The sequence below is a fragment of the Apodemus sylvaticus genome, chromosome 4 (assembly GCF_947179515.1).
Source record: "Apodemus sylvaticus chromosome 4, mApoSyl1.1, whole genome shotgun sequence".
NCBI classification, from domain to species: domain Eukaryota; kingdom Metazoa; phylum Chordata; class Mammalia; order Rodentia; family Muridae; genus Apodemus; species Apodemus sylvaticus.
Window position 1 is genome coordinate 95645670 of NC_067475.1, and position 72089 is coordinate 95717758.

A 72089-nucleotide genomic window follows, 5' to 3' on the forward strand; every position below is an offset into this window, starting at 1 on the left:
GGCCTTTTAAGTTGGGAATCTTTGCTCTCTTCTATACCTATTATCCTTAGGTTTGGTCTTCTCATTGTGTCCTGGAATTCCTGGATGTTTTGGTTTAGGAGCTTTTTGCATTTTGCATTTTCTTTGACTGTTGGGTAAATGTTTTCTATGGTATATTCTGCACCTGAGATTCTCCCTTTCATCTCTTGTATTCTGTTGGTGATGCTTACATCTATAACTCCTGATCTCTTTCCCTAGGCTTTATGTCTCCAGGGTTGTCCACCTTTGTGATTTCATTATTGGTTCTAGTTCCATTTTTAGATCCTGGATGGTTTTGTTAAATTCCTTTACCAGTTTTGATCTGTTTTCTTTATGAATTTTTTTTTGTCTTTACTCTTTAAGACCTTCTACCTGTTTACCTGTGCTTTCCTGTGTTTCTTTAAGGGAGTTATTTATGTCCTTATTAAAGTACTCTATCATCTTAGCAAGATGAAATTTTAAATCCAAATCTTGCTTGTCCAGTGTGTTGGAGTATCTAGTACTTACTGTAGTGAGGGAACTAGGTTCTGATGATGTCAAGTAGCCTTAGTTTTTGTTGGTAATGTTCTTGTGCTTGCCTTTCACCATGTGGTTACCTCTGACTGGAGCTTATCCCTCCTGTGGGCCTGTTCTTGCAGAACCTGATACAGATGTCTGTGGAACAACCTCAGCTCCCAACTTCAGATGGAGTCCAGAAGCATCCTGTCACAGCTGCTCCACTATCCCTGTGCCCTGTGTGCTTCTGGCCAGTGACACTTTGGACAGTTGTTGGAGAAAAAGTGATGATCTCATCTCTGAGCCCAGGAGTGAGAACACTCCTGGGAGAGTAGCTCTCTTCTGACAGGACCTGTGTACAGAGGGCTGTGGAACAGCCTTAGCTCCCAAGTGCATTGGAGACCAGAAAGATCTACTTATTATCACTTGAAATTATAAGCTATAAATAAACATTAATCATAATCATAAAGTTTTATAAGCTGTCTTTTACTGCTTGAGATTTGAAATCTATTTTTCTTCCTTCCTCCCTTCCTTCCTTTCTCCCTTCCTTCCTTTCTCCCTTCCTTCCTTCCTCCCTCCCTCCCTCCCTCCCTCCTTTCTTTCTTTCTTTCTTTCTTTCTTTCTTTCTTTCTTTCTTTCTTTCTTTCTTTCTTTCTTTCTTAATCAGATCTCTTCTAATTTTGCATTGTAATCATCAATGGGAGTGCCAAATGGAATTTTGAGTATCTATTTTAGGAGTTGGAAAGATCTTTCAGTGATTAAGAACATTGATTCCTTCTTCCAGAGAACTGGAGTTAAATTCTTTACACCCACATGGCAGCACATTAATCCTTGCAACTTCTGTTCCAGAAGATCTACTTCCCACTCTGGCCTCAATTGAAACTGTTTGCACATTCTACACCTACACAGGCAAAATGCCAATCATAAAACAAAAAATAATATTTTAAATATTTATTTTAATGTGGTACTTTTCACAACTTTTAAGTTACTAAATTCATCTAAAAACTTGTTAATAGACACAGAAAACATTATATACAATTATTATTTTTACATAAATGGTGTACTATTTTTAGGAAAAATATGTAAGTAGATGTCATCATTTTAAGAAAATTAAATGAGTGTGTACTTTAAAGGACATGAATCATAAAATAGTTCTTGTCACTGCTTTGTTCTTCAAGTTCTTAAACATACAAATAAATACTTGACTTTCATCAATACTTAAATACTCATAATAATAAATATATTGCAAAGTTCCTTGTGTTACTACCCTCAAATGACAAAATTTAATATATGCAAGCTAGCTACTTTTGAAAATAATATTTCTGTTTATTTAACATAGCCATTTGAGTTAAATAGGATATGGGAGGTTTGTTTGATAGTTATAAATGCTGTAATTGCAAGTCTTTTTTGTTTCATTTTTTTTGGTTTATTTTTATTAACAAAAGATGATGTAAAGAATCTTTACTAGTACTGGCAATATGTTTAGTAGGTCAAGAGACTTGATACTAAACTTAAAAACCTGAGCTCTATCCTTAGGACCCACATGGTGGAAGGAGTGATAACCTATTTTTGCAGGTATTTCTTTGAGCCCCACATGTCTTTCTTTCTTTTTTTTTTAATTTTTTTTATTCGATATAATTTATTTACATTTCAAATGATTTCCCCTTTTCTAGCCCCCCCACTCCCCGAAAGTCCCGTAAGCCCCCTTCTCTTCCCCTGTCCTCCCTCCCACCCCTTCCCACTTCCCCGTTCTGGTTTTGCCGAATACTGTTTCACTGAGTCTTTCCAGAACCAGGGGCCACTCCTCCTTTCTTCTTGTATCTCATTGGATGTGTGGATCACATGTCTTTCCATATTGAGACACACACGGGTACATGCACATATACACATACAAACACATACCAAATAAACATAATGCCTACTTTAAGATATATCTTCTAATACAAAATAAAACAAGATCGAAATCATACTTTGTTTTATGAACACTAATTTGTGGCTCCTATGAGTAGCCTAACTACCTATATTTTTGCAGTTGCTACCTGTAATGGGATATAGAAATATTCCATTATTATTGATATGAAGCCTTTTGTATATCTTGCTAGCTAAGTTTATTTCTGGAAGAAAACATGTAAGTTGTTCTTTTCTAAAAAATCTAATGTATTAATATGCCATTTTTATTAGTGAGTTGAGTTTCCTTTCCATTAAAGTTATAATAGAAAGTGGTTGCTGGTGAACAGTTTCATATGATTTCCATATTTCTAGCTTTCTATTTTATCATGATGCTTGCTTTTAGCATTCTTTACTTTGTGCATTTTTCAGAATCAACTGATTTTCCTTCCTACCAAAATTTGTGTCCTTTCATTTCCCATCAATGGTAACTTGTGCTGCCTAAATAATTTTGAATATGTGGCCTTCTACTGGATCATGGTAGACTACTAAGACATTAGGGGCTACAGTCTTAGAAAACAAAACAAAAAAACAATTACACAAACAAAAATTCCTGACCCTTCAGGTTTTTTCCCAGCAACTAAGAATCATAGACATTTTAATTGTTTTTTAATTGAAAATTTATCCATAAATATAATACTTATTCTAAGTGCACCAGATAGCTTTTCTCTCTGTTATTTTAATATCTTTCTTCTCTTAGATTTTTCTTTTTGATGAAAATAAAAATAGAAAACACAATAGGAATTTTTATTAAAACCAGCAGGCTGGGACTGCTCTGCACATGAACTGAGAACACCTTTATTTCAGATTTTAAGATAATCACCATTTTCCATTTTCCTCTATCCAACCCCTGCAATGTACCCTCCATTATTTTTTAGATTCCTGGCCTCTTTTTCATAAATGGTTTTTATGTATAATGTATGTATTTATTAATATATAAATATAACTAAAACAATCTGCATAATGTTCCTTTTTTTAAGTTATTTACTTACTTGTATTGGATGTACAACTTCCCCTCCTTTCATCCAAGTCCCTCTCTCTCACCTCCTTTCTTCTCCATCCATGTCTCCTGTCTTCACAGAAAAGGCAGGGTCTCCCATAAATATCAATCATTTATGATATATTAAGTTACAGTAGGACTAGGTGTACACTTTTTCTTACTGTTGTTAGATGAAGCAGCCCAGTTAGGGGAAAGGAAGACAACTTAAAGATGTCTACTGATTCTGTTCTACAAGTCCGACATAAAGACCCAGTTATACAATTGCCACATATGTGCAGAGGGTTTAGTTCCATCCTATGCATACATTGGGGTTGACAGATCAGGCTCTATGTTTCCCTATGTGCCCAGGTTAGTTGATTCTGTAGGATTTTGCTGAGTCCTGGTTGGCCATGTAAGGGACAGAATGCCTTTATTTCAAGCCCTGAAACAGAGCCAGCTGGGTGTAGGCCTCCATGAATGTTGATGCTTGTTGTAAGTATAAGCTTGTTTGTATAATAATATACAATTTGTGTAATAATATACAAATGAGTACATTCCTCCTTTATGGAATGTCCTTTCTACCAAGGTTCCTGGAGGCAAGGGTGTGTCTATGTTTCAGCAAAATGGTAGAATGCTGTAAACATCAGGACATCCCTTAAGGCTGTAGGGGAAAAATGCTGAAAACATGAGTTCAAAAATGTATAATTTCGACAGATCAGCGGCGGCGGCAGCGGCGGCGGCGGCAGTGGCAGCAGTGGCTGCTCCAGCTGAAGGGCCATCAGCAGTGGAACCAAGGCGTCACAGGGACCAGTTAGGCCCTGCGCCCACGACCACTGACCTTCGCTGACCAGCCGGGCAGCAAGCAGCTGCAGTTGTGCGGCGCCTTTCCTGCACGGAGGCCACTTCAGAACTCGGCCTCCCACCAGTCAGGAGAGGAGCATCCATCTTGGTTCCGTACTCCAGGAATCGGACAGACTGAGGTACACAAACATAATCCGAGGCCAACACCGCGGTGGTCTGAGCCCGACGGGCGTTGGCCTGCACCCAGGCCCTGGGCGGGTCGGGGGGCCATCTGGGTGCCAACCCAAACAGGAGGTTTTTTGCCCAGGCCTGCGAGCGCGCCGCCGCCATTTTGCCTGCAGGACGACAGAGAGCTCAGGCGGGCAGACCTGTAACAGGCATAGCCTAAGGCTAACAAAGCAGGGGTCCAGGCCCCAAAAGGCACAGGACTGACCCCAAGAACTGGGCGGCTTGGTGGGCCATCTGTGAGTCAACCCGCCCAGGTGATTGTTAGCAAAGCAGACTCTCCCGGCACTTTCAGGGAGCACGGGGGCGCACTCCGGCCATCCTAGTCACCTGGCAGACCCAATTAACAGTCATAGCCCTAGGGGAACTTTGCTCGGACCTTGGCCTCCCAGGCTTTTGCCTGGACTCAGGGACTGGGTGGCCAGGCTAACCTTGTGTGCAACAGCCCAGTTGGCAGATCGGCTGCCCAGCGGAGTGAGCGGAACACAGGGGAGGTCACAGTAGCATACACCGTAGGCACTCCCTGGGAGTGCACACGGGCTCCATCTGCTCCACAGACACAATCTGGGGCAAGGCCTCAGGCAGAAGCCCTTAGCTCTACTCTGTCCGCTTCCGGATCCAGATCAGTCTGGGCGGCAGCATTACATCTCCAAGTCCTGCAAGTGGCTAGCTGGGCTTCCGGGCGGCCAGCTGGGAGAAGTCAGTGTGCTCCAGTGAATCCAGCGGGCCCCAGCGGGAGCCTTCGGGTGCCTGCTTTGGGATCGGAACAGCCTGGGCAGCAGCAAACTGTCTACAAGCAGTGCAGGAGGTAAGCTGTGCACCAGAGGCCAACTGGGAAGGGGCAGCTTGCACTGGTGAGTCCAGCACTGACAAGATAAACTAACACCAGTGAGATCTAGATGGCAAAAGGCAAACGCAGGAACGTCACTAACAGAAATCAAGGCAATATGGCAACATCTGAACCCAATTCTCCTCTACCAACATGTCCTGGATACCCCATCACACCAGTAAAACAAGATTTGGATTTAAAATCACTGGTCATGATGCTGGTACAGGAACACATGAAGGTCATACATAAAGAAATTCAGGAGAAAATGGATCAAAAGTTAGAAGCCCTTGCAAGGGAAACACAAAAATCATTGAAAGAAATCCAGGAGAATACAAAAGCCAACAAGGAGGAAATGCAAAAACCACTTAAAGAAATACAGGAGAACTTTGCTCAACAGGCTGAGGTCATGAAAGACGAAACACAAAAATCTCTTAAAGAAATACAGGAGAACTTTGGTCAACAGGCTGAGCTCATGAAAGAGGAAACACAAAAAGCTCTTAAAGAATTACAGGAAAACACAAACATGCAAGTGAAGGAGCTAAGCAAAACCATCCAGGATCTAAAATCAGAAGTAGAAACAACTAAGAAAACTCAAAGGGAGACAACTTTGGAGATAGAAAGCCTTGGGAAGAAATCAGGGGACAGAGATACAAATATCAACAACAGAATACAAGAGATAGAAGAAAGAATCTCAGATGCTGAAGATTCCATAGAAACCATGGACTCAACAGTTAAAGAAAATGCAAAATGCAAAAAGCTTGTAACCCAAAATATCCAGGAAATCCAGGACACAATGAGAAGACCAAACCTAAGGATTATAGGCATAGATGAGAGTGAAGATTTACAACTTAAAGGGCCAGCAAATATCTTCAATAAAATTATGGAAGAAAACTTCCCTAACCTAAAGAGAGAGATGCCCATGAATATACAAGAAGCCTACAGAACTCCAAACAGACTGGACCAGAAGAGAAATACTTCCCGTCACATAATAATCAAAACACCAAATGTTCTAAACAAAGAAAGAATACTAAAGGCAGTAAGAGAAAAAGGCCAAGTAACATATAAAGGAAGACCTATCAGAATCACAGCAGACTTTTCACCTGAGACTATGAAGGCTAGAAGGTCCTGGGCAGATCTCATGCAGACTCTAAGAGAACACAAATGCCAACCAAAACTACTATATCCAGCAAAACTCTCAATCACCATAGATGGGAGAAACTAAGATATTTCATGACAAAACCAAGTTTACCCAATATCTATCCACAAACCCGGCCCTAAAAAGGATAATAGGAGGACAACACCAATACAAGGAGGGAAACTTCACCCTGGAAAAAGCAAGATAGTAACCTTTCATCAAACCCAAAAGAAGTTAAGCATTCAAATTTAAAAAATAACGTCAAAAATGATAGGAAGTAACAATCACTATTCCTTAATATCTCTTAACATCAATGGACTTAATGCCCCAATAAAAAGACACAGACTAACTGAATGGATACGTAAACAGGACCCTACATTTTGCTGCTTACAGGAAACACACCTCAGGGTCAAAGACAAACACTACCTTAGAGTAAAAGGCTGGAAGACAATTTTACAAGCAAATGGTCTCAGGAAACAAGCTGGAGTAGCCATTTTAATATCAGATAAAATTGACTTTCAACCCAAAGTCATCAAAAGAGACCCTGAGGGACACTTCTTGCTGGTCAAAGGAAAAATACAAAAAGAAGAACTGTCAATCCTGAACATCTATGCCCCAAATGCAAGGGCACCCTCTTTCGTAAAAGAAACTTTATTAAAACTAAAAGCACACATTGCACCTAACACAATAATTGTGGGTGACTTCAACACTGCACTTTCCTCAATGGACCGATCAGGAAAACAGAAACTAAACAGGGACACAATGAAACTAATTGAAGCTTTGGACCAATTAGATTTAACAGATATATATAGAACATTCTATCCTAAAACAAAAGAATATACCTTTTTCTCAGCACCTCATGGTACCTTCTCCAAAATCGAACATATAATTGGTCACAAGACAGACCTCAACAAATATAAGAAGATCGAACTAATCCCATGCCTCCTATCTGATCACTGTGGAGTAAAAGTGGTCTTCAATAGCAACAGAAACAACAGAAAGCCCACATACACGTGGAAACTGAACAATACTCTACTCAATGATACCTTGGTCAAGGAAGAAATAAAGAAAGAAATTAAAGACTTTTTAGAACACAATGAAAATGAAAACACAACATACCCAAATCTATGGGACACAATGAAAGCAGTGCTAAGAGGAAAGCTCATAGCCCTGAGTGCCTCCAAAAAGAAAATGGAGAGAGCATACATTACCAGCTTAATGACACCCCTGAAAGCCTTGGAACAAAAAGAAGGTATTTCGCCCAGGAGGAGTAGAAGGCAGGAAATCATCAAACTCAGGGCCGAAATCAATCAAGTAGAAACAAAGAGAACCATACAAAAAATCAACAATACCAGGAGCTGGTTCTTTGAGAAAATCAACAAGATAGATAAACCCTTAGCCAGAATGACCAAAGGGCACAGAGAAAGTATTCAAATTAACAAACTTAGAAATGAAAAGGGAGATATAACAACGGAAACTGAGGAAATCCAAAAAATCATCAGATCCTACTACAAGAGCCCATACTCAACACAACTGGAGAATCTGGAGGAAATGGACAATTTCCTTGACAGATACCAAATACCAAAATTAAATCAGGACCAACTAGACCATCTAAACAGTCCCATAATGCCTAAAGAAATAGAAGGAGTCATAGAAAGTCTTCCAACCAAAAAAAGCACAGGACCAGATGGCTTCAGTGCAGAATTCTACCAGACCTTCAAAGAAGAGTTAACACCAATACTCTTCAAACTATTCCACAAAATAGAAACAGAAGGAACACTACCCAATTCCTTCTACGAAGCCACAATTACGCTGATACCAAAGCCACACAAAGATCCAACAAAGAAAGAGAACTTCAGACCAATTTCCCTTATGAACATCGATGCAAAAATACTCAATAAAATTCTTGCCAACCGAATCCAAGAACACATCAAAACGACCATCCACCATGATCAAGTAGGCTTTATCCCGGGAATGCAGGGTTGGTTCAATATACGGAAATCCATCAATACAATCCACTACATAAACAAACTCAAAGAACAAAACCACATGGTCATTTCATTGGATGCTGAAAAAGCATTTGACAAAATTCAGCATCCCTTCATGCTTAAAGTCTTGGAGAGAACAGGAATTCAAGGCCCATACCTAAACATAGTAAAAGCAATATACAGCAAACCGGTAGCCAGCATCAAACTAAATGGAGAGAAACTTGAAGCAATCCCACTGAAATCAGGGACCAGACAAGGCTGCCCCCTTTCTCCTTATCTTTTCAATATTGTACTTGAGGTACTAGCTCGGGCAATTCGACAACATAAGGAGGTCAAAGGGATACAAATTGGAAAGGAAGAAGTCAAACCATCATTATTTGCAGACGACATGATCGTCTACCTAAGTAACCCAAAGAACTCCACTAGAGAGCTCCTACAGCTGATAAACAACTTCAGCAAAGTGGCAGGTTATAAAGTCAACTCAAGCAAATCAGTGGCCTTCCTATACTCAAAGGATAAGCAGGCTGAGAAAGAAATTAGGGAAATGACCCCCTTCACAATAGCCACAAACAGTATAAAGTATCTTGGGGTGACTCTTACCAAACATGTGAAAGATCTGTATGACAAGAACTTCAAGACTCTGAAGAAGGAAATGGAAGAAGACCTCAAAAAATGGGAAAACCTCCCATGCTCATGGATCGGCAGAATCAATATAGTTAAAATGGCCATTTTGCCTAAAGCACTATACAGATTCAATGCAATACCCATCAAAATCCCAACTCAATTCTTCACAGAGTTAGAAAGAGCAATTATCAAATTCATCTGGAACAACTAAAAACCCAGGATAGCTAAAACTATTCTCAGCAACAAAAGGAAATCTGGGGGAATCAGTATCCCTGACCTCAAGCAATACTACAGAGCAATAGTGTTAAAAACTGCATGGTATTGGTACAGTGACAGGCAGGAGGATCAATGGAACAGGATTGAAGATCCAGAAATGAACCCACACACCTATGGCCACTTGATCCTCGACAAAGAGGCTGAAAACATCCAATGGAAAAAAGATAGCCTTTTCAACAAATGGTGCTGGTTCAACTGGAGGTCAGCATGCAGAAAAATGCGAATTGATCCATCCTTGTCTCCTTGTACTAAGCTCAAATCCAAATGGATCAAGGACCTCCACATAAAGCCAGACACTCTGAAGCTAATAGAAAAGAAACTGGGGAAGACCCTTGAGGACATCGGTACAGGGAGAAAGTTTCTGAACAGAACACCAATAGCGTATGCTCTAAGAGCAAGAATTGACAAATGGGACCTCATAAAATTACAAAGTTTCTGTAAGGCAAAGGACACCATCAAGAGGACAAATCGGCAACCAACAAATTGGGAAAAGATCTTCACCAATCCTACATCAGATAGAGGGCTAATATCCAATAAATATAAAGAACTCAAGAAGTTAGACTACAGAAAACCAAACAACCCTATTAAAAAATGGGGTACAGAGTTAAACAAAGAATTCTCACCTGAAGAACTTCGGATGGCGGAGAAGCATCTTAAAAAATGCTCAACTTCATTAGTCATTAGGGAAATGCAAATCAAAACAACCCTAAGATTTCATCTTACACCAGTCAGAATGGCTAAGATTAAAAATTCAGGAGACAGCAGGTGTTGGAGAGGGTGTGGAGAAAGAGGAACACTCCTCCACTGCTGGTGGGGTTGCAAATTGGTACAACCACTCTGGAAATCAGTCTGGCGGTTCCTCCGAAAACTGGGCACCTCACTTCCAGAAGATCCTGCTATACCACTCCTGGGCATATACCCAGAAGACTCCCCACCATGTAATAAGGATACATGTTCTACTATGTTCATAGCAGCCCTATTTGTAATTGCCAGATGCTGGAAAGAACCCAGGTATCCCTCAACAGAAGAGTGGATGCAAAAAATGTGGTATATCTACACAATGGAGTACTATTCAGCCATTAGAAACAATGAATTCATGAAATTCTTAGGCAAATGGATGGAGCTAGAGAATATCATACTAAGTGAGGTAACCCAGACTCAAAAGGTGAATCATGGTATGCACTCACTAATAAGTGGATATTAACCTAGAAAACTGGAATACCCAAAACATAATCCACACATCAAATGAGGTACAAGGAGAAAGGAGGAGTGGCCCCTGGTTCTGGAAAGACTCAGTGAAACAGTATTCAGCAAAACCAGAACGGGGAAGTGGGAAGGGGTGGGGGGGAGGACAGGGGAAGAGAAGGGGGCTTGCGGGACTTTCGGGGAGTGGGGGGACTAGAAAAGGGGAAATCATTTGAAATGTAAATAAATTATATCGAATAAAAAAATGTATAATATCTCAACTATGCCAAATAGAAGAACGTAATATGAAATTTACACAGATCTAAGAGATGAGAGGATGCTGTACTATGATCCAGCTTGTCACAAAGATATTAGGGAAAGAGAAAAAGAGATTTAAGGAGTGGTAATCATAAGGCCAGAGCCTACCCTCTAATTTTTTCTAGTTTATGCTTAAGAAAGCATGCAGATTCCTGAGTTCAAGGTCAGCCTGGTAGGGAGTTTAGGTTCAGGCCTAGACATGGTAAGAATGGTAATTTCAGTGTGGGGTCCCACCCAACTATCTTATTGTCTGTGTTTCTGCTTACTGTCTCTTAATAGGAGTCAAGTGGCTGGCTCACTGGATGATGATTTATGGTATAATTAAAAGGGAACCTAAGGTAATGATTGAATTGATATGTAAATAAAAGTCAGTGTTTCTGATCTTTAAGAGATGAACTATCTTCAGAGATTTTAGAATAGCAAGAGAAACCTGTTTCAAGCAGAACACACACTGGGGTGGGGGGGAGAGACAGAGAGAGACAAAGAGAGCAAACGATCTGGAACGATGTCTTGAGCAGAAGAAAATAGGCTGTTAGTTTGAGTCTATGAACAGATTTGAGTCATTTGTTTTGCCACTCTCAAACTTCCCTTCCTCAAAATCCCTCTCCAAGCTGCGTCTGGTCCTTCACAGTTTTTCTTGGTGTCGTTGACCCTTATGGCTCCTATACTCCTTTCTTCCCCTCTTCCACAGGATTCCCACGCTCTACCTAAGATTTGTCTGTGAGTCTCTGCATTTGTTTCCATCAGTTGCTAGAAGAATCTCTGAGACCAATTATGTTAGGGTCCTGTCTCCAACCATAGTAGAGTTTCAACAATGATCTCAGGGACTGGCTCCCTCTCATGGCATGGGTTTTAAGCTGGAGCAGTCATTGGTTGGCCATCTCTTTAACCTCTGTTGCATGTTTTACTCCTGCATATCTTGTGGGCAGGACATGATTTATGGGATAAATAAATTATCTGTAGGTTGAAGGTTTTCTGGCTGCATTGATGTCTCAAACTCTACATTGCAAGTCTTGCCTGGTTACAGGAGATTCCTGTTTCAGATTACATATCCCCATTGCTAGGAGTCTTAGCTAGGGTTACTTTCAAAGATTCTTGGGAATTTCTATTATCATAGGTCTATAGCTTGTCCCAGAGATTCCCCTGCCTGACACCATTCCAGATGTCTCTCCCAGCTCTCTCTCTATCTCTCTGTCTCTCTCTGTCTCTCTCTCTGTCTCTCTCTGTCTCTCTGTCTCTCTCTCTCTCTCTCTTGCTCTTTCTCTCTCTCTCCTTTTAGTACCTGATATAGATCCACCCCTGATGTGTAATCTCTTACTTCTCAGTAAGATTCAAGTGTTCCACCCCCACCCCCAGGCCTTCCTTATTTGGATCTGTGAATTATAGCATGGTTGTTGACTAATATCCTCTTATAGGTAAGTCCACGTCATGCTTGTTTTACTGGGTCTGAGCTAACTCACTCAGGATGACCTTTTCTAGTTCCATCCACTTGCCTGGAAATTTTATGTGTGTATATGTTTCTAGGACTGACCATTTAGTATTAGATACCCAATTAGTATATTTTTTCCTTGGGAAGAAGACAGTTTCTCCCTTTCTTGGAATTTTTATCTACCTACAGTTATTAGCTTACAGTTATTTCCTGTTCCACATTAGCATGTCTATTGGTAACACCTTTGTTCAAGTCATATTTAGGCAACCTTTGTTGGATTCTTATGGTTTGACTAGGAATGGAACCTAGATTTTCATATATTTTTATGCTGGATTTTAGCTGTTAGAACAATTTGGGAAGGACTAGAAACTGTTTCTTTGGGAGAAGGTATATCACTGTGGGTAGGCTTTGTGGTTTCAAAAGACTCCTGTAATTTCTACTCTGTCCCTCTCTCTACTTTGTGATTCTGGATCAAGATGTCAGCATTTCCTATTACCATGTCTTTGCTCTGATAACACAGACTCTAACCCTCTGAAACTGTAGGCTTATTAAGTACTTTCTTTTATAAATTGCCTTAGTCATAGTATCATGTTATAGAAATACAAAAGTAGTAAAGAAAGAAATTGGTATCAGGAAGTATATGCTATTGCTATAAGAGTTATTATTGCTGTCACTGGCCTGACTAAGATGTTTTCTGGACAAATACATAAGACATTACACTAGATAAATACATAAGGTTTTACACTAGAAATGGTTAAATTATGTAAGTAGTGTTTAACAGGGCATTCTGGTAGGAGCTTGAATGACAGTAGTACAGAGAGCATTATGGACTAAACTGTCTCTGCTTTCAGAAAAAAAGATTATTATCAACTGAGCTAGAGAATGTGGCTGCCTTCTGAACTTGTCCAAAATTTGTACCTAAGGTTAAATTTTAAAGTGTTGGATTATTTTCTTCATTGGAGGTAATTACAAAACACCCTAATATTCCCACTGTTACATCTTTACTTGTAATACCTCTTATACAAGTCTACAATGATAAAGAAAAAGCAGGACAATCATATATATATAACACAGAAAAGTAGTAAAGAAAGAAATTGGTATCAGGAAGTATATGCTATATACATATATATATATATATATATATATATTCCAGTCCTTTCTTTCTTTGGTGATGAACAGCAATGTGGAAGTGTAAGCTGAATAAATCCTTTCCTCCCCAACTTGTTTCATGGTCATGATGTTTTGTGCAGGAGTACACACCCTGACTATACACAATTTAAAGATTTAAAGTGAAAACAAATACTAAGAAATTAATGCTGGAGTCAAAACTGGTACAAAAAAAAAAAAGAGAGAAAATGAAGATGCAATAGAGGGATAGGTGCTCCTGAGGCAAGATCCTCACCAAGCTTACCTTTTACCATGGAAAACAAAAGGCCTGAGGACTTTTCTACTGCTAAAATGCAACAAAGGTGTAGAGAGCCTTATTGGGGTGCCTTGCTGCCTGGCTGGAGCCTGACATTGGCCAAGGTCAAGAAAATGGGTTTCAGGCAGGAATGTGACATTAGGCAATGACAAGGAAGTAAGCTCAACCAGGAATCTGACATTAGGCCATGATAGGGAAGTTAAGTTCAGTCAGAAATCTGATGTTAGGCTATAACAGGAAAGTAGGTTAAGGCGGGAATTTTAATGTTAGGATGAAACAAAGAATTTTCAACCTGAAGAACTTCAGATGGCTGAGAAGCACCTTAAAAAATGCCCAACATCATTAGTCATTAGGGAAATGCAAACCAAAACAACCCTCACACCAGTTAGAATGGCCAAGATCAAAAACTCAGGAGAAAACAGGTGTTGGTGAGGATGTGGAGAAAGAGGGACACTCCTCTACTGCTGGTGGGATTGCAAGCTGGTACAACCACTCTGGAAATCAGTCTGGTGGTTCCTCAGAAAACTGGGCTCGTCACTTCTGGAGGACCCTGCATTACCACTCCTGGGCATGTACCCAGAGGATTCTTTAGCATGCAATAAGGACACCTGCTCCACTATGTTCATAGCAGCCCTATTTATAATAGCCAGAAGCTGGAAAGAACCCAGGTGTTCCTCAACAGAGGAATGGATACAAAAAACTGTGGTATATATACACAATGGAATACCATTTAGCCATTAGAAACAATGAATTCATGAAATTCTTAGACAAATGGATGGAGCTGGAGAACATCATACTAAGTGAGATATCCCAGTCTCGAAAGATTAATCACCATATGCACTCACTGATAAGTAGATATAAGCCTAGAAACTTGGATTACCCAACTCATAATCCACATATCAAATGATGTCCAAGAAGAACGGAGGAGTGGCCGCTGGTGCTGGAAAGGCTCAGTGCAGCAGTATAGGGCAATACCAGAACAGGGAAGTGGGAAGGGGTAAATGGGAGAACAGGCTTATGGGACTTTTGGGGAGTGGGGAGCCAGGAAAGGAGAAATGATTTGAAATGTAAATAAAAAATATATCAAATAAAAAAAAGAAGTGGGCTTCAGGCAAGATTTAAGGCTTGGATGAGGAGGTGGGCTCAGGTATTTTGGTCATTGTTACACACACTTGGAAATAACTGTCACTGTGGAGTAATCACTGGACTTTGCTTATTGCTTTAACAATTTTGAGTTTACTGTCTTGCTTGTTCCTCATTGTACTACTATTGCCCTTAATGCTTGCATATAATTAAAATGGTATAAAAATGGATTGGAAAAAATTAAACCTGTCTTCAGCCTCAGAATTGACTGGGGTCATGCTGCAGCATTGTCTAATTGTTTCTTTCTTTTCAATCCTTGTGCTGGAGGACCTGTTGACTGAGGTGGCTTGGTCACAAAGGAAATCTTCTGCAAATATAGTTCAAGAAAGAAGCCATAATTTTAGAGCCATATCTTAAGGAACTAGAGTCATGAATTCTATACAAATAATGGGGTTGTGGACTCTTCCTATATGGTGATGGAGACCAGACCTGTGGCTGGGGAGTCCCAGAATGTAGGTCCTCAGAGACCACTGCATGAAGCTGTGGAGATGAAGCCTGGACTGTGTTGGAAATATGACATTAGAGGTATGAGATCCATAGTATATCTGCCAGGGAAAGCTGCATATGAAAGATGGAACAAGCCCAAAAGAGAGAAATATGACGGAGTGGGTAAAGCTGGAAGAGTTGTCACCTTTGACACTGGACAAAGCACTTCAGGGTTTGGAGTTTGACTTCCTGGGTTTGATTCAGTTGTGCATTGGCTATGTATTTCTTCACCACATTCTCATCCTTCCATTTTGAACAGTAATGAATATTCTGTGCAGTTGTATATTGAAAGTATGTAGTCTAAATTTTCATTTTACAGAGGGTTACAGTGTGGAGCAGAGACTGAAGGAAAGACCATCTAGAGACTGCTCCACCTCGGGATGCCTCCCATATACAGTCACTAAACCTAGGCACTGTTGTGTATGCCAACAAGGGCTTGCTGACAGTAGCCTGATATAGCTGTCTCTCCTGAAATGCTTTGCCAGTGTCTGACAAATACTGAGGTGGATGCCCTCAGTCAGCCATTGGACTGAGCATAAAGTCCCCAAAGGAAGGGCTAGAGAGAGGAGCAAATGAACTGAGGGAGCTTTCAGCCCTATAGGAGAAACAACAATATGAACCAACCAATAAGCCCAGAGCTCCCAGGGACTAAACCAGCAACCAAAGAGTACACATGGAGGGACTCATGGCTCCAGCTGCATATGTAGCAGAGAACGACCTTGTTGGACATTAAAGAGAGGAGAGGCTCTTGGCGCTGAGAGGCTTGATGCCCTAGTATAGGGGAATGCAAGGACAGCGAAGTGGGAGTGAGTGAGTTGGTGAACAGGGGGTGGGGGATGGGATAGGGTGTTTTCAGAGGGCAAACCAGAAAGGGGGATAACATTTGAAATGTAAATAAGGATAATATCTAATAAAAAAAGAAAAAGGTCAAGTCCACCCACTGTATGTCTAAATAAATTTTCTACAAAGGGAAAAAAAAAAAGAAATTGCCTTGGTGCTCAGAAGAGACTTAGTACTTTGAAGCAGTGTTGAGATAATAAAGATCTATTGGGAGATTTGAAACAAGATTAAATGCATTTAACCATAACACTTTGAGGACTAAGATGGAGAATGTGGTAGTTTTTAACGATATATGCCTCAGACTTCTCAGATATTTGAAAACTTGGGCTTCAGTTGGTACCTCTTTGGGCAGGATTAGGAGGAATGGCCTTGTTGGAGTAGGCATGTTACTTGAGATGTGTTTAAGGTTTCAAAACCTGTCATTAGTTCTCTGCCTCCTTTTTTTGGATCACAATGTCACCACTCAGCTATTTTTGCTGCCATGTCTTTGTTAGTCTCTGAAATCATAATACTGGTGACATAGTTTCTAAGTTCCCATCATCATAGTAGTTTGATAGTACAACAAAAAGCAATTACAACAATGACATTTAAACTTTTTCAATTCAAATGTGATTTATTTAGTACTTTAAAAACATTTTATGCAAACATTTTTTGTGCATAGAAATTTTATATTTATATTATCATATATTTATTATATTATTATATTTATGCTTGCATGCCAATTGTATTCTACTTTATTTATTTCATTAGTCCTTCCAAATTAACGATATTTGGAATATCACCAACTTATAATGCATATTTTCTGAAACATGTCAAATAGTTCCAACTCAAATATTTTGACATTTTTTATATTATATTAAAATTATCGTTCTTCTGTATGCATTCATTTTATTGACATATTCTTCTTTTAACTGAAATATTCTCTCTTACCTTGTTTTATAAAACATTCCCCCGTGGAGTGTGAAGGGGTGCTTGTTGCTAAATAGCTAAAAAATAAGTTACAGATTTGGATTAATGTTGGTCTATCTCTCATTTTAACAAGTACTTATTCGATAATTGTCATAATTCATCCTGTAGAGAAATTTAATTGTGGACAGCCTAATATGTTGTTATTTCCTAGGCTCTTTCAATTTCAATGAAGAGTGCAACTCTGAATTAAGCAGAAAACCAACAACAGAAAGCATATCCAGAGATCTGAGAGGAGGTTTGTCAGCTGGAATATGATCACAGAATTATGTCATCCCTGAGATTAAATAAACATATGTCAGGAGAAAAAGACTTGAATTCTTTTTATGTACTTTGGCTTTCTCTTTCTTCTTTTCAGAAAGATAATCAATGCTGTGGTTTTTATTGTTACTATGATGTAGCCTACTGTCACACAGTCTTCATCACTTCTCTTCATTTTGAGCATCTGTCTAGTTAGAGTTTGTGCAGAATTTGGATGAGAAACCTTTATGTAGACTGAGTCTTTCAAGCATCACCAAATATTTCTTCAGTTGCATAATGATTTCTTTATGCAATATGCTCTGATAGGTTTTTTCCATCTCTCAACTCTTCTGAGATCTTCTATAAATACCTTGACCCATTGAGTTAAGGCTAGTCCTCAGATGTGTTATGTCTATTTGTGTGAGCTAATTATTTCACTTACTTTCCAAGAGAAAATGTCTATCACAAATGTTTTATGTATTCAAAATAATAGTGATAACAGCTTTACTGACATGAATATTCTAGTTAATTTAAATTTGTAACTAGTAAGCAGCATTATAGACATTCTTAGCTTGTGTTTAAGTTACAGGTCTACAAATGCTGTCACTTTCATATGAAATGTAGTTTTTATAAGTATTTGGCTCATTCTTTTAAGATTGAGAGAAAATTTGAAAGACTTGCACTTGTCGATGAAAAACATAATTCATATTAAAACCTTATTTCATCATGTTGTGTTCCCGAGTGAGAGAGTGGGGTGAGAGTGGGGAGAGAACAAGCACAAGAATGCCAAACTGTGTTCCTGAGGTCAGAAGACACCATTTGAACTCGAACTTGAACTTGAACATTTGAACTTTGAAGACATCAATGTCTTTTGATGGCAGGACCTTTAACTTCAGAACAATCCCTCTAGCTTTGAAAATTTAACATTAATACAATATATGTAACTCTAAGGAAAAGGAAGGAATGACAATATGGGGATTTTAATGAGTGAATGGAGCTTCTTCCTTTTAAAGGCTCTGACAGGGGCTGGAAAGTATAGAGGAGAATGCTGGCAACCAACCATTGGATTGAGCATGGGATCGCCAATGAAGGAGTTAGAGAAAGGAATGAAAGTATGAAGGCATACCCAGGGAATGCCAGGGGAGGGGAAGCAGTAGTGGGTGGGAATGTGGGCAACCTCATGAAGCAGGGGGAGGGAGGATAGGATAGGGGATTTCTGGAGTGGAAACCGGGAAAGGGGATAACATTTGAAATGTAAATAAATAAAATATCTGACAGTAAAATAAAGTTATGAAAGAAGCATAGTATGTTTGGTTTACTCAATGAGATAAATTCTTAGACTTTATGTTGTACCATAACTTTTCTGTTTAATTTGAGAGTTTTTGTGGTAACCTCTATAACATGATGATTGAACTATTTCTCTTTTAAATTTTTTTTATAATACCTTGATACAGTACAGCCATAGAAACTGAGTACCTTCTAATGATGGGAATATGTCCTTTGAAGGACATTAGTTCCCAGCCGGCAATTTTCCTGCAAAACTTTTAGCAGTGTGAACTCCTCAGAGAACTGTGTAATATATCATTTGATTTTGGAAACCATTAGTTCTTAGTGGAATTTTTGAAGCTAAATTTTATTCCTGAGTCACCTTTATCAGACTATAAAGAAATATTAAATTAGGAATTTCTAAATTTGATTTTATAGCAACTCAGATAATATTTTTAATTGTTAAAAATATAATTTTGAAAATAATAGCAGTATAGTTTTTGTTTGATATCCTAAAGATTTTGACTTTGTGAAAATCAATGAAGGTCATATAACATGCTTCTAATTATAAAGAACTCCCTCATCTCATGCTCTCTTCTAATTTATTCTATGTTTGAAAACAATTATTCAAAATGTTAGTGATATGACTATATATTCAAGATGGTCACTTAAGCTTTGCTTATTTAAGGAGTCATATGAAAATTTTTGAGCTAAAATCCTGCATATACTTTAATTCTGGTGACCAATATTCTTGAGTGATTTTTGTCTTCTGAGAGGCATTTTCCAGAAACCAGATTGCTCTTTCAAATCTCCAATCAAACACAAATATTTGAAGATTCAAGGCTATCATCCAAAATGAGAGAAAAATATATTTGTTATCTCACTTAAAATGATTATTTCTAGGTCCATCCATTTACCAGCAAATTTCATTTTTCACAGGTATATAACATCCCGTTGTATAAATGTGCCACATTTTCACTGGCTGCTTGTCAGTTGGGGGGCATCTAGCTGGTTTCTATTTTCTACTGTTTTTAAACAGTTACAATGTGTCTTGGGATATCTCCAAATCAAGTCAATTCTAAAGAACCAATAGACCCCATACAGTTTTCTTTTCGCCAGTGCACAGTTTTCCTTGTAAAACACTGTAGGGGAAGGATGGGAGAAAGACTAAGAGTAAAGCATTTAGGGATTTTAGTGAAGTCCTAGCTCAGAGGCTCTTCTTAGTCCCTTCATTCTAGCGCACTGCATCTTCACACTGGCTCCAGTCTGAAAGTTGGTCCATGGCCTGAGAATCCTTCCTGTCACCATTCAGTGTAGCTTTTCTTATATTTGAGAAGTGTTCTGCTTATGTAGATTAAACAAAAATGTAATAGGCTTCTGTTGCAGGAAATAATAAAAATGTCGACCAAGCTCTCTGCAGGTTCTGACCACTGTGTCCCTGCCGCTGCCAACTCTCTGGAGCTGATGGTCTCCAGGCATGCAAACTCTCAGGCCCTAAGGGGCCGGCTACAGGGCCTCTGCTGGGCCATCTCACTCAGCATTCCCTCTGCCTGCCATCTTGGCAGGTTACCCGAGTTCCTCTTGCTACCACACACCCCAGGATCTGCCTCCTTACCACCTAATTACCTGGTAATCAAAACTGTTAATGCTTAATTAACCAATCAGATGTATGTATAAATAATGTGACAATTTACAAGATGTCAATACAATAATTTTAGGGCCAATTGATAGTGATAAAAACTTTATCCCATTATTTCTAACCTTATAAAAACATAGCTATTTGTGCCTAGTAAAGAGCACACAAGTCCATGACTGAAGCCATCTCCATTCTCTTGGTTCTCCTACTGTGACCTCTCTCTGTGGCCCCTACTCCTAGTTTCACCTCTCTTTTCCTGTCCAATCACAGGCCTTCCGCTGTCCTAACATGATTGGGCATGGAAACTCCTGCAACAGGCTTCCTATCTATTTCACACCTGAAAAGAGCATGACTGGTTAATAAAAAAGCCAGTCAGTCTACCTCTGCTCCCCATTACATGTCAGACTGGTGGACACTGCGTTGCTTATGCGGCCACTACAAAAATATGATCATCTTGCCTTTGGAGATTCATTGCTGCCATTTAACTCCTGCTACTGTGGAGCCCAAATAAACCAGTTACTTTTAAATCACTCAACTAAATACCAATGTGTGCATATCAATTATCAGATAGTGAAGGAGTAATTTACTCAGAGGTGGAAAATACAGGATATAAGACTTCAAAAGTAGCTTTGTATGTTCAGATAAGAGCAGAGAGATTTTCTTTTCAGGTGAGATTAAAACCTTGATAATGTGAAGGTTCAAAGTTCTCAGCTTCATTGAGTAGTCCTCCCACACATCGCCACTCCCAGGTACAGCATCCCATTATGTACCAATTAATGCCCTCACTAACAGCTTTTGTGAATGAGACATGAAAATGCACTGCAATTCAGCCAATCTTATAGGAAGAGCTTCATTTCGATTTTCCACACTTTGGACTCTGTGACTTCTTGAAAAAAGATTTTCTTCCAGAGAACACCTCAAAAACTTTCGATGGTTAGTAGAAATCTTGAATCTATCAGTTTTGTCTTTGAGTTAATTGTTATTCTTTGTCATTATATCCTAAGATGCTAGAAGCTGGTTAATTTTGTAATTGATCTCACTTTTTCTCATTGTCAAGATGTTAGGATCAATCATCCAGCAGTATCATTTTCCATATTTTTCTATACATTACTAAAAGTTTCATATAGAGAATCACTAAATTACTGCTTTTCATAATAGTGACTCAAGATAATCAAGTGCATTTGTCTCTATAAATTTGTAAGATAGTTTATACTTATGGGTTTTAGTAGTCACCGAGTTTCCAGGAGAGGCCCTGGAGAGACTTCAGTAACTGTTAGTGTTGGCAAGTAGAAAATCTGTTACAAATACTTATATTTTTCTCTACGTTTATGTATGCAATTTCATTATTACAATTTTAAATCAGCATGGATTTTAATAAGCAGGTTTGGCAGAGTTACTAAGTGGACAGTGCCATCACTAACATAGTGGACTTTACTTCCAGTTCAGTTGCTATCAATTTTATCTCTGGAAATGACATCACAGTATGTACCAGTAGAAAGACCAGTTTGTAAAGTAGATGACAATGGTCACTAGTAGTTGTTAAAAGCAATAAATCCTCTGTTTCCTCTACCAAAAATACTTGGTTGCTTCTAGTTTCATAACAGTTTGCAGAAGGCTGGCCATTTATGAGATTATAGAAGGCAACCATATTGTTTATTTGATACTATCAACACTCACAGACCCAGTCATTGTCACAAGTGGTTTCTAGATAATGACCACTTTCTTTGGTGGCTCTGTTGCTACTTGGTGTCCCATTCCAATCAGTCACATCCTGATGTAGACCCATGTAAGCCCTGTTCTTGATTTTTTGTGAGTTCATATGTGTCTTGCTAAGTTGATTCAGAGGGCATTGTTCTTGTGTTTTTTCATCCCCTCTGGCTACTATAATCTTTCTACCTTTTTTTGAGGGATTCCTTGAAATATGAGAGTACTGGATGGAGACCTCCCATTTAGATTCTGCCTGTGGGTCTCTACGTTTCATCCCATCTTCTATAGGAGGAAGCCTCTCTAATAATGACTGGTTAAGGCATTGACCTATAAGTATAGCAGAATATTATTAGGAGTCATTTTATTGATATTTCTTTTTAGACTAGTAATGATTGATTTTACTGACGATGTCTTGGCTATAGTAATCTAGGCTATGATTCATATTTACCTTGTGTCAAGTATGGCTTCCTTCTCATGGAGTAGGCCTTAAATCAAATCAGACAATAATTGACTACTCCCATAAGTTCTGTACCATTGATTCCCTAGCAAATTTTTCAAGTAGGACAGACTGTAAGTCAAACAATTTTTTTGACTAGATTGGTGTCTGTGCTTTTCTTTCTGTATCCTTCAAAGTAGCTTCTACTAAATACACTAGAATACAGTAATAAAGTCTACACCTAGGTACCAGTTTGACCCGCATGATTAATGAGTTGGGTAGATGCTATCCTTGGTGATGGGATCCTGCTGCAGTTTTCAGAAAGCAACCCAAAGTCTTAGCATTAGCCTGGATTTTGAGGGGATTTCCATGGGACACCTTTGGCTAACAAATCAATTGAATGCAGTTCATTCCTGCCATTGTATTTCTTGCCTGACAACAAATCAACCCATTAAACCTTGATATTCCCATTATAAAAACTCCTCATTAGGTTCACCTGCATATATCCTAGGAAGTTTCCACTTAACTAGGTTTCCAAACTACTTCGTAAATACTCCCCAACCTAATTCCAGTAACTTCTCTCTGCACTCTCACAAGTCTCCCAATTTTGTCCTCAGTCAATAGAACCACTGATCACACCCATATATGGCCCCAGTCTACCCCTTAATACATTATGTTTCTCCTCTCAAGGAGATCTATGCATTCTTCTTGGAACCCACCTCTTCATCTAGCATTTCTGGATCTACACATTATAACTTGGTTAACATTGAATTGACAGCTAATGTAAACATGTAAGTGAACACATACCATATTTATCTGCTAGGACTGTGCCAACTAACAGGATGATATTTTTTTCAAGTTCCATCCACTTTTCTACAAATTTCATGATGCCATTTTTTGAACACCTGAATAATACTCTGTTGTGTAAATGTACCACATTTTGTTTATCTATTTTTCTGTTGTCTATCTTTCTAGGTTCTTTTCACTTTCTGGCTATTACTGTAAATAAAGCCACAATGAGTATAGTTGGTCAAGGGCCCTGGTGGTAGAATAGAGTGTCTTTTGGGTACATGCCTGAGAGTAGTGTAGCTGAAAGATTAACTCTCAATGTTCCGAGGGAGTACCACATTGAATTCTATAGTTTGTGTACAAGTTTGCAATTCCACCAGCAATGGAGGAGTGTGCTCACACTCCACAGTCTCATAATCTTATGTTATTGATGTTAGCTAGTCTGACATATGTAGTCTGACATCTAAAAGTAGTTTTGATTTGTATTTCTCTATGGCTAAGGATACTTTACTTTTCTTTAAATGTTTCTCTGCCACATGATCTTTTCTATTGAGAATTCTCTGTATAGATTTGTACATTATTTTTACAAATTGTATTATTTGATTTTGTTATCGTTTTTACTGCTTTTTGTTTTGCTTTGGTTTGTTTGTTTTTTCTTTATTTGAGACAAGGCTTCTCTGTGTAGCCCTGTCTGACCTAGAACTCACACCATAGACTAGGCCAGTCTTAAATTCACTGAGTTCTGCATACTTCTGCCTTATTAGTGCTAGGATTAAAGGCGTGGACTGCTACTGCTCAGCTATTAATTTGTTTGTTTGTTTGTTTGTTTGTTTTGATAACTAGTTTCTTGGGTTCTTTAATATTTTGAAAAGTAGTCCTCTGTTTGATGCAAAGTTGATAAAACTCCCTTATCATTTTGAAGTCTGCTACCACATCCAATTGATGGTGCCATTTACCATACCGAAGTTTTCTGTTTTATGAGGTGCCATTTTTTAATTGTTAATCCTGCCTGTGTTACTGGTATTCTGTTCAGAAAGTACTCCCCTGTGTCAATCTCTTCTACTAGGTTGAGTGTAATCATTTTTATGTTAGACCCTTGATCCACTTGGACTTGAGTGTTGTTCAGGATGATAAGTATGAATCTATTCTAATTCTTTTCCATGGAGACATCTAGTTTGATTAGCTCCATTTCTTTTTTTATATTCAACATATTTTTTATTTAGATTTCAAATGATTTCCCCTTTTCTGGCCCCCCACTCCCCAAAAATCACATAAGCCCCCTTTCCTCCCCCAGTTCTCCCACCCACCCCTTCCCACTTGCCTGTTCTGGTTTTGCTTTATACTGCTACACTGGGTCTTTCCAGAACCAGGGGCCACTCCTCCATTCTTCTTGTACCTCAGTTGATGTGTGGATTACATTTTGGGTATTCCAGTTTTCCAGGCTAATATCCAATTATTAGTGAGTGCAAACCATGATTGATCTTTTGAGACTGGGTTACCTCACTTAGTATGATGTTCTCCAGCTCCATCCATTTGCCTAAGAATTTCATGAATTTGTGGTTTTTAATGGCTGAACAGTACTCCATTGTGTATATACCACATTTTTTGCATCCATTCTCTGTTGAGGAATACCTGGGTTCTTTCCAGCTTCTGGCTATTATAAATAGGGCTGCTATGAACATAGTGGAGCATATAACCTTATTACATGCTGGGGAATCCTCTGGGGATATGCCCAGGAGTGGTATAGCAGGATCTTCTGGAAGTGACATGCCCTGTTTTCTGAGGAACCACCAGACTGATTTCCAGAGTGGTTGTACCAATTTGCAACCCCACCAGCAGTGGAGGAGTGTTCCTCTTTCTCCACATCCTCCCCAACACCTGCTGTCTCCTGAGTTTTTAATCTTAGCCATTCTGACTGGTGTAAGGTGAAATCTCAGGGTTGTTTTGATTTGCATTTCCCTGATGACTAACGAAGTTGAGCATTTTTTAAGATGTTTCTCTGTCATCCGAAGTTCTTCAGGTGAGAATTCTTTGTTTAACTCTTTACCCTATTTTTATTTGGTTTTCTGGGGTCTAACTTCTTGAGTTCTTTGTATATAGTAGATATTAGCCCTCTATGTGATTTAGGGTTGATGAAGATCTTTTCCAAATTTGTTGGTTGCCGATTTGTCCTTTTGATGGTGTCCTTTGCTTTACAAAAATTTTGTAATTTTATGAGGTCCCATTTGTCAGTTCTTGATCTTAGAGCATAAGCTATTGGTGTTCTGTTCAGAAACTTTCCCCCTGTACAGATGTCCTCCAGGGTCTTCCCCAGTTTCTTTTCTATTAGCATCAGAGTGTCTGGCTTTATGTGAAGGTCCTTGATCCATTTGGAGCTGAGCTTAGTACAAGGAGACCAGGATGGATCAATTCGCATTCTTCTGCATGCTGACCTCCAGTTGAACCAGCACCATTTGTTGAAAAGGCAATCTTTTTTCCATTGGATGTTTTCTGCCCCTTTCTAGAGGATCAAGTGGCCATAGGTGTGTGGGTTCATTTCTGAATCTTCAATCCTGTTCCATTAATATACCTGCCTGTCACTGTACCAATACCATGCAGTTTTTAACACTATTGCTCTGTTTTTAACACTTTTGCAGTTTTTAACACTATTGCTTGAGGTCAGGGATACTGATTCCCCCAGAATTTCTTTTGTTGTTGAGAATAGTTTTAGCTCTCCTGGGTTTTTTGTTATTCCAAATGAATTTGAGAATTTCTCTTTCTAACTCTATGAAGAATTGAGTTGGGATTTTGATGGGTATTGCGTTCAATCTGTATATTGCTTTTGGCAAAATGGCCATTTTAACTATATTAATCCTGCCAATCCATGAGCATGGGAGGTTTTACCATTTTTTGAGGTCTTCTTCTATTTCCTTCTTCAGAGTCTTGAAGTTCTTGTCATACAGTCTTTCATTGTTTGGTAAGAGTCACCCCAAGGTACTTTATACTGTTTGTGGCTATTGTGAAGGGTGTCATTTCCTTAATTTCTTTCTCAGCTTGCTTATCCTTTGAGTATTAGAAGGCTACTGATTTGTTTGAGTTGATTTTATAACCTGCCACTTTGCTGAAGTTGTTTATCAGCTGTATGAGTTCTCTAGTGGAGTTTTGGGGTCACTTAGGTAGACTATCATATCATCTGCAAATAATGATAGTTTGACTTCTTCCTTTCCAATTTGTATCCCTTTGACCTTCTTATATTGTCTAATTGCCCGGATTAGCTCCATTTCTTGGATATGCTTTCTTTTCCCCAGTGTGTATTTCTGTGTTCTTTAAAAAAAATCAATTTTATGAATTTATTCTTCAATTCAGGTAAAGATAGCTAATGTGTCCATTTTTTATGCCAATACAATGTGCATGTTATTACTATAGCTCTGCAGTAAATCATGAAATTGAAGATGATGAAACCTTTGGCAGTTTTTTTTTTTTTTTTTTTTTATAGATAAAGTCTATTTTAGCTTTTCTGGATATTTTATTTCATATAAAATTGAGAACTTTTCTTTCATGGTCTGTGAAGAATTATGTTGGAATTTTTGACTGGGATTGTATTCAGTCTACATTGCTTTTGTAAAGATGTCTATTTTTTTCTGTCTTTATCATCCTTATCCACCAGAATAATAGAGATTTCTATCTTCTGGTATTTTACCTGCTTGCTTAGAATTATTCACAAAGCTTTTATTTTAATTTAGGCAATTGCAAAATATGTTGTTCCCTAGATTTCTTTCCCAGTCCATTTGTCATTTGGGTTTAGGAGGGCTACTAAATTTTTTGAGTAATTTTAGTGTTCAGGTACTATGCTAAAAATGACTAGCATATGTAAAAATTTTGTGTTGTAAATTTTAGAGTCATATGTATGTTATCATATCATTTGCAAATAATGATACTCTGACTTCTTTCTTTTCAGTTTGTATCCACATGATTTTTTACTGCTGTTGTTTTGCTGCGTTAGCAAAAATTCAACCCCTATATTCAATAAGTATGGAGAGAGTAGACGACTTGTTTTTTTTTTTTTTCAGATTTGGATGGAATCAGTGTTAATTTATCTCCATTTAATTTGATGTTGTCTATGGGCTTCTTGAAAATTGCTAATATTGTATTTAGGAATGGTCCTTGTGTCCCTAATCTCTCCATGTCTTTTATCATAAAGAAGTATTCGATTTTTTCAAAGGCCCCTTTGTCACCTAATGAGATATTCATGTTTCTTTTCCTTTTAGTTTTTCATTTTATGTGATGGTTTACATTACTGATTTTTGCTTGTTGAAGCATCCCTGAATCTCTAGGATCTACTTGATCATAGTAGATTATCCTTAAATGTGTTCTTGGATTTGATTTGCAATTATTTTATTGAGTATTTCTGCATTTATGTTCATAAGGAAAATTGGTCAGTCATTTTCTTTCTTTGTAGGATCTTTCCATGTGATACTGGTACCAGTTTAACTGAGGCCTCATAGACTTTATAGGTCCATGTTCCTGCTGTTTCTCTTTTGTGGAATTATTTGAATAATATTAGCATTAATTCTGCCTTGGATGTCTAGTGTGAGCTAAATGATTTGACCTTGAACTTTTCATGAGATGCTATTAATCAATTGTCCCTTCCCCCACAACATTAAGCTGGCTGGCAACCCCCACTCTACCGATGGACTATCTCCGGCCTTTGTTCCTTGGTACAATAAGGCGCCTTCACCTTGACTACCAACACTGCCTCAAGGCGGTTTCACCTGGGACCCAGCAGAGACCCCGCCAGACTGGAAGCAGGCGACCCGCTGAAATTTGGAGCCAAAGAGTTCTCGGCCTGCCCTTTGATGTGACCAGCTTCTGGGAGGGGTTGGGTTATTCCCCTAAGACTATATATCTTGACATAGAAATATTAAAGTTAGTCTTGACCGGCACTGTCACCTTGACTCAGTCTCTCATTTTGCCCCCTTCCCATCACCCTCAGAATTCTCTTCCAGGTAATCCGGTTCCTATGTGGCCGCTGGCGGCCAACAATCAATTGTTCTTCGAGTACTGGATAGAATAGATTGGGGAAAAAATAGGCATCCTTGTTTTGTCCCTGATTTTAGTCGGATTGCTTCTAGTTTCTATCCCTTTAATTTTGTGCTGACTGTTGGTTTTGCTTTATATTGCTTTTATTATGCTTAGGTATGTGCCATTAACTCCTGTTATCTGCATGTTTGATGTGTTCTTGGATTTGGTTTGTGGAAATTTTATTGAGTATTTTTGCATTGATATTCATATGTAACATTGGTCTGAAATTCTTTCTTGTTGGGTCTTTGTGTGGTCTAGGTATCAGAGGAACTGTGGCTTCATAGAATGCATTAGGCAGTGTTCCTTTTGTTTCTATTTCGTGGAATAGTTTGAGGCCTATTAACTCTTCTTTGACTGTCTGGTAGAATTCTGCACTAAAGTCATCTGGTCTTGGGTTGCTTTTGGTTGGGAGGTTTCTACTGACTCTATTTCCTTAGTGGTTATGGGACTGTTTAGATAGTTTACCACGTCTTGATTTAACTTGGGTATGTAGTATCTTTCTAAAAAAAAAATCATCCATTTCATTTACATTTTTTTTTATATTTGTTGAGTATAGGATTTTGTAGTAGGTTCTGACAATATTTTGGATTCCCTAGTTTCTGTTGTTATGTTTCTCGTTTCATTTCTGATTTTACTAATTTGGATATGGTCTCTGTGCCATTTAATTAGCTTGACTAAGGGTTTATCTATTTTGTTGATTTTGTTAAAGAACTAGCTTATTGTTTTGTTGATTATTTGAATTGTTCTTTTTGTTTCTAATTGGTAGATTTCATCCCTGAGTTTGACTGTTTCCTGCCTTCTACTCTCCTTGGGTGTGTTTGTGCCTTTCTTTTCTAGAGCTTTCAGGTGTGCTGTTAAGGTGCCTGTGTGGGATTGCTTCATGTTTTTTTTTTTTTCATGAAGACTCAGTGCTATTAATTTTCCTCTTAGCTCTTCTTTCATTGTGTCCCATAAGTTTGGGTATGATCTGACTTCTTTTTCATTGAATTCTAGAGAGTTTTTAAATACCCTCCTTGTGTTAGAGATTTCTTTCCAGTATCTTCTATAAGGCTAGGTCAGTAGAAAGAAAATGTTTAATTTGATTTTGTCATGAAATATCTTTGTTTATCCATCTATGATAACTGAGAATTTTGCTGGTATAGTATCCTGGCTGACATTTATGTTCTCTTAGGGTCTGGATTACATCTGTTAGGATCTTGCTTTTAGAGCCCTGTTGAGAAGTCTGGTGTAATTCTGATAGGTTTGCCTTTAGATGTTACTTAACCTTTTTCTCTTTTTGCTTTTGATATTATTTCTTTTTCTATGCATTTAGTATATTAATTATTATGTGATGAGAAGATTTTATTTTCTAGCCCAATCTAATTGGTATTCTGTAGCATTTTGTACATTTATGGCCATCTCTTTACATTAGAGAAATTTTCTTCTATGATTTTGAGGAAGATGCTTTCTTGCCCTTTGAACTGGGACTCTTCACCCTTTTCTATTACTACTACTCTTAGGTTTGATCTTTTCATTGTGTACTGTATTACCTAGATATTTTGTGTTAAGAGCTTTATACAATGTATTTTCTTTGATTGATGTGCCAATATTGTCTTTGGTGTTTTATATGCCTGATATTCTCTCTTCAATCTCTTTCCTAAGTTGTCCATTTCCAGGGTTTCCTCCCTTTGTGTTTTCTTTATTGTTTCTATTACCATTTTTAGTTCTTGGACTGTTTTATTCAGTTCCTTCCCTTGCTTGACTGTATTTTCCTGTATTTCTTTAAGGGATAAAAGTTCTTTATAGCCTCCTTAAAGGCCTCTATCTTCTTCATGAAATGGGATTTTAGGTTATTACCTTGCTTTTCAGGTGTGTTAGGTTATACAGGGTGAATTGGATTCTGGTGGTGCTGAAGTGCACTGGGCTCTTTTGCTTATGATCTCGTGATTGCCTTTGGCTATCTGGCTATCTCTGGTGTTAATGGGCCTGGGTGTCTCTGACTAGAGCCAACGTCTTTGGAGGCAGGTAGAGCTCTGTTTACTGTGGACTTCCTGTTCCCCTGGTTACTTCTGACCTCCTGTGCATTTAGCTAATGAGGACTTCTGGGAAGCCAGGGAAGCTCTAGTGTGTGGATGGATATTGGGCCCTTTATCTGGCTTGAGCTAGAAACACCCCTGAGCATGTCCTCCCTTGTCAGCTAGGCTCTGTGGGTGTCCTAGGTGACTTGGGAATTTGGGCAAGATTCTCACATGTGTCTTTGGTTCCTATGGACTTTCTGAAAAGCTTTTGGGTGGGTATCAGGCTGCTGATATGCAGAATTGTTTTTATTTGTGAAAGTTATTCATCCAGTGGTAACTTTACTACTCTTCAATGACTGTTCTAGTTTAGTAGTTCAGATGAGTCTGGTTAGGATAAATTCATTTAGAAGAGAGACAGACAGAGATGGAGAGAGACAGAGAGAGTGAGAAGAAAAGAAGACAGAAAAGAAGAAAAGAAAAAGACAGGAAAGAAAGGAAAAGAAAAGAAAAAAGCATAATGAATCTAGGAAAGTTATTTGACTAATAGAACCAGAAGATTATACTGTTGATTAGAATGTGGAGGAGAAAAAAATGAAAATGTTAAAGAAAAAATATGCAAAGTATAGAAAAAGTCTTAGCATTTTATGCCATGAATGTTACAATACTAAAGTATTGTACAAAGAGCAAGAAAAATATCATAATTGACAAATTTAAAACAAAATCCCCCAAAGCAAAAGTCCTCTTGTATAAAAATAGAAAAGCAAGAGGTATTAAACTTTCTGGGTTTAAGATTCTCTGAAGAACTATTTTCATCAAATAGCATGGTACCCCTCCCGCACGCCCAATAAAAACTTCTGGGAGAACTTTGACATCATTTCTGATACTTGCAGAGTATTTATTTCCTTTCTTTTTTTTTATTTATTATACTAGTATTTGCTTTATATATTTTCTTTTTTTTCTTTTTGTTTATTCCCCTTTTCTAGCCCCCCACTCCCCGAAAGTCCCATAAGCCCCTTTCTCTTCCCCTGTCCTCCCACCCACTCCTTCCCACTTCCCCGTTCTGGTTTTGCCAAATACTGCTTCACTGAGTCTTTCCAGAACAAGGGGCCACTCCTCCTTTCTTCTTGTACCTCATTTGATGTGTGAATTATGTTTTGGGTATTCCAGTTTTCTAGGTTAATATCCACTTATTAGTGAGTGCATACCATGATTCACCTTTTGAGTCTGGGTTACCTCACTTAGTATGATGTTCTCTAGCTCCATCCATTTGCCTAAGAATTTCATGAATTCATTGTTTCTAATGGCTGAATAGTACTCCATTGTGTAGATATACCACATTTTTTTGCATCCACTCTTCTGTTGAGGGATACCTGGGTTCTTTCCAGAATCTGGGAATTGTAAATAGGGCTGCTATGAACATAGTAGAGCATGTATCCTTATTACATGGTGGGGAATACTCTGGGTATATGCCCAGGAGTGGTATAGCAGGATCTTCTGGAAGTGAGGTGCCCAGTTTTCTGAGGAAACGCCAGACTGATTTCCAGAGTGGTTGTACCAATTTGCAACCCCACCAGCAGTGGAGGAGTGTTCATCTTTCTCCACATCCTCGACAACACCTGCTGTCTCCTGAATTTTTAATCTTAGCCATTCTGACTGGTGTAAGGTGAAATCTCAGGGTTGTTTTGATTTGCATTTCCCTAATGACTAATGAAGTTGAGCATTTTTTAAGATGCTTCTCCGCCATCTGAAGTTCTTCAGGTGAGAATTCTTTGTTTAACCCTGTACCCCATTTTTAATAGGGTTGTTTGGTTTCTGGAGTCTAACTTCTTGAGTTCTTTATATATATTGGTTATTAGCCCTCTATCTGATGTAGGATTGGTGAAGATCTTTTCCCAATTTGTTGGTTGCCGATCTGTCCTCTTGATGGTGTCCTTTGCCTTACAGAAACTCTGTAACCTTATGAGGTCCCATTTGTCAATTCTTGCTCTTAGAGCATACACTATTGGTGTTCTGTTCAGAAACTTTCTCCCTGTACCGATGTCCTCAAGGGTCTTCCCCAGATTCTTTTCTATTAGCTTCAGAGTGTCTGGCTTTATGTGGAGGTCCTTGATCCATTTGGATTTGAGCTTAGTACAAGGAGACAAGCATGGATCAATTCACATTCTTTTGCATGCTGACCTCCAGTTGAACCAGCACCATTTATTGAAAAGGTTATTTTTTTTCCATTGGATGTTTTCAGCCTCTTTGTCGAGGATCAAGTGGCCATAGGTGTGTGTGGCCATAGAAACTTGGAATACCCAAGGTAATCCACACATCAAATGAGGTCCAAGAAGAACTGAGGAGTAGCCCCTGGTTCTGGAAAGGCTCAGTACAGCAGTATAGGGCAATACCAGGACAGGGAAGTGGGAAGGGGTGGGTGGGAGAACAGGGGGAGGGAAGGGGGCTTATGGGACTTTTGTGGACTGAGGAGCCAGAAAAGGGGAAATCATTTGAAATGTAAATAAAAATATATCGAATAAAAAAAGATCAATTTTAAATATAACATGTCTCACTAGAATAGCCCATACTTACTTTTAATTTAATATCTTTGGCTACGTGAGTCTCATGTTAACGGCATCTGCACTATGACCTTTGCCATATAACATTTTCTCTGTTATCTAGATGTCATAGTAAATGACACTTTTCAGAGAAAATCTTTTTTGGCTACCCAACAATAAATTGCCTTGATGGTTATGGCATAATCATATTTAGCTCTTTAGTATCGGAGTCATTCATTTATTTTTTTCACTAAGCTTATTTCTTTGTTTTTTAACTATAATAAACCTGTTAAGAAATTAACAAAATGAAATATAAAATAAACTTCAAACCATGTACTGTGTCTCTGTTTTGTGTGAAATGATGTATCCATTATTTTTTTCATCTCTGCTTTCTCTGGATATTCAGATATTCTCTTTCTCTCTCTCTCTCTTCTCTCTCTCTCTCTCTCTCTCTCTCTCTCTCTCTCTCTCTCTCTCTTTCTCTCTCTTTTTCCTTATTTCAATTTGTAAGGATACAAAATATTAATTATTCCATTTGTATACTTTCTGCTATATTATTCTTTAGTAATTAACCTGATGCTAGAATGGAAACTATTAATAATGAAAATAATAAAGTCATTTCAAGAAATTTCCAGATAGATTATATAAATAATAATTATTTTTATAACAATGAACTATCATTACGAAAATTTCACCAATGCATATAATACAATTAAAAATAATAAATATCTTTATCCTCAATATTTCTTCACAACTAAGAATTACTAATTTGGTGGTTGATGATTTTAAAATTTACAGTTGGATAATTCATACCTAATGTTAACACTTCTTTTCATCCCATGAGGAGAAGACAAATTGACTTTTAATAGCTAGACTCATTATTCATGTGTGAACATTCTTTTAGTCGGTTCTTTATTGGTAATGACTGGGATGCTTAAATACCTATTAACTCTGAGCCAATAAGGTCTCACTTACTGAACTGACAAAAATCAACTGCAATAGTTCCTTTGGGGATCTACAGACTCAATGCTCTGGACAACTGAATACATAGAAAAAGAAATCATGTAGTCTGTTTTTACATATTTTTTTAAAGTAAAAGTGGTTTTACAAAATAAATACATGAGAAAAACACAATTTTCCATTAGGAATTACTTAAGAAACTCTCCTGTGTTGTGGGAAACTGAACCTTCATCTTAGGCTACCCCTTCATACCCCCAGTTGAGGATATACAGAGACTCAAGTGCAAGCTTTATCTGTGAGGTGGACTCATGTTTCTCTCCATTACCTTCTTCCTGAAAGTCCAGATAAGAGCCTCTTGTACTCTCTCTCTTACAGTGACTGACAAGGATACTCACCTTCAAGAGCTACAACTTCAGTCTGACTCTTCTAGTCTAGACTCAGGCAAAAGTCACATGCATGGTCTCCTGGCCAAGTCAGACTGAAGCTTGCACTGCCCATATGTACCCCTTCTCCATGCTCATGTAGGAGGTGCATGTTCAAGAGCTTTCTTGGGGTCTGAGTAAGTTTGTTCACACTCTACCCCATACCTTCAAGTACAGGCTCTAATAAAAACCATATTTAGCTGTCACTAGGGCCATTACCCCATATTTTGATCCATGCCATGCCTCAAGGACTAGGAGTGAGACATGTTTGTGATCTGTATTGCACCAGCCCTATTGAGATTTCTATAAAATATGTGGAAGATATTTTAATTTCGGGAGGTATCCCCATTGGAACCAATTTTTTGCATTATCACTTTTCAAAACTCAATTGTCTCTGCATCAATGAATATCAGCACCCCACTCATACAACAGTGATTTTTCTCCATCTTAAATAAGTTAAGATAAAATGAACACTTTACTGTTTTTATTCTTTTTGTTTCTTTATTAGTTGACTTGTATTTTATGTGTTTGGAAGTTTTGCCTACATGTATGTTTGTGCACTGTGTACCTGAAGTTTTCAGAAAGGCCAAAAGAGGGAGACAGATCTCCTGAAAGGAGAATTACTGTTGGCTATGAGTTGCCATGTGGATGCTCTAAATTAAACCCAGGTCCTTGGAAAGAGTGTTCTTCACTGCTATTCCATCTCTCCAATTCTGCCTTTCCTTTTTGCCTTATGTTTGTAAAATGAAATAAGGTTGCTTTTAGGACAGGCTCTCTTTAAGTTGTCTATGTAGAAAAGGATGACCTTGAACTCTGATCCTTTTGTCTCCTCCTAGGATCCCAAACATGCTTTATTATCATCTAGTCACAAATTTTCTTGGCAAGCACTATAGTAATTGAGATATATCATATCATGTGTCATTTAAATGATCAGTCATGTGTCATTTAAATTTACACATGATAAATTCACTGAATGACATTTTCTACGACTATATACTTAATTATATATTTAGAGTAATTATTGCATTACTAATATATTGCTAAAGCATATAATTTTGTTTTGCTTTATTCCATAAAATATTTATATTTTGTTAAGTATTAACATGTATTGCATGAACTGTATAAAGCTAAGTAAAATAATTAGTCAAAATTAGATTTAATCTATAAAGAATCTATTTATATATACCATTTTTCTTTTCTTCCCTGTTCAAGTTGTATAGCATAAATGTTTAATATATACCTTCATATTTCTAGAAAAAGGTCATTTCTATGAGAAAATATTAAAATATTGCATGATAGGATGCTAATTTCCAAGCTGATTTTCTTTTAAATTGCATCTGCTTACCCTGAGTAATCTTCTACATTTTCATTACAAAAACTTCTCAAGAGAGTCAAAATAACAAAGAGCTTGCTGGCAAGTCTGAATTAATCATGCAGAAGTAAGATGAATATGATAAAAGCATAAAGAACCTGTAAAATTTAATTTTCCTCAAACTCTGAATATAACAATGCAATTGTGTTGAAGAGTATTTTTTTTTTTTTTTGCTTACTTCCATTAACATGTCAGGGTGAAAAGGAAAGCATCACAATCCAGAGAAGATACAGGAAGGAATCGGGCATGTTTATCAGTGGTAGGAATCTATCTCCTTCCTTCAAATCTAAAAATAACTTCTACTGCAGGAAGCTTTGAAAATCTCTAATTATGAGTAATAAGAAAATGACAACTCAATATTTGTATCACTTGACTGTTGACCTCTTAAACCATTACAAGCAGGTTTTTTTATTCTTTCCTGCATGTCTTTTAAAATGAAATTCTCTAGAGTGCATTGAGCAACTTCCACTGAACATTAAAAATGATTTCTTTTAAAACTGAAAATAAAAACACTGAAAAAGAATTTGTGCTGAGCACCATGTCAGCAATTTTAGCTTATAGAACGTGGTATTTCCTTTCTTTACACATAGCTAATGAATTATGTATACACACTTCAGATTGTTTAACTCTATGGACCATAAAAACTTTACAATCTTTGAAAAGACCTTTCAGTCCACTTTTGTGAAGAACATTTGACCAAGAGAATAGCTTATAAATGATGCTTGCTTCCTGCTGTCTTCATGGAATTAGCAGCAGATCCTACAAGTCAAAATTGCTTGATATCCAATCAGTATATGGCTGATCAACTTGTATCAATATCATTGTTCAACATATGCTCAAATACAGAGACGGAAACATTGTGAAGGTTTAACGATGCTATGAATTTGTGTCAGCTCCTTAATTATACAAGAGTGGAATCTGGAGATGGTAGGGTTTAGTCATTGAAATTGTGCATCATAATCCTATTGCAGGTAAACAATAATAGTCTTATAGTACACATGCATTTTTATATGAAGGGATTTGGTTTAAACTTCTTTCTTTATTTCCTATTTTTTTCTTATTGAAAATAGACTAAAAAAAAAACCACATCATTTAGCTTCCCCTCCCTTTACTATGCCCAGCTCTTCTTCACCTTCCCTTTCGTCTGGGTGCATCCCATTCTGTCTATCCTTTGAAAACAAATAAGCAGCTAAGGTACAATGATGTGATATAATGATATGATGATATATCATGATATGATAAATGATATGTAATATATATAATATAATATGATATAGATAAAGCAAAAACAAAAGTTCGAAGAGGACAAATCAAACAAGGCAGGAAAAATAACAAGGAAAGTCACAGAAACAGATATTGATCCAGAGGCACATTCTGGAATCCCACACAAAACCAAGAGCCATTATATGATGTCAATGTGCTTGTTTTCTTTTGACTGTCATGGTGGTTCATAACCCCATAGGAAGAACAACAATATCAACCGACCAGACCCCCTAAAGCTCCTAGAGACTAAACCACTAATGAAAGAGTACATATGGAGGGACCAGATGCAGATGTAGCAGAAGATGGCTTTATTTGGCATTAATGGGAGGGGAGGCCCTTGTTCCTGTGAAGCTCAATGCCCTAGTGTAGGGGAAGTTAGGGAGGTGAGGCAGAAGTGGGTGGGGAGCACCCTCATATATGCAGGGGGGAGGGGAATGGGATAGGGGGTTTCCGGAGGAAAAACTGGGAAAGGGGATAACATTTGAACTATAAATAAATAAAATATCCAGTAAAAAAAAAAAAAAAAACAAAAACAAAAACAAAAAAGGAGTAATGAAACACTCCTTTTTTTTCATTTGCAAATAGGTATCAATTAGAGATTGCATCTGGGTTAGGCATGGGGGCATATGTCCATTTCTCTGTTGAGATTTAAGATGTCATCTGGTAGAGACCTGTGATGGCCCTGTGAGTACTTCCTCAGTCCTGTGAATTCTTAAGGGCATCGATCCCTTTGGGTTAGAGGTTTTTTTTTTTTTTTTTTTTTTTTTGACCCTCAGTGCCCTCCTTTCCTTCTGGCTCTTTCTGTCTCTTCTTCATGGTTCTCTGATCCCCAAGAGGATGGATCTGATGGAGACATCCCTTTAGGGTGAATGTCCACAGTCTCTCACTCTCTGCATATTATCTGGCTTTCAGTGCTTGTATTTCTTCCCATATGATGCAGGAGAAAGCATTTTAGATGACTGCCGAATAAGGCACTGATCTATGAGCACTGCAGAATGTCATTGGAAAGAGCCATTCCTTTTGTAGTATTTAGTTTTATCCTATGTCCCTAAGCTGTCTAGTCTCCATCTGTTAGTCACCCAAGCAATGTTGAGCATTGGTTCCATCTCACAGAACCAATTTTTTTTGTTATCCCCATAAGCTTTGTGCCATCATTAAGCTAGTTCACCTTGCAGACAGAATATCATTGTAGAGCTAAGGGTTTGTGATGGATTAGTGTTTATATTTCCCTATTGCTAGAGAGCAGAGTACATCCTGTAATAAGAACACTAGCCAGTAGAAGACTGAGGGAAAGACCATCCAGAGACTGCCCCACCTAAGGATCCATCCCATATACAGTTACCAAACCTGGACACTATTGTGGATGCCAACAAGTACTTGCTGACAGGAGCCTGGGAGGCTCTGCCAGTGCATGACAAATACAGAGGGGGACACTCTCAGCCAACCATTGAACTGAGCACAGGGTCACCAATGGAGGAGCTTGCAAAAGGACCCAAGGAGCTGAAGGGGTTTGCAGCCCCATAGAAGGAACAAGAATATGAACCACCCAGTACCCCGAGAACTCCCAGGGACTAAACCACGAACCAAAGAGTGCACATGGAGGGACCCATGGCTCCAGATGCATATGCAGCAGAGGATGGCCTTGTTGGACATCAAAGGGAGGAGAGGCCCTGGTCCTGAGAAGGCTAGATGTCCCAGGATAGGGGAATGCCAGGACTGGAAAGCAGGAGTGGGTGGATTGGTGAGCAGGGATAGAGGGGATGGGTTAGGGGATTTTTGTGGGAGGGGAGAAACCAGGAAACAGTTTAAACGTAAATAAAGAGTATGTCCGAAGAGTCCTGGGCGGCGGCGGCGGTAGCAGTGGCTGCTCCAGCTGAAGGGCCATCAGCGGTGGAACCAAGGCGACACAGGGTCCAGTTAGGCCCTGCGCCCACGACCACTGACCTTCGCTGACCAGCCGGGCGGCAAGCAACTGCGGTTCTGCGGAGCCTTTCGCTGCACAGAAGCCACTTCAGAACTCGGCTTCCCGCCAGTCAGGAGAGACTCACATCCATCTTGATCCTGGGCTCCAGAGATCGGTCAGACTGAGGTACACAAACATAATCCTAGGCCCAACACCGCAGGGGTCTGAGCCAGACGGGCGTTGGCCTGCACCCAGGCCCTGGGCTGTTCGAGTGGCCATTGGGGCGCCAACCCAGCCAGGAGTTTTTTTTTTTTGCCCTGGCCAGCGCACGCGCTGCCATTTTGCCTACAGGAGCCAGAGTGCTCGGGAGGGCAGAGACTGCTAACAAGCGTAGCCTGAGGCTAACAAAACGGGGGTCTAGGCCCCAAAAGGCACAGGACTGACCCCAAGAACTGGGCGGCTTGGTGGGCCATCTGTGTGTCAACCCGCCCAGGAGGTTATTAGCACAACAGACTCTCCCGGTGCTTTCGGGGAGCGCGGACACGCACGCCCGCCATCCGGGTCACCTGGCGGACCCAAATAATAGACATAGCCCTAGGGGAACTTTGCTCGGACCTTGGCCTCCCAGGCGTTTGCCTGGACTCAGGGCCCGGGCGACAAGGCTAACCTAGTGTGCGCCAGCCCGGTTGGGGAAATCGGCTGCCCAGCGGAGTGAGCGGAGCACAGGGGAGGTCACAGCAACATTCACCTTCGGAGCTCCCTGGGGGTGCACACGGGTTCCACCTGGTCCACAGACACAATCTGGGGCAAGGCCTCAGGCAGAAGCCCCCAGCTCAACTCTCTCCGCTTCAGATCAGCCTGGGTGGCCGCCACATCTCCAGGTCCCTTAAGAGGCTAGTGGGGGCTTCCGGGCGGCCAGCTGGGAGAAGTCGGTGTGCTCCAATAAATCCTGCGGGCCCCAGCGGGAGCCTTCAGGTGCCTGCTTCGGGATCTGAACAGCCTGGACAACAGCACCCTGTCTACAGGCAGTGCAGAGTGTAAGCTGTGCACCAGAGGCCAACGGGGAAGGGGCAGCTTGCACTGGTGAGTACAGCACTGACAAGACCAAGTAACACCAGTGAGAGCTAGATGGCAAAAGGCAAACGCAGGAACGTCACTAACAGAAATCAAGGCAATATGGCAACATCTGAACCAAATTCTCCTCTACCAGCAAGTCCTGGATACCCCATCACACCAGTAAAACAAGATTTGGATTTAAAATCACTGGTCATGATGCTGGTACAGGAACACATGAAGGACATTCAGGAGAAAATGGATCAAAAGTTAGAAGCCCTTGCAAGGGAAACACAAAAATCATTGAAAGAAATCCAGGAGAATACAAAAGCCAACAAGGAGGAAATACAAAAAACACTTAAAGAAATACAGGAGAACTTTGGTCAACAGGCTGAGGTCATGAAAGACGAAACACAAAAATCTCTTAAAGAAATACAGGAGAACTTTGGTCAACAGGCTGAGGTCATGAAAGAAAAAACACAAAAATCTCTTAAAGAATTACAGGAAAGCACAAACAAGCAAGTGAAGGAGCTAAGCAAAACCATCCAGGATCTAAAAACAGAAGTAGAAACAACTAAGAAAACTCAAAAGGAGACAACTTTGGAGATAGAAAGCCTTGGGAAGAAATCAGGGGACAGAGATGCAAATATCAACAGAATACAAGAAATAGAAGAAAGAATCTCAGATGCTGAAGATTCCATAGAAACCATGGACTCAACAGTTAAAGAAAATGCAAAATGCAAAAAGCTTGTAACCCAAAATATCCAGGAAATCCAGGACACAATGAGAAGACCAAACCTAAGGATTATAGGCATAGATGAGAGTGAAGATTTACAACTTAAAGGGCCAGCAAATATCTTCAATAAAATTATGGAAGAAAACTTCCCTAACCTAAAGAGAGAGATGCCCATGAATATACAAGAAGCCTACAGAACTCCAAACAGACTGGACCAGAAGAGAAATACTTCCCGTCACATAATAATCAAAACACCAAATGTTCTAAACAAAGAAAGAATATTAAAGGCAGTAAGAGAAAAAGGCCAAGTAACATATAAAGGAAGACCTATCAGAATCACAGCAGACTTTTCACCTGAGACTATGAAGGCTAGAAGGTCCTGGGCAGATCTCAAGCAGACTCTAAGAGAACACAAATGCCAACCAAAACTACTATATCCAGCAAAACTCTCAATCACCATAGATGGAGAAACTAAGATATTTCACGACAAAACCAAGTTCACCCAATATCTATCCACAAACCCAGCCCTAAAAAGGATAATAGGAGGACAACACCAATACAAGGAGGGAAACTTCACCCTGAAAAAAGCAAGATAGTAACCTTTCATCAAACCCAAAAGAAGTTAAGCATTCAAATTTAAAAAATAACGTCAAAAATGATAGGAAGTAACAATCACTATTCCTTAATATCTCTTAACATCAATGGACTCAATGCCCCAATAAAAAGACACAGACTAACTGACTGGATACGTAAACTGGATACCCTACATTTTGATGCTTACAGGAAACACACCTCAGGGTCAAAGACAAACACTACCTTAGAGTAAAAGGCTGGAAGACAATTTTACAAGCAAATGGTCTCAGGAAACAAGCTGGAGTAGCCATTTTAATATCAGATAAAATTGACTTTCAACCCAAAGTCATCAAAAGAGACTCTGAGGGACACTTCTTGCTGGTCAAAGGAAAAATACAACAAGAAGAACTCTCAATCCTGAACATCTATGCTCCAAATGCAAGGGCACCCTCTTTCATAAAAGAAACTTTATTAAAACTCAAAGCACACATTGCACCTAACACAATAATTGTGGGTGACTTCAACACTGCACTTTTCTCAATGGGCCGATCAGGAAAACAGAAACTAAACAAGGACACAATGAAACTAATTGAAGCTTTGGACCAATTAGATTTAACTGATATATATATAGAACATTCTATCCTAAAACAAAAGAATATACCTTTTTTTCAGCACCTCATGGTACCTTCTCCAAAATCGACCATATAATTGGTCACAAGACAGACCTCAACAAATATAAGAAGATAGAACTAATCCCATGCCTCCTATCTGATCACTATGGAATAAAAGTGGTCTTCAATAGCAACAGAAACAACAGAAAACCCACATACACGTGGAAATTGAACAATACTCTACTCAATGACACCTTGGTCAAGGAAGAAATAAAGAAAGAAATTAAAGACTTTTTAGAACACAATGAAAATGAAAACACAACATACCCAAATCTATGGGACACAATGAAAGCAGTGCTAAGAGGAAAACTCATAGCCCTGAGTGCCTCCAAAAAGAAAATGGAGAGAGCATACATTACCAACTTAATGACACACCTGAAAGCCCTAAAACAAAAAGAAGCTATTTCACCCAGGAGGAGTAGAAGGCAGGAAATCATCAAACTCAGGGCAGAAATCAATCAAGTAGAAACAAAGAGAACCATACAAAAAATCAACAAAACCAGGAGCTGGTTCTTTGAGAAAATCAACAAGATAGATAAACCCTTAGCCAGACTGACCAAAGGGCACAGAGAAAGTATCCAAATTAACAAACTTAGAAAAGAAAAGGGAGACATAACAACGGAAACTGAGGAAATCCAAAAAATCATCAGATCCTACTACAAGAGCCTGTACTCAACACAACTGGAGAATCTGGAGGAAATGGACAATTTCCTTGACAGATACCAAATACCAAAATTAAATCAGGACCAACTAGACCATCTAAACAGTCCCATAAAGCCTAAAGAAATAGAAGGAGTCATAGAAAGTCTTCCAACCAAAAAAAGCACAGGACCAGATGGTTTCAGTGCAGAATTCTACCAGACCTTCAAAGAAGAGTTAACACCAATACTCTTCAAACTATTCCACAAAATAGAAACAGAAGGAACACTACCCAATTCCTTCTACGAAGCCACAATTACGCTGATACCAAAGCCACACAAAGATCCAACAAAGAAAGAGAACTTCAGACCAATTTCCCTTATGAACATCGATGCAAAAATACTCAATAAAATTCTTGCCAACCGAATCCAAGAACACATCAAAACGATCATCCACCATGATCAAGTAGGCTTTATCCCGGGAATGCAGGGTTGGTTCAATATACGGAAATCCATCAATACAATCCACTACATAAACAAACTCAAAGAACAAAACCACATGGTCATTTCATTGGATGCTGAAAAAGCATTTGACAAAATTCAGCATCCTTTTATGCTTAAAGTCTTGGAGAGAACAGGAATTCAAGGCCCATACCTAAACATAGTAAAAGCAATATACAGCAAACCGGTAGCCAGCATCAAACTAAACGGAGAGAAACTTGAAGCAATCCCACTGAAATCAGGGACCAGACAAGGCTGCCCCCTTTCTCCTTATCTTTTCAATATTGTACTTGAGGTACTAGCTCGGGCAATTCGACAACATAAGGAGGTCAAAGGGATACAAATTGGAAAGGCGGAAGTCAAACTATCATTATTTGCAGACGACATGATCGTCTACCTAAGTGACCCAAAGAACTCCACTAGAGAGCTCCTACAGCTGATAAACAACTTCAGCAAAGTGGCAGGTTACAAAATCAACTCAAGCAAATCAGTGGCCTTCCTATACTCAAAGGATAAGCAGGCTGAGAAAGAAATTAGGGAAATGACCCCCTTCACAATAGCCACAAACAGTATAAAGTATCTTGGGGTGACTCTTACCAAACATGTGAAAGATCTGTATGACAAGAACTTCAAGACTCTGAAGAAGGAAATGGAAGAAGACCTCAAAAAATGGGAAAACCTCCCATGCTCATGGATCGGTAGAATCAATATAGTTAAAATGGCCATTTTGCCTAAAGCACTATACAGATTCAATGCAATACCCATCGAAATCCCAACTCAATTCTTCACAGAGTTAGAAAGAGCAATTATCAAATTCATCTGGAACAACAAAAAACCCAGGATAGCTAAAACTTTTCTCAGCAACAAAAGAAAATCTGGGGGAATCAGTATCCCTGACCTCAAGCAATACTACAGAGCAATAGTGTTAAAAACTGCATGGTATTTGTACAGTGACAGGCAGGAGGATCAATGGAACAGGATTGAAGATCCAGAAATGAACCCACACACCTATGGCCACTTGATCCTCGACAAAGAGGCTGAAAACATCCAATGGAAAAAAGATAGCCTTTTCAACAAATGGTGCTGGTTCAACTGGAGGTCAGCATGCAGAAGAATGCGAATTGATCCATCCTTGTCTCCTTGTACTAAGCTCAAATCCAAATGGATCAAGGACCTCCACATAAAGCCAGACACTCTGAAGCTAATAGAAAAGAATCTGGGGAAGACCCTTGAGGACATCGGTACAGGGAGAAAGTTTCTGAACAGAACACCAATAGTGTATGCTCTAAGAGCAAGAATTGACAAATGGGACCTCATAAGGTTACAGAGTTTCTGTAAGGCAAAGGACACCATCAAGAGGACAGATCGGCAACCAACAAATTGGGAAAAGATCTTCACCAATCCTACATCAGATAGAGGGCTAATATCCAATATATATAAAGAACTCAAGAAGTTAGACTCCAGAAAACCGAACAACCCTATTAAAAAATGGGGTACAGAGTTAAACAAAGAATTCTCACCTGAAGAACTTCGGATGGCGGAGAAGCATCTTAAAAAATGCTCAACTTCATTAGTCATTAGGGAAATGCAAATCAAAACAACCCTAAGATTTCATCTTACACCAGTCAGAATGGCTAAGATTAAAAATTCAGGGGACAGCAGGTGTTGGAGAGGGTGCGGAGAAAGAGGAACACTCCTCCACTGCTGGTGGGGTTGCAAATTGGTACAACCACTCTGGAAAGCAGTCTGGCGGTTCCTCCGAAAACTGGGCACCTCACTTCCAGAAGATCCTGCTATACCACTCCTGGGCATATACCCAGAGGATTCCCCACCATGTAATAAGGATACATGCTCTACTATGTTCATAGCAGCCCTATTTATAATTGCCAGATGCTGGAAAGAACCCAGGTATCCCTCAACAGAAGAGTGGATACAAAAAATGTGGTATATCTACACAATGGAGTACTATTCAGCCATTAGAAACAATGAATTCATGAAATTCTTAGGCAAATGGATGAAGCTAGAGAACATCATACTAAGTGAGGTAACCCAGACTCAAAAGGTGAATCATGGTATGCACTCACTAATAAGTGGATATTAACCTAGAAAACTGGAATACCCAAAACATAATCCACACATCAAATGAGATACAAGAAGAAAGCAGGAGTGGTCCCTGGTTCTGGAAAGACTCAGTGAAACAGTATTTGGCAAAACCAGAACGGGGAACTGGGAAGGGGTGGGAGGGAGGACAGGGGAAGAGAAGGGGGCTTACGGGACTTTCGGGGAGTGGGGGGGGGCTAGAAAAGGGGAAATCATTTGAAATGTAAATAAATTATATCGAATTAAAAAAAAAAGAAATTTGTTGGCTGTTACCCAGTGGTCTCTCTAATTTGGTAATTGGAGAGATATGTCCAATATTGTACAATCCATATACACTTTCTGCTTCTTTGTACATGACAGTGTTGCTGTGTATCACATAAAGGTCTTGAAATCAAAAAAAATAAAAAAGAGTATGTCTAATAAAAATTACACACAAAAAATGAAGTAGCAGCTCTCTCTGGGTAGGTACTAGCTCAACATTTTCAGGTTCAGTCAGTTGTGAGAATGTTGTTTTCAAAAAATAGGGATTTGCTGTTAGTTTGAGGAGAACAACCTATAGACTTTGCAACAACCTGGATTCCCTATCTTAGGGAGATATATTACTCCAACATAAGCCCTTTCTGTACACCAAACTTCTTTGGATGCATGACTTGTAGATTTCTTATCTTTGATTAGACAGATAGCATCCACCTATAAGCATATATACCATACTTTATCTTTCTGATCTTACTTCAGTCAGGATGATGTTTTTCTAGTCCCACGTATTTACTTGAAATTTTCATGATTTCAGTTTTTAATGACAGAAAAATATTCCATTGTATAAATGTACTATATTCCCTAATATATTCATTCATCAATGGTCGTCTAGCTATTATGTATAGAACAGCAATGAGTATGGTTAAGCAAATAATTCTGTAATGGGATCAATCAATATGCTTGCAAATATACCTAAGAGGAATAAGGTGTATATCAAAGTAGATTGAGGTCTATCTTCCTGAGGAAGAGCCACAGTGACTTCCATAATGCCTGGATGAGTTTGTACTTCCATCAGCAGCGGATGAATGTTCCCCTTTCTCTACATTCTCACCAATATGAGCTATCACTTGTTTTGTTGATTTTAGCCGTTATGACTTTCATAAAATCTAAAAGGAGTTAGATGTTCGCTGATGGCTAAGGATGCTGACCATTTCTTTAAATATTTCTTGAGTCTCTTCTATAGAGAATTTTCTGTTTAGATTTGTATGCCAAATTTATTTTAAATGGGTTATTTCCCACTTAAATTTGTTCACTATTTTTCACTAAGATGGAACCAAAGTTATTTTATTCTTTTTTTTGTTTTTTTTTTTGTTGTTGTTTTTTGTTTTGTTTTTTGTTTTTTGTTTTTTTTTGTTTTTTTTTGTTTTTTTTGTTTTTTGTTTTTGTTTTTGTTTGTTTTTTGTTTTTTTGTTTTTTTTGAGACAGAGTTTCTCTGTATAGTCCTGGCTGTCCTCGAACTCACTCTGTAGACCAGGCTGGCTTCAAACTCAGAAATCCACCTGCCTCTGCCTCCCAAGTGCTGGGATTAAAGGCATGTGCTACCCCTGCCTGGTGTTATTTTATTCTTAAACCACCATTCTTTATTTACAATGATGCTATTTTCCCAGAGTCAATGAATAAACAAATTTGTAGCTGTCAATATGGATTCAATTTTCATTAAAGAAATCTATTTAAAGAGTTTTATCAGGAGGGTGGACATAATCCAATATTAACACTTATTATTTCGAAGACATTTAATAAGTGAAAACAAGCAGAATTTCAAAATATTTGAATGTCACACATGCATTATTAAAATGGGATTATGCATGACATAGAGGCTAGATGAAGCAAATCATTAAGGTTTTGAACCAGACTAAATAGTATTCATCACGAATATTCCATAAAATATATACATAGACCAATATTTTCAAAGACCAATTTTCATAGAAGATTGACTCCAAAATTAAGCATATTCTATAGTGAAGTAATATGTTCATAATTAACCATCAAGTGTTAATTCATTTTCCACTGAATTACATAAAATAGTGCTTCATTAAGGCTTCCTCCTCTGTACCTGTCTTCTAAAAGAAAAGTTAAGCAAGGGATTTATAGAATTTAAGTAAAAGTTCTTTAGCACAACAAAGGAAAGCCCTGGATGTCCTGAAACTCACTCTGTAGATCCGGCTATTCAGAGAAACCTTGTCATGAAAAAAAAAAATCAAGAATCTTCTCCAGCTGCTCTCCAGCATGTTAATTGATGTTTTCAATTAAACCCTGACTTTGGCAATACTGAAAGCCTCCCTAGCCAACTTGGTCCACAGAATCTCTGTCTTAGTTTTGGGAGACCTGGAATTTTATTTGGGATATCATGCCCACATGACACTGGTTCCTGGGAATCTGAATTCTAGTCCTCAGATGTTTATGCTAAGTGCTTTATCCATTTACCCATCTATCCAAACCTCCATTCTTAAAAATTATTTTATCATAATACAAGAAAGGAAACTTAAATAGTTTAACATTTTTCCCAATGTTTTTGACAGGAAGTTTGATTCTAAATAGTCAAATCTAATATTCTGGTTGTTCAATAATATTTTACATCCTGTATCATTATGGCCTGTCAAAAATCACCTCTGAAAGAACACCCAGAATTTTGACTCATATATGCAGTATATCTCTAGAACAGGAATAAATGCAGTCAATTTGGTACTCCAGCAAGGATGTGTAGTTTTTAATAAACAGAAGATTAGGGCAAGTGAAGCTACATACAGTCAATTTTTGATAATTTAGTTTTCACAGCAATGTTGAATTATACATGCCAAAGTCTATTGCACTTCCAAAGCAATAAATACTTTTCTAAAAGTAGATATATAACACATGTTATATATATAAATATATATGTATTTATATATATATATAATTTATATATATATAATATATATAATTTATTTTATATATATGCAATCAAGTGGTTATGAAAAAAGCAGCTTCATAGCTTTTTTAAATTTCATTCCTTGCTTTGTTAATATCTTAAGAAAATAGTAATGTGCCATACTACAAATTGCTATACTTACAATATTGCTCTTGGTGGCTGCTATAGGTCTAGCAACTTACAGTTATTGTGTATCTGTTCCTTTGTCCTTGTTTCTTCTGTAGTGAGATTTTGTACTTTTTCATTACCTTTGTGATTTTGTTTATATTTTGAAGTAGAATAATGATACTATGAAATTCTGTTTTTTAGACATAGATATGACAAAGAGATTTATTAATATATTTCCTTTCTTTTTTGAATTTTTATTTCTTCTGTTTTATTGGATGCTTTACTCATTTACATTTCAAATGCCATCCCTGTTCCTGACCTCCCCCCACAAATTTCCCCATCTCATCCCCCTCCTCCCACCTGCAAGAGTACCCACTCCTGTCTCCCTGCCCTTGCATTCCCTTACACTGGGCCATCAAGCAACCATGGGACTGAGGGCCTCCTCCTCCATCAATGTCCTCCTACAAGGACATTCTCTGCCACCCATATGGCTGTAGCCATGGGTCCCTCCGTGTGCACTCTATGCTTGGTGGCCTAGACCCTGAGAGGTCTGGTTGGCTGACACTACTGCTTTTCCTATGGGGCTGCAAACCCTTTCAGGTCCTCTGAAACTCCTCCACTGGGGACCCCACGATAACTTCAGTGGTTGACTGTGAGCATCCACCTCTGTATATATCAGGCTATGGTAGAGACTCTTAGGAGACAGCCACATGAGGCTCCCTTCAGCATGTACTTCCTGGCATACACAAAAGTATCTGCACATGACTACTGCACATGGGATGGATCCCTGGTTGGGGCAGTCGCCAGATGTCCCTTCCTTCAGTCCCCACTTTGGTCTTCCCTCTTCCTGAGCTCCATGTGGTCTGTGAATTTTATCTTGGGTATTCCAAGTTTCTGGGATAATATACACTTATCAGTGAGTGCATACCAGGTGTGTTCTTTTGTTACCTCACCCAGCATGATATTTTCTAGTTGCATCCATTTGCTTAAGAATTTCATAAATTCATTGTTTCTAATAGCTGAGCAGTACTTCACTGTGCAAATATACCACATTTTTTATATTCATTCCTCTGTTGAAGAACATCTGTGTTATTTCCAGCGTCTGACTATTATAAATAAGACTGCTATGAACATAGTGGAACATGTGTCCTTGTTATATGGTGGAGCAACTTTTGGATATATTTCCCTGGGAATGGTAGAGCTGGGTCCTCAGGTAATATTATGTCCAATTTACTGAGGAACTGCCAGACTGATATCCAGAGTCTGACCAACAATGGAGGGATGTTTCTTTCTCTACATCCTCACCAGCATCTGCTGTCACATGTGTTTTTTTCTTTTTCTTTTTTAATTTGATATATTCTTTATTTACATTTCAAATGATTTCCCCTTTCCTGGTTCCCCCTCCCCCAAAATCCCATAAGCCCTCTTCCCTCCCACAGTTACACAATCCACCCCCTCCTGCTTGCCTGTCCTGTTATTCCCCTATACCGCTGTATCAAGTCTTTCCAGTACCAGGGGCCTCTCTTCTCCTTCCTTCTTCTTGGACATCATTTGATATGCAAATTGTGTTTTTGTTCATAGCCATTCTGATTGATGTGAATGTCAGGGTTCTTTTGATTTACATTTTCTTGATGACTAAGGATGTTGAATATTTCTTTACATGCTTTTCTAACAATCAGGTTTCCACAGTTGAGACATCTTTGTTTAGCTCTGTACCACAAAACTTACTTATATGGTCAGTTTTGGAGAAGATACCATGAGGTGCTGAGAAGAAGGTATACTCTTTTTTTTAAGATAAACTATTCTATAGATATCAGTTAAATCCATTTGCTTCATAACTTCTGTTAGTTTCAATGTGTCTCTGTTTAGTTTGTGTTTCCCTGATCTGTCCATTAATGAGTGCGGGATGTTGAAGTCTCCCACTATTATTGTCTGTAGTGCAATGTGTACTTTGATCTTTAGTAAAGTTTCTTTTATGAATGTGGTGCATGGATGTTCAGAATTCAGAGTCCATCTTGGTAGATATTTCTTTTGATGTGGATAAAGTATCCTTCCTTATCTTTTTGATAACTTTAGGTGGAAAGTAGATTTAATTTGATATTAGAATGGTGACTCCAGCTTTTTCTTGGCGCCATTTGCTTGGAAAATTGTTTTCTAGGCACTTACTCTGAGGTAGTGTCTGTCTTTGTCACTGAGGTATGATTCCTGTATGCCGCAAAATGCTGGGTCCTGATTTTGCATCCAGTTTGTTGTCTATATTTTTTTATTGAGGAATTGTTTCAATTGATGTTAAGAGATATTATGGAAAAATATTTGTTGCTTCCTGTTATTTTGTTACTAGAGGTGGTTATGTTAGTTTTGCTATCTTCCTTCAGGTTTGTTGGAAGATTACTTTCTTGCTCTTTGTAGGATGTTGTTTCCCTCCTTGTGTTTGAATTTTCCTTCTATTATCATTTGTAGGGCTGGATTTATGGAAAGATATTGGGTAAATGTGTTTTTTTCATGGAATATCTTGGTTTCTCTGTTTGCCTGGGTGTAGTAGCCTGGGTTGGCATTTGTGTTTTCTTAGAATCTGGATGACATCTGTCCAAGATCTTCCAGCTTTTATAGTCTCTAGTGAGAATTCTGCTGTTATTCTGATAGGTCTGTCTTTATATGTTACTTGACATTTTTCCCACACTGCTTTTAATATTCTTTCTTTGTTCGGTGTCTTTGGTGTTTTGATTATTATGTGACAGGAGGAATTTCTCTTCTGGTCTAGTCTATTTAGAGTTCTATAGCTCATGGACCTCTCTTTTTTTAGATTATGGAAGTTTTCTTCTATAATTTTATTAAATATATTTACTGGCCCTTTAAGTTGAGAATCTTAGCTCTCTTATATACCTATTATCCTTAGGTTTGATCTTTTGACTGTGTCCTGGATTTCCTGGATATTTTGGATTAGGAGCTTTTTGCATTTTGCATTTTCTCTTACTGCTCGATCAATGTTTTCTATGGTATCTTCTGCACCTCAGATTCTCTCTTCTATCTCTTGCTTTCCTCTGGTGATGCCTGCATCTATGACTCCTGATCTCTTTCCTAGGTTTTCTATCTCCTGAGTTGTCGCTTTTTGTGATTTGTTTATTGTTTCTACTTCCATTTGTAGATCCTGGATGGATTTGTTCAATTCCTTTACCTGTGTTTTCCTATGGTTCTTTAGGGGATTTTTGTGTTTCTTCTTAAGGGTTTCTACCTGTTTACCTGTGTTATCCTGTATTTCTTTAAGGAAGTTATTTAGGCCTTTCTTAAAGTTCTCTATTATCATCATGAGAAGTGGTTTCAAATCTGAATCTTGCTTTTTCAATGTGAGGGGGTATTCAGGACTTGCTATGGTATGAGAACTTGGTTCTGATGATGCCAATTAATCTTCATTTCTGTTGCTTATGTTCTTGAACTTGCCTCTAGCCATCTAGTTATCTCTAGTGCTGTCCAAACTCACTGTCTCTAACTGGAGCCTGTTATCTTGATTGTGTCAGAACTCCTCAGAATCTGCCCGTTTCTGTGATCCTGTGACCCTGTGATCCTGTGATCCTGTGACCCTGTGATCCTGTGATCCCGTGATCTTGTGATCCTGTGATTCAGAAATCCTGAGTGTAAGAGCTTCTGGGAGTCAAGCTGTCTCTAGAATCCTGAAATCTTGGTGTGACCAAGCTCCTGAGATCCTGTGAACCTATGATCCTATGACCCTATGATCCTAGGTGTATTAGAGCACCTTGGAGTCACGTTTTCTCTGGGTGTTGTGGGACTTCATATGGAGCTATTGCCCAAGGTCTGCTCAGGGCAGCAGCTCAGACTGGAAGCATATTTCCTTTCTTTTATTATTTGAGGACAAGTCTAATTCCAAAAGAAATTTACTTGTAGCTTAATTAAAATTGTGAGAAATGTATTTATCATTGCTTCATAGGAAAAGGGAAAACCAGTGTATCATGTTTTCAAAAGTTACAGCCTACTAGAAGCTCAAGTAAGAATGCAAAATGATAGCAGACATTCTGATTCTTTGATTTGAATTTGATCTTCATCTTGTTAAGATTATAAATTCATTTGTCAACAAGTCTACTCAATTGAAAAAAGGTAAGTGCAAATTTTTCAAATTATTAAAAATATTCATAGAGTTTTGTTCTTTTGTAACTCAGATATGAAACCAAAGAACACTTAGGTCACAGTAGTGAGTAATACTCTTATTATAACCTGATGCTAATTATAGTCAGTAGATAGGCACTAATGTTGTTGATGACCATTTTGAAGCAATTGTCAGTGTTATTTTTACATTTTCATAACTGTATTTGTCAGAAAAAGGAACAAGTTAAAAGAATGACATTTCTCATTAAAATAACAAAACATTATGTTTCCACTAGACTTTTTAAGTTATCAGACCTAATATTGTGCTATCATTGTGTACATGGTGACAATGGTGTTACATTTGTACCACTCATTAAACATTATGTGAGGATCAACCAAAAGAAGCAATTGATATATATATTTTAAAAAATACCAGTATGATATACCTGAGGACATGTGAATTTTAAAATGTATATAATTTACTAATATGTCAAGATGAGAATTAATTTCAGATAAGACCAGTAAAGAAAATTATATATTTAAGACACTACATTAATATAATACTATAAAACAAAAATTAATTAGTTTCACATTTTAGTTGATTGCAAAACTTAAAATACATGAATCTAAGTCATATCAAAAATATTTTAAAAACTTTTTTTAGAACATAAAAAGAGATATATGTTTATTTTAAAATATGCTAACATCCTGTAAAGTTGAAAAGTGAACCAAACATAAATTCTTAACTCTCTAGCTTTGGAAAGTGCACCTTAAAGCACATTGTATTCAGGTAAGATACTAAAATTTCATACTATCAATGTTATCCAATTTGGTACAACATATATTTATACTTATACTATCAATTATTTTTCACTTTATAAACTATGACCTTGCATCCTTTCTTGTGCCAAGTATTCTGTAAGGAACAAAGTCAGTGATAATGATGATAGCATAAAAGTGTTTGCTTTGTTGGACTTGATGTCAGATGGATTACTTAAAGATATTATTAAGAATTAAAGTCATTGAAGGAAAAATTTGTATTACTATCTTAAGATGTTAAAAACTCATACTTCATATTTCAGCAATACTATCATTTCTCATTAGTCATAAAGTCTTTCCTTGAGTCTGAAATCCAAGGACAGCATCAATTATAAGAAATGTATAATGTCCCACAATTACGTGATTTCAAAGATTAATGTAATCTACCACTGCAAAAATGACTTTGAACAATAGCATCTGACGCCTAATTCAACAAGATTAGTTATTTCTTTTAGTCATTAGAAAATATCTAATATATGTTCTTGTGGATTAGCTGCTCCTGCTTACTATATAGGAGCTTGATTAGAGTAAATAAAAGACAGCCTAGAACTTATGGAATTATACAATCACATTAAATAATGTGACATACAAAGATAATAATCATTTTTGAAGTTTGGGAACACATGATGCTTTCTTAAATTAAATTTCCCACACTTATGTCCTTTTGGCTTGCTTGTGCATTTTCTGACTTGGGAATGTCATATTAAATATTTGAAGTAGCAACTGTAGTAATGAGAAAACTGAATCAGAAGGCTTGTCAGATAGATTTAGAATCAAAGGATCACTACAAACAAGCTACAATATGTCTTCTACAAATAAGGCAACAGTAACAATAGAAAGTACTGGCACATGAGATACATTTTGGTGTCAAAATTCACATATAAGGATGTATTCCTGTTTTTCTTCTTTTGTTTAGTATTGAGAAGATAAAGGATGCCAAGTTTTGCACATTACTGAGCTTTTGTAACTTGGAACTGGAACTTGAGATACCCTTAATTATGTTGAACCTGAAACATCATTACATGGAAACAACCTTGACCAAGAGCAATTACTTTCACTTAGCTATTATCAACTTAAGGCTACAAAATGGTATCTAGGATTTAAAAATTCATCATTTTAATGGTGCTGTTTATAATGGTATAAAAGGTAAAAGATATCATTCTATACAATCATTTCTTCACCAAAATACAATGTTTGTAACTGACGTAAAATAATGGATGTAGCCATAGAAAGTGGACTGCTATGTAGAGTTTTGTGACAAATAACACATGTTATATTTGCATAAAAGAGTACCCACTAAACATATTTGAGAAAATAAAAACAAAGTGAAAGCATACTCTAGAATTTAACAACAAATTTAAATGTGCAAGGGAATGTGTATTAACATACAAAATAAACTCCTATAGCAGTAGGTCAATATTTTCCAACAATATAATAAACCATGTTCTCCAGACATTCTCTTTTTATTCATATGCTTATATGTGTTTACAATATACAGAGTTCTAATATAATGATAAATTGTTATGAATTCCGGAAATCTCAGTATAACTTTCATACATTTGAAATTAGTATTAAGAAGTATCTGAACTCTCATTGCAGTTATACTCATGGTGACCCAAATATAAAAGTAACCTAAACATACACTTGTTGAGGACAAGCTGGATTCATTCATTGTGCTAAATGAATGAAGACATCAGCAATGGTTAAAGAATAATACATTTATAAAGGACTCTGGCGGTCAATGCTGTTTCAGTCATGAAAGAGCTAATATTTACAGTGAATTAATATTTTTTTTCCTCAGGGCAATAACATGAGGGTTTCTTTATTCCAGAATTCTGCATTCCACAGCTGTACACCACGCAGGGGTAGAGGACTGTGGACCGAATTAATATTTTTAATCTTTAAGGCACTTTCATTTGTCTGAATGACATGAGAGCTCCAGCCATCTTGTCTACCCTAAATGTAACAATAGAAAATAAAGGGCAAAGAGAACATCAGAATCTAGCTGAAGCATTCGCATTTAAAGGGTGATTTTTTCTATCATTCTTTTAGTTATGTGGAGAAGAAAAAATAAATATGAAGCTTTTGTAGCAAGAGTTGTTATAGAGATGAGATGCAAATGTGCTATTATAGTCTACAGTAAAAATGCAGAAAATTGCTTCATTTGGATGGTGTGAAAGCTTTTGCCAATGAGTCATATTTCATAAAAAAGGAAAAACAAAGTTAAGAAACAGACTAACTTGTTTTGTTTGAATGTAAATAGTAACAATAAATTAGAGTTTTATAAATATGCAGTGTCTTGAACAAGTGATTTATCTCTTTTCTTTGTCCTATTCAATCACTCTCCTTAAACGGCAACTTTCATTTTTGCTTTGAAGAACATGTTTAAACATTTGGCATTTTTATATATCAGTTTGTATATGTTCAACATATTACATAATTAATATTGCAATACTATATTATTTTGCATATGTATTTCCATTATTTGAATAGTCATTCAAACATTAGTTTTCTTTAAAGAGAAGCAGAAGTATTCTTTTAGAATTAAATGAGCAGGTATCTCTACAGTTCCACAATCCAAACCAAGAAATGACTACTCCAGAAAATAACCTAGGTTTGTTTCCTCCATGATGCATTGATTTCACATTGCTGGAAGCAAACTTCTTATATCAGAATTCTTGATAGGACCCATGAATGAGATTTTCTCAGTTCCTGTGGGATGTTCACCCACCACACACAGGACAAGAACCATATTTGTCACTATCATGCTTTTTCTGTCTCTACTCTTTCACTTCTTTTTAATTATTGCTTCCCTTCTTCTTTGCATCTTGATTTCGAAAATACAGAAATTTTTATGATTATTTTTCTGGAGAGCATATGTTTTTCTTTTCTTTATCATGATAGCCATGATATCTGATCTTCAGATGTAATTTGTATATCTTACACACATTTTATATTAGTGTTATTTGTTAATCTAGTATGCCATATTAGACTTTAACTTCTAATTTTAAGGTAATGAGTCCCTAGGAATATATAAACAAACCAATTCTGAGAGAGTAAGTATGGCAACATCACATGATACCTCCAAGAACCTTGAATTCTTGAGGAATCATTCTTCCTGATGTGAAGCTTAATCAGCTCCTTCCCACCAAATCCCCATTTTCTGCACTCCTTCTCAGAGATAATGACCAGGAAGATTGGGGTGAAGAAACATCTCCTTAAGTGTAAAGACTAAAGAAACACAGAGAAAGTACTCATGCCCACGAAAGTGCTATAGGACAAAAAGGGAGAGAAAGTGACTGATTTTCTCTGACTTTGATGGAAGGAATATTTTATTCTATAGAATAGGAGCATCTATTTGATTTTTTGACAGACTATAGGGATAATCAGAGTAACATATTTTTATTTTGGTATAATGGGAAAGTTGCTTTTACATAATCCATCTGAGTTCACACTGAAATTCTCCTTGCCCTGCTTCTACCTCCTGAATGCTTTGAATACAGAAGTCAACCATTATCATGAATTTTTACGGTGCCTGAGCCTAATCCAGGGGTCTGAGTAAACTGAACAATCACTTTAAAAACCAAACTACATCGCAGCAGGCAGCTACTTTCACTTAACTTTTTATTTTCTTAATGATTTCTATTACTATTCAACTAAAATCAAATGCCTCCTCTTTGTCCCAGTGATGCAGATGAAATGTACAGGAATCAAAGCTCTACATTCTCCATTCTATGATTCAATTTCACATCCTACATGGAACATCAAAGACAGGAAATAAAATGTCATACAGAGCATTTCTCTAGGTACTGATCAAATCTATTCATTTATTAAGCAATTTTTCTTCATAGATTAAATCAACTATGGTCATTTTCAATTCTTTTCCATATTTGCTAAACTATATGATGTCAGTCATGCTAATATTATGCCTTTCAACTGTTTTTCTGTTTATGTTACAGGCGAATATAATTTGTTCAAAAGGAAAAGTTTAGGCCTAACCAATGACCATGAAGGACTGATTTAAAATAGTGAGTAACTGTCACAGCAATTCCTTTGAAAACATTGTGTAACACCTGCGTGTATGCATGTAAATTATATGGAAAGCTGTTTTATTCTATATATTCACACTGCATATTGAATTATAATAGATGAATTTGTATAGTGATTTATGTAATTTCACACCAAACATCAAAGTACCAACCAGGAAGGCAAAACAGTATGAATTCTGAGCATTGCTGTTGACATTGCTGTCTTAAACAGATAACTAGTTTTAGTCACATCTAAATTTGTAAATACTAAAAATTTCAAAGAGTTAATAAAAACACAAAAAAAACTTTTCTGTATACAAATATGGCATTCTATCAACACATAAACTTTCAAAGATAATTTGATAAAACATCTGTGATTTATGTAGAAATCATTACATGCTATTAAGTAGAACTCATGCAAAGAGAAAAGGAAATAAGGAAATAATATGTTCTCTCTCTCTCTCTCTCTCTCTCTCTCTCTCTCTCTCTCCTTTCTGTGCATGTACATGTGTGTATGTGTGTATACTTGTGTGTGTGTGTGTGTGTGTGTGTGTGTGTGTGTGTGTGTGTATGCGTGTATGTAAGAAATACAGGCAGGGAGGAAGGGAGGAAAAAGGGAAGAGACAGACAGATTGTTGATGAAGAGAGTGTTAGAAAGTGTGCCTGGAAGAGTAGCACATACTCCTAATTGCACTTGCTACAGTCCCAAGAAAAGTATTGTTTCATATTCTCCAAGATAAGTAGGTAGGTTCCTAAGTTCAGTGGTTTATTCTATAATAATGTTAGATTCAAAGGAGAGCTACAGTGTGAATTTACATTGTTTACCCAGTCATTCATGAATTTGGCATTTACCAAAATACTGAATTTGTTACCAAAAGAAAGAAATTGCATATAAAACTGTGCTATTTGCAGTACAACTGATTTTATCAATTGTCCTCCTAATGATTTCAGGTATTATAATCCAGTCTATGATGTCATATTGTTTTTAACCATTGTATCATTATTTTTCTATACAATTGATAACAAGCTATTTATTAATCAATTCCACATTGCACAATTTTTCATAATCAATGTGTGTAGAATTCAAATGCACATTACAGATGATAAATGTGTTAAAAGTCATCAGCATTTGAAACAGTTGCGTCTCTGCTGGTATTGTATCTGTGTAGGTAGATTTAGTTCTGCTTATCAAAATAATATCACTTCAAGTACGTAAAGCTTATTGCCAATAACAGCATGAGTGAGTGCAACTAAATTTTGAAATACTTGCAAAAATTAAACATAATTTAAGCAAAACTTATGAAATACAGACAGGTATGATGGATGGTTCATACACTTTGTGCTAGCAGTCACTAGACAGAGGAAGGTGGGTTCAAGACCAGCATACTCTATGTAATGAACTCCACAATAGTCAAGGCAATATAATAAGATCTTTTCTCAGAAGTGAATAAAAATAAATAAATAAATAAATAAATAAATAAATAAATAAATGTAACAGAATACGTGAGAACTGAAGACCATGATATAGATGTGTTACTACTATATAAGCAAATCTTATTTTCTATTTGTTTTCTATCTTTTACTGGAGAGACTGCTAAGGCTCAATTTTCTATTTTGACATGAATTCACCATCTATTCTACACACTGAATCCTAAGGAGCCTTTTGTTTCTGAGAATTTTTTTCTCTTTTATATCTGAAGCCTCATTTTGAAACATATAGAATGTCTATCCAATGGTTTTGTCACAATTCTGCTGAGTTTTGGGGAACGATGTTCCACTGGTAAAGTGCTATTTTTGCATTAGGTTCGATGATACACATCATCCAAATCACTGGAAGAATTCACTGTGACAACTTGTCTAAGACAGATCTTATCAGTGTGTGCCACATCATATCCTAGCTTGAGAAAAATCACTAAATCTGGTACACATTAAAGTTCAAGGAGATGAGATCTAAATCTCATTATGAATATAAAATACTATAAGAGAATTTATGACTGTGTATTAAGTTAATTGAGTTAATTGTTTACCAGGACAAACTGATTATAGATAGTCAAATGCCCTCTCATTCCCTGAAGTTTGACACAAACCTGGCAAGATTTCAATGAATCTGTTTTGTGGCAAGTATGCTGTTCTTATACTGAATTTCTCTTTGTTCCCTTACATTTCTTCTCTGTGTTCTGTTATCTCTGCCAACTTTAATTGTATTATTATGGAATTAATATCATTTATTTTATTCCTAGGGATTTAATATAGGGAATAAACTATATCATTTTAGAAATTGAACTGTCTTATTGTTTATCACTGTGGACACTCCCCCATTTGATACTTGTTCCTTTTTCGGACTACTAACTTTCTGGTACTAGAATTCACTACAGAATCAGTATGTTTTGCCAGTTCCATCTTAAACAGGCAACATATTTTTAATTCCTTGAGGTGTTGATGGTAAGTGGCATAGCTAGTGTATTTCTATTCTTATTTATAATCTATATTTTTACCCCTTGTCACTTGTTTATTGAATTCGTTTCAGTGGTCACCTCACTTGCTGATTCAGGCCATCCTTTGAAACTTCTCAGCAGCCATTCCTCTTGTTATCAGTTCTCATTGCCACTAACCAAAGCCAGTGCACCATCTTTGATAAAGGTCACACAAAACAATAAAGGCCTAGTTTTTAGAAACCTTGTATTTGATCTAAAGTTGCCATACCAAACGGCAGAACAGAAGGTATCTCTCAGCTATACCAAATAGGGAACTGAGCAGCTAAATTACTTAACTATGGTACCTGTGTGGTATGGGTATACTTGGTTGTATTTGCAGCAAACACACACAGACTGACTTGCATCTCTCATTGGCTTACTGGCATAATTCAGTTAGGGTTAGGTTTAGGCATGTATCACCACACCTGGTTGTGACTTGACACCTCTTTAAGTGCTCCCAAAGCTGAGTAGGTTGTTCATGCTACGTAAAGGGAAAAATAATCAGTCAATAAGAAAGAAAAAAGGAAAAAAGAAAACAGAAAAAGAAAAAAGAAATGAGTGCATAGAAATAAAGCATTAACACAACACTATCACTTTTAGCAGAGTTCTGCTCTTACAAAGGCTATGTGTGTTTACATGTCTCTTAACTTTACAGTCAAGCAAAGCTGTTGGAAATTTTGGCATCTTAAGTTTTCTTAAGATCTCATATTAATTAATAATATTAATGAAATACCTTCCCCACACATACATTTAAAAGGAAGCTATATTTTACCTTGTGTGAAGAAATGCACTAATATTTTTTTGCTCAAATTTCTGTACTAATACCTCTCTGCTCTTGTATTTTAATAAATCTTGAGACAGAGAGACATACATCAGTAATAGAACATGGGGATGCCATAGTACCTCCTGTCACAACTTCAATAAGAAAAATAAACATGATTCCAACATAAGAATAGTAGTATCTTTACCTCATGAGAGTTTTTCTCATACTTTTTCCTTTATTTCATTTTGCCTATTACATTATTTTATTTATTTACATTTCAAATGTTGCCCCCTTCCTTGTTCCCCCTCCTGGAGTTCTTTACCTCATCTCCCCCCCCCACCTTTGCCTCTAAGAATGGTCCACTCCTAGCCCCCACACCCATCACCTACCACTACCTCACACTTCATGCCTCTCCCACTGAGGCCAGACAAGGCAGTCCTTTGCTATGTATGTGCTGGTGGTTGTGGTGGTGGGGGGCATGGGACCAGCCCATGTATGCTCTTTGGTTTGTGGCTTAGTCTCTGGGATCTAATCTTGTAGAGGCCAGGTTACTTGATTCTGTTGGTCTTATTTAGGGGCTTGCCATCCCCTTCAGATCTTTCAGTCCTTGCCCTAACTCATCCATGGGGTCCCTGATATCAGTTCAATGGCTGGGTATCAGTATCTGTATCTGTGTCACTCAGCTGCTGGTAGAGTCTTTCAGAGGACAGCCATTTTAGTTTCCTGTTTGCAAGTATACATGGCATCAGTAACAGTGTCAGAGTTTTGTACTTGTCCATAGAATGGATCCCAAGATATTCTGGTCATTACATGGCCTTTACTTCTATCTCTGCTCCACTTTTGTCTCTCTCTGCATTTCCTTTAGATAGGAGTAATTCTGGGTCCAATTTAAGAATAGTAGTGTCTTTACATCATGATAGGTTTTCTGACACTTCTTTTTTTTTAAATTTTTTAAAATTCGATATATTTTTTATTTACATTTCAAATGATTTCCCCTTTTCTAGTTTCCCACTCCCCGAAAGTCCCATAAGCCCTCTTCTATCTCCCTGTTCCGCCATCCACCCCTTCCCACTTCCCTGTTCTGGTATTGCCCTATACTGCTACACTGAGACTTTCCATAACCAGGGGCCACTCCTCTGTTCTTCTTGGACATCATTTGATGTGTGGATTATGTTTTGGGTATTCTAAATTTCTAGGCTAATATCCACTTATTAGTGAATGCATACCATGATTGATCTTTTGAGACTGGGTTACCTCACTTAGTATGATGTTCTCCAGCTCCATCCATTTGTCTAAGAATTTCATGAATTCATTGTTTCTAATGGCTGAATAGTACTCCATTGTGTATATATACCACATTTTTGGTATCCATTCCTCTGTTGAGGGATACCTGGGTTATTTCCAGCTTCTGGCTATTATAAATAGGGCTGCTATGAACATAGTGGAGCATGTATTCTTACTAAACTTTCTGACACTTAACTTCTAGTGGTATTTCATCTCCAAACTTTCTCTAGGCTTAAGACTTATTTTTTATTATATTATATTTTATCATTTTATTTTATTGTATGTGCATGGTTGTAGTGCCTGCATGCATGTCTGTGTACCATACTGGTGCCTGGTGTCTGCAGAAGCCAGAAGAGTGCATCAGATACACTGAAACTGTAGTTACAGATGGTTGTGAGTGGTCATGATGGTGCAAGGGATTAAACCTAGGTCCTCTGGAAGAGCAGTGAGTATTCTTATCTGCTGAGCTATCTCTCCAGCTCCTAAGGTCTTGGTTATTTTAGAAAGTTTAATTATGTCTATGATTAAAAACAAATGAAAATCATTTTTATCCATTCTTTAATCTTTTTTTATTCCAGATTTATCCCCTTCCCAGTCTGCTCTCTGACTGTTCCACATCCCATACCTCTTTCCCCCATCTCCAAGAGGATGTTCCACCCTCCCTACCACCACACCAGACTTCCCCACTCCCTGGGGCTCCAAGTTTTTCAAGGGTTAGGTGCATCTTCTCTGACTGAGTCCAGACCCAGAAGTCCTCTGCTTTCTATGTGTTAGAGGTTTTATATCAGATGTTTTAAATCTTTTAATTTAAGCAAATGCTAAAGATAGCAGTACATTGTCTCCAGACAGAATTCAGTATGCTATTTATATTTTCAGCCAGTCAAACTGGTATGTATACAGGCTGTCACAGTGAATGGGCCAATGATATTGAGGGGCAGAGAACTTAGTTACTAAAAAGACTAGTTTGGAATCACATACATTTTTGCTCAATATTTATCACTCCTTTTCCACTTGCAATTTGCTCTCTCTTTCTCTATTTCAAAGAAAATATGGGGCTCATGATGTTCAATCCCTTAATGAGGTTACATTTAATTAGCAAATGTTACGTAAATGAATGAATAGTTCTGACAGATTCTTGATTTTCTATTTTGTTTTGAAGAGAATCTCTCTAGTGTGCTTCCTGTTGCTGTGATAAATACAATCACCAAATTAAAAAAAAAAATGAAGATAGAAAGGTTCACATGGTTTGCACTTCCACATCACAGTGTGCTATTGAGGGAAGTTGACACTGGAATTCAAGCACTAACTGAAGCAGAAATAAGAATATTGCTAAATGGCTTGCTTCCAGGCTTCATATAGAACCCAGACCTCTTGCCTAAAGATTGGATAACCTACAGCCATATACACCCTCTTTTATCAACTAGAAATCAATAAAATGCCTCACAGACATTCCCATAGGCCAGTATGATAGAGTTAATTCCATGAGATTCTTTCAGATAACTCTGGACAATTTGAAGTTGAGATCTCATCCCCAATTAGTAGAGAAGTCCAATAAACCTTTGCTTGCTACTCTAATGTTCCTCATGCAGAATGAATATTTTACTTTCTCTACTTAGGCTCTTTAGCTTTCTTCAGGCCCTTGATGAATCAGTGATTTTATGCCTGAACTAACATGAGGATGAATCACATTTAATCAATATGCTGATAAATATTAGTGTCTTCTCTATACAGTCAGTGCACATGTCTAGCAACTCTCAGGACATTCCTTAGCATAAGCAAATATATCCATAAAGTAATGCATACATACACACAGAAACACATACAAACACACACTTGAGTACCTACATACAAACACAAAACAATACCAACCCAGAAAAATACTTTCCTCACTTCTGATGTCAGTTAGTTGATATTAGTTGTGTATGTCACAAGCCCTTCATGGATTTGTGGCTTAAGAGTAGTATCTTCTTATTTATATATGTACCATATTTCTATCTAGGACCAAACGGACTTAAAGAAGAAAAAAGGTTTTTGCTTTTATCATCAGAACCTATAGGAACAGAAAATGGGTTACTTCCATATTTAAGTTCATGTTATCAATAATCTTGGATTTCATTTCTCACTCAAAACAATTAAGTTCATCAGTTTTTACTAGAGCTTATGCCCTTCTGCCCTTTGTTGGCAAAGCTTTCCATGTAGTGGCTAGTACGATAGCCAAATGTGTATGTAACTGTGATCTAATCACTGAAAATCCTTATCTGTTCTGCAGTATTATTCAAATTCTATTGGATATATACCAATGTTTTTGAGCATTGCTAATGTTTCACAAGATGAATTGTACTGTATTTCATTTGTTATTTGAGTGTTTGTGTTCATAATTTTCACAACATCCTAGAAATGTAAATTTTCTGTTCTGATGACAATTTGTAACAAGGTTTTAGTTGTGGAAGACACCTTCACTAACTCACAATTTTCCATTTGGGAACTATAGGGTTATACCTTCTGTGTTAATTATGAATTCAGGAATGATGGCAGAAGAAAATTAATGACTGCATTTAACTACTAGCATTGTTATATGCTTTGAGATTTGAAGAAAAAAATTCAAAGAAGAATAAAAAGATTTCCTTACCACTAGCACTAATGCTTTTAAAGAACTATATGCCCTTCTCCCAATTTTATTAAAGATATACTTATTAAATAACTATTTATTTGAAGAAGTTCATTGGATAATCCTCAAATAACTTGTCTTTTTATATTTGTACAAATTTTTATACATAGCCAATGACATTTCTCATTCACTACAAATGAAATTCTATGTATCTCTAATTTTCTAATATCTCAACTTTTTATTTGGAAGTAAATTCAGTGCTTTGAGTACTTTTTTCTGTTTCCTTTAATTTTTCTGTCTTTAGCTTTATTAGTATTTAACTCTAGTTATTAATAAAGACATGAAAATTACTGTATGATGAGAAGGTTTTATAAATGTACACGTTTTTCTGTAAGTCAGCAAAATGGAGAGTGAGATTATTATAATTAATTTAATATATACTAATTCCAAAAGTAAATTCAAGATAGCTTTTAAAGCAATGTGTATTATTTTATTATTTTAAGGCTCACATACCAAACTCCATATTCTCAAAAGTGAACTCTATGAAATTTTCAGTGAGTATTTAACTTTTGCTAGTAGCTCAATTGACACAAACTTCCATAAGTTTAAGGACCCCTGGGTAGTAATTTGCATCCCTGAGTAGAATCTACTCATTTGAAACCATAAATAATTTTAGGCAATTTTCATGCTCAAATAGTCATGAAATTGAGGGGGCTTTTTGCTTCAGTAAATCATACACATTTTCTATTTTCCTTAACTCCTTTTCCTTTGAGCAAATATGGCATGTGTCCCTAAATTATTGGTGAAGAACAGTTTTGGTGAGGTGTCAAGGATAGAGAAATTCTAAACTAATGTATTTCAACTTTATTTAATGGGGATAAGAAAAATATTTCAATGCCATTAACTCACTGATCTGTCACAAAAGAAACCATTAAAAAGAGGTGGAAGAAGATATTATGCGCTTCAATTTGAGATCAAATTCAATGTTTAATATTATTTACAAGAAATAATATTATACATAGATAAAATAATTTTACTGTTTTATATTCTGAATTTCTGTCCTTCTTTCAAAATATTAGACAATATTGATATCATAGATATTGTATAAACTCTATAAGTCAATATATTATACTGATATAATTTTAACAAATATCAAATAAATATAGCACATAGATACTGGTTGACTGTAGAGTTTCTTATTGCTTTTTATATGTGCTTGCTTTTTGTTGTAAAATTCTATGAAAGGAAAGCGTATAAATTATTTGTTTTACATAATAGATTGGCAGGGATATTTTATAATACCTATACAAGTTCAGGATTGAATATGCATATTTTCCATGCTGTTTTTCTTTCTATATATCATTATTTCAGAACAAATTAACTAAGACATAAAGCAACTACTTAATTTGTATTACTACTGTTTTTTCAAAATTTATTAAATTATACATGCATATGCAGCCTCTTAATATAGATTTTATTTTTTATTTATAGGATCTATTCTTACTTTAAGCCCATATGCTGTATGCACAAATACTACAGAAGCTTGAAGCCATTTTACACTTATATGAGCATTGTAAATATATCCTTAGAGAACTCTAATGGAGAATAAAACATTTACATCCTATTTCTTTTGTGTATTTATGTATCTATACATATATATGTATACATACACATACATCTTCAGGTAGAGATTTACTTCTTAGGGAACTTATTGATGTTAAAAATGATGCACTTAGAAGAAATTGAAAGTATTGATGTAATTTTATGCAACTAAATACTTAAATATTTTAATGAAAATGTTGAGTGACACTCTTTTATGTGTGACTTAACATCATTTCCTTTATTTGTTTATTTTGTGTTTAATTATAAATCTTGATTATGCACAGTATATTGAAAATGATCTTGTTATTTGGGCATGGTGGTGAATACCCGTATTTCCAGTAATCAGCAGACAGAGGCAGGTGTATTTCTAGGCTAACCTTATCTACAAAGAATGTTTCAGGAAAGCCAGAGCTCTTACACAGAGATGTCCCATTTGGAGAGAAAGGGAGAGAGAGGTGAGGCGAGGCACTGTGAAGAGAGGTGAAGAGAGGCAAAGAGAGGTAAAGAGAAGAGAAGAGAAGAGAAGAGAAGAGAAGAGAAGAGAAGAGAAGAGGAGAGGAGAGGAGAGGAGAGGAGAGGAGAGGAGAGGAGAGGAGAAGGAGGAAAGAAGGAAGGAAGGAAGGAAGGAAGGAAGGAAGGAAGGAAGGAAGGAAGGAAGGGGAAAAGACAATTATTCTGTTATATTAGATCACTAGTGAGAAGTAGCTTTTTGGAATGTGTTTTCTGTTGTTAAAATGGTGACACACAATGTAACATGTCATGCTATAGGATTCAAGCTTTTTTTTTAGGAACATCGTCTCCAATGTCTCTGCAATAAAGTATCAAATTACCTATTAGAAATCACTCATATTGAATATCTTACAAAATTATTTTATGGACCAGGAGGCTCTGTCCTAAATATAGTTACGTATGGCATTTAATGAGTATAATAAGAAAATGTACAACTATGCCTGTATACTAGTTAAATGTTATAAAGGTCTTTGCCAGTAATTTTGCTTTTACTAAAACATCAGAAAGCCTGTTTTTGTAAGTTCTCTTATAAGGTGCACTCAATGTTGGTAGCTGTAGCACAGTTTTGTATCCAACAATTATGAACTACACTAAGATCCTTCAATTTTAATGAAGTAATGTTCATATTTGACCAATAACACTACTTAAAATTTATACACATGTTTGTTTGCATATTTGTTTTTGAGACAGAATTTCTTTTATCCCAGGCTGGTCTCAAACTCACTGTAAAACAAAGCACCTTTATCATTTTCCATGTATTTGCTGAATGTTGCAGTATCACACTTGTTATGTATAGAGCTGGAGATCATAATACTTCGTATATGAAACCACCTGGGAAAACTTTTCAGAGAGAACAATTTTAAAATAAAAAACTCTAACAAACAAATTATATAAGAACTATCTTAAGTATATGGCATACCACATTAAATTTTATTAGATGTTTAAATAGACTATAACTCATTTATCCTTAGTCTTATCTCTATCTTCAGAAAGCTGTCTTGGATGAGGCCATTGAGTAAGAACAAAATCATCTTAAGAATAAATACAAAACAGTCAATTTATGCTTAATGTGAGATAAATTCACTTCCAAGCAACTACATATACCTTGATAAAGCCAGAATATTGATTAGGATGAGGATTAACATTTAAACATTGAACCTGATTGATATGTTACTTTATGAAACAAATTTTATATAGAAAATAATTTATTAGTGCACAATGAAGAGGTCTTGGAATGCTTCATGTATAAGGGCAATAAAAATTTATTGTGTTCTCCATGGACATTCATGAATGCACAACCATCCAGAACCACTGGACAGAGGAGAATGTAGAAATGATTAGTAGGCAGCTTGTCTACACCTGTTTCAGGTAGAATTTATTTCCTTTCTGTAAGCATTGCTTTTATTTTCCCAGATGAAGTTACAAGCTGAGAACTTTACCCAAGATGTGCGAATACATGGCTTGGGCTGAACCCAGAGCATTTCCTTATCTGTTATAACCGTAGGCCCAGGCCTGGAAGCCTCTAACATTCATATAATCTAATGTCCCAGCTGAAGGATTCAACTCAGCTTCTCTCAGTTTTTGACTAAATTGTTTCATCTGGCTTCATACTAACTTCACAGTATGTTCTAATCTTCCACCTTTTCTCACCCACTAGCTTGTTTTGTCTTCACCTGTGTCTACCTTATTCCTTCTATAAGCTGTCCCTGTGAAACTATCCCAGTAAAATTGTCATTCACACATACTATGTACCACACACCACATTACTACCACCTTTTCTCTTTCCCTTCTCTTAAGTAGCCTCTCTTTCTGTGCTGTTTTTGTGTAAATTGGGCATATATTATCTCTGACTCATTCTGTCAAATCTTCCTCTGATTGATCACTTTTTTATACCCCTCAATTAAGCGTCACTTTCAAACATGGTGGCTTCTTTCTATAAATTAACCTTAACATCATTGTTAGGAGCTAAATGTGTGTACTAAGGGCTTGTCTGTATTCCAGACAAATTGTATGATAATCCAGGGTATGTCTGGATTCCTGCTAGATCATATCCTTGGATATTATCCCTTACCAGAGCAGCCATGTTGCTGTATTAAAATTTCTCTAGACCTTTCACGAAATTCCTGTTTTTGTCTTAAAATATTTTGAAGACATATGTTATAAGTATGTCCACAAATTAGTGTGAGATACCATGCATTCTATAGAACTTCCATGTCTTTCTAATTTCTTTTCCTTTCTTTTTGTTTTACTTCCTTTTCTTTCCTTTCTTTTATTTTTTCTTTTTATTGAATATTTCCTTTATTTACATTTCAAATGTTATCCTCTTTCCAGGTCTCCCTTCAGGAACCCCATATCCCATCCCCCCTTCCTCTCTACCACCCACCCACCCATTCCCACCTTCCAGCCCTGGCATTTCCCTACACTGGGACATTGAACTTCCTTAGGCCCAAGAGCTGTTCCTCCCACTTATGTCCCACAAGGCCATCCTCTGCCACATATGCCACCAGAGCCATGGGTCTCTCCATGTGTACTCTTTGTTTGGTTGTCCAATCCCTGAGAAAAACAGTTGTGGAATGCTGAGGTTTTCAGATCATATATAAGGGGTTGAGAAGAAACATCTCTAGAACATGCCAAAGACCTGGGATGGGTGAGTTTCCTAGGCGTCTATAGGGGTGACTTTAACTGAGACTCCTAGAAGTATGGATGTGGAAACTAAAGTGGTCGCAGGACCGCCAGTTGAGGGATATAAACATTAACATACCCACAATACTCTTGACCCCAAACTTTTCCTGTCTACAGAAACTTGCAGGGACAATGATGGAGCAGAAGCAGAACGAATGAGTAACTAATAACTAGCCCAACTTGAAAGACACTTGCCAAGGAAAAGCATCGATCCCTGACACTACTAATGATACTATGTCATGCTTGTAGACAGGAGCCTAGCATAACTGTTCTCTGAGAGGATCCAACCAGAAGCTGACTGAGACAGATAAAGAGATCTACAGCCAAACTTTGGACATAGCTCTGAGTCTCTGTAGAAGAGTTGGAGGATGGACTGCGGGATCCATAGGGGCTAGGAACTCCACAGGAAACCTAACAGAGTCAGCTAACCTGGACCCTTGGGGTCTCTCAGAGACTGAACTTCCAACCAAAGAGCATACATGGGCTGAACCTAGGCCTCCTGTATGTAGCAGGTGTGGGACTTGGTTTTAATATAGGTATGCCAACAACTAGAACAGGGACTGTTGCTAATGGTGTTGCCTATCTGTGGAAACCTTTCCCTAACTGGGTATTGTCTGACCTCAATGGTAGCGAATGACCTCAGGCAGAGAATTGATGTGCCAGTGTTGAGGGATACCTGGGGAGGGGGTGGCATGAAGGGGGCACATCTTCTCAGAGAAGGGTAGGGGCAATCAGAGAAGGAAATATGTGAGGGGCTACCTAGAGGAGGGGGCCAGCAATCATGATATAAATGGAATAAATAAATAAATAAATTAATGGAAAAAATCAACATAAAAGTATTATTGGTGCTGGCAATGTTAAACATGTATCTTAAAAAAGATTTATTTATATATTTTATGTATATGAGTATGCAGTAGCTTTCTTCAGACATACAGCTGGTTGTGAGTCACAATTTGGTTGCTGAGACTTAAACTCAGAACCTCTGGAAGTGAAATCAATACTCTTAACCACTGAACTACCTCTTTTGCCCTAAATAACTCTTTTAATTGAGAAATTATATGACAAAAGAAAATTAGAGTTATGAATGAAACATCAATTTAATAAAGACAATCCTATTTAATTATGTCATTCATGTATATATAATACTTATTTCAAAGAAGAAATGACACAAGTAAAATTTTAGTAAGAAAAAAATTATTCACTTTTATTGAATTAAGCAAAGTGGAACAAAACTCAATCAAATTCAAGCTAATTCTAATGAATGATGGAAGACATAAGACCACGAGAGAGATGGTCAGATTTTAATCAAATATGTCTGTGTATATATGTATGTATGTATATATGTATGTATGTATATATGTATGTATATATGAATGTCTGTTTGTATACATATATGTTTTATAGTGGGTGAAAAATTTTAGGAATTCAGAAGCAAGTTAGTTATGATGATAGAAGTTCTAAGCTGTCCTGATCAGAAAGAATCATTTTAAGGAAGTGAATTATCATTTGGCTTCATGTTTCAAAAGTGTTGGATTATGTTTGGCTGTTTCTGCCTGGGGTGATAAAAAACATAGTGTCCTAAGGAACTTGCAAACTGAAGGTATTCCCTTTCTGGTGGTGCTGAAGCAGACAGAAACCAGTCTTGAGCTGATAGAATTCCCCCTTTCATCCCCTCAAGTTACTAGACTAACCATCAGTACTAAGGTTAGGTCTTTCTCCCTTAGGTCTTCTCTGAGATCTACTTAAAGGACACTCTCAATACTTGGCTGGTTACGCATTGCCATGTATCCCTAAATCCAACTATGATGACAAATCCAGCATGTAAATGTTGACTATGGATAGGTAAACATTTTGTGCTGTTATGAAAGGTTTTAACTTTAAAACCTAAACAGAATAATCCACAAAATTAATCTTCTACTTATATCTAAACAGAAACATTTCCTTTAATGATGATATTTCAAAGCCTTTAAAAACAATAGCATGGTTTTATAAAGTTGGAAGCAGTTTTTAATTGTATGCAAAAGAAGACAGAAATGATTTCCAATTAAAAGTGTTAAAATAAAAGCTACACAAGAAAGATAAGTGCTTGTAGATTGGCCATTTGAAAATGGATTTTATAGTGGGTGAAAAATTTTAGGAATTCAGAAGCAAGTTAGTTATGATGATAGAAGATCTAAGCTGTCCTGATTAATTGCATGAATAGTAATACATGGAGAATTCATAAAGGAATAGTGGTATTTTGCCAATTATTTAGTTAAATGACTATTAAAATTTCCCAAGGAAACAAAAAGTAAAACATATTTTTTTTAAATATACAATTGAGGCCTCCATCTTTGCTCCTGTAACTGTGTAGAGGGGCAGACAGGTAGGCAGGAATAACCAGAGTAGAAGATTGCTTGGGACCCGTCCTGCCAGGACACCACATGCACCCAGGAGCTCAGCAGCACCACAGTCAGCTTGGCACCAACCCTGCCAAAGGCCATCTGCCCTGCAGGGAGGAGGTTAGAGGGAGTCCTGCAGAGGTGAGGCGCTGTCATCTTTGCTCCTGTGACTGTGCAGAGGTGCAGACAGGTAATTAGGGATCATCCTAGTAGAAGGACACTTGTACAAGCAGCTCTTCTACTGCTTGTACAAGTGGGAGGGACAAGAATCGGCCAGTGATAGAAGTACCAACTAACACCAGAGATAAGCAGATGGCAAAAGACAAATGTAGGAAGGTTACTAACAGAAATCAAGGCAATATGGCACCATCCAAACCCAATTCTCCCACAACAGCAAGTCCTGGATGCCCCAACACACCAGAAAAGCAAGATTTAGATTTAAAATCACAGGTCATGATGCTGATGGAGTGCTTCATGGAAAGCTTCAAGAAGGACATAAATGACTCCCTTAAAGAAATACAGAAGAACACAAGGAAATAGGGAGAAGCCCTTGAAGAACTAAGGGAAAACACCACAAAACAGGTGAAAGAATTGAACAAAGTCATCCAGGATCTAAAGGTGGAGATAGAAATAATAAAGAAATCACAAAGGGAAACAACTCAGAACATAGAAAACCTAGGAAAGAAATCAGGAGTCATGGATCCAAGCATCAACAACAGAATACAAGAGATATAAGAGAGAATCTCAGATTCAGAAGATACCATAGAAAGCATTGATACAACAGTGAAAGAAAATGAAAAATTCAAAAAAGATCCTGACA